This window comes from Budorcas taxicolor, chromosome 13 (assembly GCF_023091745.1).
Source record: "Budorcas taxicolor isolate Tak-1 chromosome 13, Takin1.1, whole genome shotgun sequence".
NCBI classification, from domain to species: Eukaryota; Metazoa; Chordata; class Mammalia; order Artiodactyla; family Bovidae; genus Budorcas; species Budorcas taxicolor.
In genome coordinates this window covers 50807528-50878877 of record NC_068922.1, presented here as the reverse complement: position 1 = coordinate 50878877, position 71350 = coordinate 50807528, and the positions used below count along the sequence as shown (strand labels likewise).

The following is a 71350-nucleotide window of genomic DNA, read 5'->3' as shown; positions in this document are numbered from 1 at the left end:
TGCAAAGAGCCAACTCATTGGAAAAGACCCTGATTTTGAGAAAGATTGAGGGCAAGGAGGAGAAGGGGTGACAGAGGATGAGGTGGTTGAATGGCACCATTGACTCAATGTACATAAGTTTGAGTAAACTGTAGGAGATAGTGAAGGACAGGGAAGTTTGGAGTGCTGCAGTCCATGGGGTCACAAAGAGTCAGACATGACTGAGTGAATGAATGACAACAAACCAAAAGATGCTTACTATGAATAACGTATTAAGATAGTTTAATTTCCAAAATAAAATACTGCAGAGAGACAAAGAGGGAGTTATGAATTCTTTTTTAAGGATAGGAAGGACAGTCCCAACTAAACTGGGTCACCATAATTTTAAATTATAAAACAATTTCTGAGGAGAATTTCTCCAATGATTCATAAAATAATGGAAGGATGCTGGCTGGGCCAACTAAATCCATCTAGAATAGATATGGACTTCCTTGGTAGCTCAGCTGGTAAAGAATCTGCCTGCAATGCAGGAGACTCCAGTTCATTTCCTGGGTTGGGAAGATCCCCTGGAGGAGGGCATGCGACCCACTCCAACATTTTTGCTTGGAGAATCTCCTTGGACAGTGGAGGCTGGTGGGCTACAGTTCATGGGGTCGCAAAGCATTGGACATGGCTGAACAACTAAGCAAGCACAGAATAGATATATGGGAGCCATGGGCAACAAATCCACTTGGTACACTAGTCATGATGGATTTCATTAGCAATTATTTGAGGCGTGAGATAATAAGCTTAAGTGATGCAAACAATGAAAATACACATGAGAGGGCCAAAGACAGAGAGCACAGTGAGAAGTTCTAAAATATCAGTGTTCTTAAAGTTGAAGACCTGGAGAAAAGACGGGGACAGAAGCAATAATTGGAGAGATAATAGCTGAGAATTTTCTGAAACTGTTGAAAGATACCTATCCACAGATTCAAGAAGTTTATTTCAAAACAGTCTACAAAAAAAAAAAAAAAAAAAAGAAAGAAAGAAAGAAAGAAAGAAAAGAAACCTTCACCTAGATACATTATAGCGAAGCTACAGAGAACCAAAGACACAGAGAAAAGTCTTAAGAGCAGCCAGAGAGAGAAAAAGAGATGATTACTTTTAATTAGCTGGCAAGAAAAGTGGAATAGTATTTTCATTATATTTCTTGGACAAAAGCCCATAGACTTTTATACCCAGCTAAAACATCTTTCAAGAAAGGTGAAGCAAAGGCATTTCCATAAAACAATACATTTAAATTATGAGTTTATCTCCAGTGGAACTTTACTAAAGATTGTTCATTCAGAACTAAGTAAATGTGCTCATGTGCTTTTCCATTGTATTCACTTTCCAATATCAGATGCACTCTCTTGTTATGGCTTTCCTACTAGACCAATTCTTAGGACTTTCTGAAGTAGAAAATAAAAGCACTGCTACCAAATGCTTTCAGAAGGCTGAGGGAAGGTCATTTCAAGGCAGAGTATTTGCTGCCATTAGAAAGACTATGACTGTCTTTATTTTGAAATATGTGATAGAAACCAGAGAGAGAAAAATATGACTTTAAGGAAAAACACTATGGAATCATTTCAAGACCTATCTACTGTTTAAAATGGAAATCTAAAAGGAACTCTTAATTCAACAACAAAACAAACAACCCAATAAAAAATGGTCAAAGGATTTGAATAGACACTCCACAAAAGAATATATAAAGATGAGAAAAATGCACATGAGAAGATACTCTACATGCTTAGTCATTATGCAAAAGCAAATCAAAACTACAATGATCTGTAACAAAACACCTACCATATGACCCAGCAATCCAACTTTTAGGGGTTTATATAATACTGGATAAACCTGTTCACACATATATCTATATGCAAATGTTTATAGAAGTTTTATTCACAATCTCCCAAACAAGCAATAACCAAAATGTCCTTCAACTGGTCAGAGGATAAGCTGTGATATAGCCATATAATGGAATACTACTCAGCAATACAAAGGAATGAACTACTAATATACACAATATGGATGAATCTTATAGGCATTTGGCTAAGGGAAAAAAGTCAGTCTCAAGGGCTACCTGATGTGTAATTCCATTTTTTTTTTTTTTTTCCCAGAAGAGGTAAAACTATAGGGACAGAAAACAGATCAGTTGATTCTGGAGGGTGGTCAAGGGATAAAGTTTCATTACCAAAGGGCATATAACATAACTGTAGTAGTGTTTCAAAATGTGGAAAACTGTGCATGAAAAAGAGTGAGCATTCCTGTATGTATTATAATTTATATCTTAAAAAAGAAAAAATGCAGGCATCTTCAGGGTACAGTCTCACTCTTTGACACGCAAATAAACACTGTTTATCTCTTTCTCTCACTCTCTCTCATGCACACACCACCACCACCAGCAGCATAGCTCCCCAAAACAAAAACACTGGTCCTTGTTCTGTCAAGTTTCCAGAATTACTTCTACTAGCCTTCTATCTCCTTTTAGCAGATGACTTTTCCACCTACGGTACCAAGAAGAATTGGATTAGATGAACACATCTGACCTTTCTCTCCTCTACTTCAAGCTGGTTTTTCTTATTTTTATTTATTTATTTTATTCTTTAAAAATTTTTTTGGCTGTGCCACACAGCATGTGGAATCATAGTTCCCCATCTAGGGATCAAACTTGCTCCTCCTGCATTGTAAGCACCGAGTCTTAACTGCTGGACCACTCCAGAAGTCTTGAAAATAATTATTAAAAAATAAAATAATCTCAGGAGAAAAAGTATAATAACTTGGTGGTATTACCAGACACTGGCATCCCTTGGCATTTTAAGATCATATGAGGACTAATTAACCATTTAAGGCTAAATGGGAGAAGCTAATTTGAAATGATTATATACTGTATGGTTCTAACTATATGACATTCTGGAAAAGGCAAAATTATGGAGACAGTAAAATGATCAATTGCTGCCAGGGGCTTGGGAGGAGAGAGAGGTGAATTGGTGTAGCATGGAGATTTGGGGAGCAGTGAAACAATTATTCTGTATGATTCCATAATAGTAGATATATTTCATTATACATTTGTCAAACCCATAAAATGTACAATGCTGAAAGTGAACCCTAATATAAACTATGGGCTTTAGTCAATAATGATGCATCAATATTCAATTATTGGGTCATCAATTATGACAAATGTACCACCAAAATGGAAAATGTTAAAAACTGGGAAAATTAGGAGAAAGGGTGAGGGAGTATATAAGACTCTGTAATTTTTGCTCATTTTTTTTCCTGTAAACCTAAAACAGTTTTATTTATTTATTTATTTTTGGTTGCACTGGGTCTTATTTGTGGCATGCAGGGTCTTTCATTGTGGTGTGCTGGTTCCAGAGTGCAAGAGTTCAGTTGACCCTCGGCATGTGGGGTCTTAGTTTCCTGACCAGGGATTGAACCTTTGTTACCTGCATGGGAAGGTGGATTCTTAATCAATGGACCATCAGGGAAGTCCCTAAAACTATTTTAGACCTATTAATTTTTTAAAAAGTGATGCAGAAGAGTTGAACTTTAGTTGTGAAGTTTTAGGAGTAATTAATTTTACTTCTTAATACACATTAGAAAAAGATACACATTACACATTAAAGATTTGATGAAATATGGTTTGCTAAAACATATATGCCAAAGAATGCTCAAACTACCACACAATTGCACTCATCTCACATGCTAGTAAAGTAATGCTCAAAATTCTCCAAGCCAGGCTTCAGCAACACGTGAACCGTGAACTTCCAGATGTTCAAGCTGGTTTTAGAAAAGGCAGAGGAACCAGAGATCAAATTGCCAACATCTGCTGGATCATGGAAAAAGTAAGAGAGTTCCAGAAAAATATCTATTTCTGCTTTATTGACTATGCCAAAGCCTTTGACTGTGTGGATCACAATAAACTGTGGAAAATTCTGAGAGATGGGAATACCAGACCACCTGACCTGCCTCTTGAGAAATCTGTATGCAGGTCAGGTCAGGAAGCAACAGTTAGAACTGGATATGGAATAACAGACTGGTTCCAAATAGGAAAAGGAGTATTTCAATGCTGTATATTGTCACCCTGCTTATTTAATTTCTATGCAGAGTACATCTTGAGAAACGCTGGGCTGGAAGAAGCACAAGCTGGAATCAAGATTGCCGAGAGAAATATCAATAACCTCAGATATGCAGATGACATCACCCCTATGGCAGAAAGTGAAGAGGAACTAAAAAGCCTCTTGATGAAAGTGAAAGTGGAGAGTGAAAAAGTTGGCTTAAAGCTCAACATTCAGAAAACAAAGATCATGGCATCCGGTCCCATCACTTCATGGGAAATAGATGGGGAAACAGTGGAAACAGTGGCAGACTTTATTTGGGGGGGCTCCAAAATCACTGCAGATGGTGACTGCAGCCATGAAATTAAGATGCTTCCTCCTTGGAAGGAAAGTTATGACCAACCTAGATAGCATATTGAAAAGCAGAGACATTACTTTGCCGACTAAGGTCCGTCTTGTCAAGGCTATGGTTTTTCCAGTAGTCATGTATGGATGTGAGCGTTGGACTGGGAAGAAGGCTGTGCCGAAGAACTGATGCTTTTGAACGGTGGTGTTGGAGAAGACTCTTGAGAGTCCCTTGGACTGCAAGGAGATCCAACCAGTCCATTCTGAAGGAGATCAGCCCTGGGATTTCTTTGGAAAGAATGATGCTAAAGCTGAAACTCCCGTACTTTGGCCACCTCATGCAAAGAGCTGATTCATTGGAAAAGACCCTGATGCTGGGAGGGATTGGGGGCAAGAGGAGAAGAGGACGACAGAGGATGAGATGGCTGGATGGCATCACTGACTCGATGGACGTGAGTCTGAGTGAACTCCGGGAGTTGGTGATGGACAGGGAGGCCTGCCATGCTGCGATTCATGGGGTCACAAAGAGTCGGACACAACTAAGTGACTGAACTGAACTGAATGAACTGAAATATGTCTAAAGGTATTCTTTCAATACATTTAATAAAATAAAATCTAAGATTAAAACATATTGGTTCATAGTTTAATTGGTGTTGTTTTTCTTTTTAAGTGGGACTTACAGCCGATAGTGTCTCAGATTAGGTGAAATATAGTATAGGGGTACACTATAAAAACTGGATAAATAATTCATACTTAATTTATCTATTGTTGACTTTGGTGGAAGGATTAAGAGGGGATTATAATTTGAGTTATAATGTTTTATTTCTTATATTTAAAAATGCTAAAGCAACTGGCAAAATATTTACGACGATTAAACTGAGAAGTAGAAGCATGGTGTTATCACTTTTCTGGCTATTTTTCATATTTAAAACGTTAAAACAACAAAAGTACCTGAAAAACTAAAGTTGAAGGACAACAAAAAGCTCAGAAACTTATATTATTTACTCTAAAGTGTTGGCCAACTGGGGATAGTAGAGCTTGAAGGAAAAAGTTGGGCATGCAGACACAAATATTGCATGATTTCTCTTAGATATCTGCTGTTGCTTCTAAGATCCTTTAGTCGTGTGTGACTCTTTGTGATCCCATGGACTGAAGCCCGCCCAGCTCCTCTGTCCATGGGGATTCTCCAGGCAAAAATACTGGAGTGAGCTACCATGCCCTCCTCCAGGGGAAAATCCCGACTCGGGGATTGAACCCATGTCTCCTGCCTGCATCTCTTGCATTGGCAGGTGGGTTCTTTGCCACTAGGGCCCACTGGGAAGCCCATATCAGATATCTGCTGTTACTGCTGCTAAGTCGGTTCAGTTGTGTCCAGCTCTGTGTGACCCCATAAACAGCAGCCCACCAGGCTCCCCTGTCCCTGAGATTCTCCAGGCAAGAACACTGGAGTGGGTTGCCATTGCCTTTTCCTATATCAGACATCTAACAATAGTTAAATTCATAGAAACAGCAGAATAGTGATTAAGAACTGTACAAAAAAGGTCTTCACGACCCAGAAAATCATGATGATGTGATCACTCATCTAGAGCCAGACATCCTGGAATGTGAAGTCAAATGGGCCTTAGAAAGCATCATTATGAACAAAGCTAGTGGAGGTGATGGAATTCCAGTTGAGCTACTTCAAATCCTGAAAGATGATGCTGTGAAAGTGCTGCACTCAATATGCCAACAAATTTGGAAAACTCAGCAGTGGCCACAGGACTGGAAAAGGTCAGTTTTCATTCCAATCCCAAAGAAAGGCAATGCCAAAGAATGCTCAAACTACCACACAGTTGCACTCATCTCACATGCTAGTAATGTTCAAAATTCTCCAAGCCAGGCTTCAGCAATACGTGAACCATGAACTTCCTGATGTTCAAGCTGGTTTTAGAAAAGGCAGAGGAACCAGAGATAAAATCGCCAACATCCGCTGGATCATGGAAAAAGCAAGAGAGTTCCAGAAAAACATCTATTTCTGCTTTATTGACTATGCCAAAGCCTTTGACTGTGTGGATCACAATAAACTATGGAAAATTCTGAAAGAGATGGGAATACCAGACCACCTAACCTGCCTCTTGAGAAATCTGTATGCAGGTCAGTAAGCAACAGTTAGAACTGGACATGGAACAACAGACTGGTTCCAAATAGGAAAAGGTGTACGTCAAGGCTGTATATTGTCACCCTGCTTATTTAATTTCTATGCAGAGTACATCATGAGAAATGCTGGACTGGAAGAAACACAAGCTGGAATCAAGATTGCCGGGAGAAATATCAATAACCTCAAATATGCAGATGACACCACCCTTATGGCAGAAAGTGAAGAGGAGCTAAAAAGCCTCTTGATGAAAGTGAAAGAGGAGAGTGAAAAAGTTGGCTTAAAGCTCAACATTCAGAAAACGAAGATCATGGTATCCGGTCCCATCACTTAATGGGAAATAGACAGGGAAACAGTGTCAGACTTTATTTTTTTGGGCTCCAAAATCACCACAGATGGTGACTGCAGCCATGAAATTAAAAGATGCTTACTCCTTGGAAGAAAAGTTATGACCAACCTAGATAGCATATTCAAAAGCAGGGACATTACTTTGCCGACTAAGGTCCGTCTAGTCAAGGCTATGATTTTTCCTGTGGTCATGTATGGATGTGAGAGTTGGACTGGGAAGAAGGCTGAGCATCGAAGAATTGATGCTTTTGAACTGTGGTGTTGGAGAAGACTCTCGAGAGTCCCTTGGACTGCAAGGAGATCCAACCAGTCCATTCTGAAGGAGATCAGCCCTGGGATTTCTTTGGAGGGAATGATGCTAAAGCTGAAACTCCCGTACTTTGGCCACCTCATGCGAAGAGTTGACTCATTGGAAAAGACTCTGATGCTGGGAGGGATTGGGGGCAGTAGGAGAAAGGGACGACTGAGGATGAGATGGATGGATGGCATCACTGACTCGATGGACGTGAGTCTGAGTGAACTCCGGGAGATGGTGATGAACAGGGAGGCCTGGCGTGCTGCGATTCATGGGGGTCGCAGAGTCGGACACGACTGAGCAACTTAACTGAACTGAACTGACTGAGTGATTACCAAGGCTGAGGCCAGAGTAGGAAGATAAGGTGGGGGGGAGGGAAGTTTTTACTGAACAGTTTGGGATGATAAAAATTTCTGGAAATATGTAGTGATGCGGCTGTACAACATAACATATGTATTAATACTTAATGCCACTGAATTGTACACATGAAGTGGTAAATTTTATGTTATATGTATTTTCACACCCCAAAGCCTCCCCACTGACCACCCCCCCACCCCACTCACACACACACTAGTTTGGCAGGGGAAATCAAGAAGTTTATTTTAGGCATTTTGAGTTTGAGATGCTCAAAGGTAGTTAGACAAAATTCCAGGCACAGGGGAAGTGACCATGGGCTATAGATGCAGATTTAACAGTCAGCCTGTTATAGCCATGGGCTAGAGGGAGTGTAGGGAAGGGAAGATGGTCAATTCCAAGGCTAGAGCCCTTCATTATTCAGGAGGCGCATCCAGTGAGGTAGGTGGAGAAGCAGAAGAGGGTGGGACCAAAGAAACCTAGAGTCAAAAATCTTATCAGCAGGACTGCTGGGAATGAGGGAGCGGTTGGGGATTCAGCAGAGTGTGAAGGAAGGAAGGCAGACTAAAGTGGATTGAGAAGGGAGGAAGTAGTGACGGGAACTGTCCATAATACTTTGAAGAAGGTATTAAAAAAATTATTTATATTTACTTATTTGGCTGACCCAGGTCTTAGTGGCAGCACATGGAATCTTTGATCTTTATTGCGTCTTGCAGGCTCTTTAGCGGCCTCATGGGGGATCTAGTTTCCTGACCAGGGATCGGATCTAGGCCTTCTGCACTGGGAGCTCAGAGTCTTAGCCCCTGGACCACCAGAGAAGTCCCTTGAAGAAGTTTTGCTTTCAATATTAGGTGAGGAATAGGGTAGTATCCAGAGGCAGATATGGCGGTCTAGGGAAACTCTTCACCTCTCTCTTTTTTTAAAAAGATGAGAAATGCTGGAAGATGTTTGTTTGCTTGTGGTAATGATCCAGTATTCTCATAAGAGAGAAAGTAAGGGAAGAAATAGGGGAAGAGGGAGAATGAAAAGAGGGAGGACATGAGTGACATGAATGGTTTTTGATGGACACAGGTTCTCCTCTGTCTCTGAGCAGGGTGGGCAGAGAGAGTGGGGCCTGAGGAGGAGGGTCTGATGATTTAGTGCCGGGAAGAGGATGGCATCTGTTTCCTCAATAAAGAGTGAAACCATGGAGAGGATGGTGTCTGTTTCCTCACTAGCTGGGCTGGACACATGAAGAGATTTGAAGACAAAGAAGACGTGAGCCAGTCACGGCAGACAGTGGGAGAGGCAACACCCACAGGAAGTGCAGTGTGCCCAGCACGCAACACAGACAGCCCTGTAGCCCAGGATGTAAAGAGACCAGTGCTTAGGTGGAGTGACTCTCCCGGAAGCACTAGTTTTCCAAGTTTTCTGGGGTGTGTGCGGAGAGTGCTAGCAGGCACAGCTAACTCAATCAATTATTCTTAAAGTGTACCTTATCTATCAGCAGAATGAGACTCACCTGGGAACTTGTTGAATATACAAACAATTGGGTACTACCCCAAACCTATTGAATCAGAAACTCTGAGGTTCAGCCCAGCCACCTCTGTTTTTAACAGGCTTTCCAGTTTATTTGGAAAGTTTGAGAGGCTCTGAACTAGAGTTGGGGCTTCCCAGGTGGTATCAGTGGTAAGGAACCTGCCTGCCAATGCAGGAGACTTAAGAGGTGTAAGTTCAATCCCTGGTTCAGAAGATTCCCTGGAGCAGGGCATGGCAATCTACTCCAGTATTCTTACCTGGAATCCCATGCACAGAGGACCCTGGCAGGCTACAGTCCATAGGGTCACAGAGTAGGACATGATTGAAGCAACTTAGCAGCAGCAGCAGCGAACTAGAGTTGAGGGCATGAGGGATGATCTGCAACTTGCAGATGAGAATTACCATTCTCTGGGGCAGAAGTTTCTAGTGGTGTGAGCTCTAGAGTGCATGTGTTTCTGCTCAGTCATGTCCAACTCTTTGGGACCCTATGTACTATAGCCCACCAGGTTCCTCTGTCCATGGGATTCTCCAGGCAAGAATACTGGAGTGGGTTGCCATGCCTCTTCTAGGGGAACTCCCCATCCCAGGGATAGAAACTGCATCTCCTCTGTTGCCTGCATTGAAGGCAGATTCTTTACCCACTGAGTCACCTGGGAAGCCCAAGCTCCAGGGTGTCTTCTCTCTTAACTAGTGACAGATCTATAAGCAAACCTTGGAAATTACCAAGATCAGAATGCTATATAAAGTTAAGAGCTCTGATCTTTATGATAAAAGATTATTTCACAAGGCAAACATAGCCTTCAAATACACTTTTTATTTTTCTGAGTCTGAATTTGACTGAGTTTTTATATCTTGATCTTTTGCTCCTGCCATTGTATTTTGAAAGGACCCCAGAACTCCTTTCTCTCCCCAGGTCATGTCGTCCAGGGTTGTCACAGGGATGTTCTTGAAGCCTGTGCCATCTTTCCTTATGACTCAAATCCAGCTTTCAAGTCTGTGAAGAAACAACGATGAACTGGCCATTTTCCTTTGTATGAGGACTTTTCCTTCTCCACTGAAATATAAAGACAAGGATGAGTCAGCCTCTGCCAACCTCCAGAATCTCCTAGTCTTCCCAGTGACTCAGTGGATGGTCTGTTTAGGGTAAGTGCTCCTCCCAGGAAGTTGGCAGCTCCAGCCTCCCCCTACCTGAGTCACCAGGCTTGAATGCTTCTATTAAGACACAGTTACCACTGAGACCCAGGGTTGATGCTGCTTAGTTGCTTCAGTCGTGTCCGACTCTGTGTGACCCCATGGACTGTAGCCCACTAGGCTCCTCTGTCTATGGGGATTCTCCAGGCAAGAATACTGGAATGGGTTGCCATACCCTCTTCCAGGGGATCTTCCCAATCCAGGGATCGAACCCAAGTCTCCCACATTGCAGGTGGATTCTTTTTTTAAAATTAATTAATTTATTTTAATTGGAGGATAATTACTTTACAATATTGTGGTGGTTTTTGCCATACATCAACATGAATAAGCCATGGGAGCCCATGTGTCCCCCCATCGTGAACTCCCCTCCCCTTCCCTCTGGGTTGTCCCAGAGCACTGACTTTGAGTGTCCTGCTTCATGTAGGCAGATTCTTCACCGTCTCACCAGAGGTGCTCCTATTAAGACACAATTACCGCTGAGACCCAGGGAGGCAAGCCAAGAAAGGTCAAGGATAAGCGGAAAAGGATAGATGAGAGATGAAAGGCTAAGATGTAGGAGGCTAAATTTGTTCTGCATTTGCTGGTGACCCTGGATGGACCAATGAAAGGTTCACTGTCCCTATACTGAATACCCTACAATATTAATAGACTCAGTAGAGGGCCCCAAATAAGAGAAGATGAATCTTCCAGGACTTCATCTGGCTGGAGACAGACACACTTTGGACCTTTCTGTACAAATAAGGGGGAGCCCTGGAGATGGCTTATCCTTGAGGATTTCTAGGACAAGCTATAGCCTGATCAGGGCCTGCAGGAGGATAGGGGGGCCTGCATGGAAGGAGGGACAGGAGGTATGATGTGGGGAGGCAGGCCCGAGGCAAGGGAGCTTGGCAAGTAGGGGCATCTCTGGGGGCACAGAGCAGCTGGTGAAAACACAGTAGCCCAAGACCTTTGTTTTGGTACTGCCTACAATCCTGGCCCTGGTTTTCTTTTCTCTGTCTCCTTCACTGCTTCCCTGTCCATTTTTGTTTTTCTCTATCCATTTCTTCCCTCTTTCCTACAATACAGAGTTGTGAAGTTTCCCCTCCCAATGGGTTGAGTTCTTCCTGGTTTAGATGGTGACTGGTATTTGCTTACCAAGGCAGCAATAAACCCATCCTGTTTACTTATTGACACAGTGGGTTGTGGTCAGCTAGGCTGTCTGCCAGCGAGGGTGGTGTGGGTGGGGGCCAGGATGCTGACACACACAGGTAGACACACACTCAGCCATGACCAGGTCAGCCTGCTCCACCAGAGCTGCGAGGTCCTGGGCTGTCCCACTCTGATGTCTGGGATCTTGTGAGACAGTCAGCTGGTCTGAGCTTGGTGTGGACTCAGAGCTCAGAAAAGATATCCTGACTGAAGTTGAGTGCGTAGTGCACAGCTCCTTGGAGGGCAGTGAAGGTCTCAGAAGCCAGAAGCGCAGCATTCAAAGGGGATAATGTAGTAGGGATCTTGCTCAGAGATCCCACTTCTGCCTCAGTTCAGTCCAGTTGCTCAGTCGTGTCCGACTTTGCGACCCTATGAATCGCTGCACGCCAGGCCTCCCTGTCCATCACCATCTCCCGGAGTTCACTCAGACTCACATCCATTGAGTCAGTGATGCCATCCAGCCATCTCAGCCTGGGTCGTCCCCTTCACCTCCTGCCCCCAATCCCTGCCAGCATCAGAGTCTTTTCCAATGAGTCAACTCTTCGCATGAGGTGGCCAAAGTACTGGAGCTTCAGCTTTAGCATCATTCCTTCCAAAGAAATCCCAGGGCTGATCTCCTTCAGAATGGACTGGTTGGATCTCCTTGCAGTCCAAGGGACTCTCAGGAGTCTTCTCCAACACCACAGTTCAAAAGCAGCAATTCTTCGGCGTTCTGCCTTCTTCCCAGTCCAACTCTCACATCCATACATGACCACAGGAAAAACCGTAGCCTTGACTAGACGGACCTTAGTCGACAAAGTAATGTCTCTGCTTTTGAATATACTATCTAGGTTGGTCATAACTTTTCTTCCAAGGATTAAGAGTCTTTTAATTTCATGGCTGCAGTCATCATCTGCAGTGATTTTGGAGCCTCCCAAAATAAAGTCTGACACTGTTTCCACTGTTTCCCCATCTATTTCCTATGAAGTGATGGGACCGGATGCCTGAGGAGGGCATTAAGACCAGAGGCAAAAGAAAAAAAAAAGAGACCAGAGACAGCAAAGAGCTTGGAGAATGGATCACCCTAAACCACGTCCTCTCTATGCTCTGCCTTTCCTGACTAGTTCATGTGATTTGAGATACACATTTTTGTTTTTCTTGGTTTCCCCAAATCCTATGCCATGGCTAATATACAGGGGTAGGCTGGGGATTGACAAAGTCTTCAGGTGTTGGTGGTGTGAGTGGGGAAAGGGTGGGAGTAAGGCTAGACACGTAGGGGATAAATGTTTTGTGAAGGCATGGAGGAATCCAGGCCAAAAAGATGGTGCTCTCTTTTCAAGATGCTTGCCTGGGAACTGACTTGTAAGCTGTCAATGTGAAAGCCCAAGGAGACAAACACTGTCAAACAAAAAAAGCCAAGGAACAACAACAAAAAAAACACATGTAAACTGAGAGTCTAGGTGGATGCCCTATGATACTTTGAGGGTATTGTCAGAATTCCTGAAGTCATCTGGAGCTTGCCAGGGTCCGTATCCAGGCCTGATTGCACACCAACTATGATGGTGAAGAACCAGACAGAGGGTTCAGGGGTCCAACTCCAACACTCACTACTGTGTGACTGGGGCCCATGCTTCTACTAAGAAATGACTCATTGTCTGAAACTGAGATTGAACTGGGAGTCTCACTTGATCTGGCAACACTTCCAAACCCTTCAAAAGCCAGCCTCTACCTCCAACCTGAGACAGACCCTGAATTATTTTGAAGTCTGGGATTTCATCAAAAAACTCACATAAATTTAAGTTAATCTCCATGTTTCTATCCTTGTTTTGATATAAAACATGTATTAAACTATTTGGGTTAGAAAGCAAACATATTCCACTTATTTACACCTGGTTGTGGACTAGTTAAGGCCTTGTTTTCTCCTGCACTGGCAGGCAGATTCTTTACCACTTGAGCCACCTAGGAAGCAAAGCCTTGTCATCTCAATGACCAATTTTTCAGGTGGACAGAAGGAGGCCCTGGACTGCAAAGGGGGCCCTGGAATTCTTTGCACCAGGCACCAGTGAACTAGGAAAGGAAGAGCAGGAGAGTGGGACTTTCACAAGGTCATATTAGTTCAGTTTTAAGGACTTCATTTTTGTCTTCCTATTTTACCTTTTTGATAAATGGTTGTCTCTTCTTTCACAAAATGGGAATTATTTTAGGTGAAAAATATTATATTCTCTTACTTGGTAAAATAAAGGATAGTCAGGCAAACTGAGAGCCAGAGCCTCCAGAAAACAGGGAGGAGGCAAGAGGGCACAAACCCCCTGGAAACAGCAGAGGGTGCTCTCAGAGCAGTGGCTATACATTGGAATAGCCAGGATGCCCAAGTAGCATCCCAGACCTCCTGCATCAAAACCTTTAGGGGTGGGACCCAGGGGTGGTTAATGTTTTTAATGCTTCTTAGGTTATTGTGCAGCTAAGATTGTGCAACCAAGGTTGATACCCTTGCTTTGGAGCTTTGCTGCTCAAAGTCTGGCCTGAAGATCAGAGGCATCACTTTCACCCGGTAAATGGTTAGAAATGCAGAATCTCAGGTGCTATCCCAGACCTGCTGAGTCAGAATGTGCACTTAACAAAGTTCCTGGGTGCTTTGTATGCAGTCTGAGAGGACCTGCGTTAGTGGATCTGTCAGGAGCCTAGTCTTGATGGGGTGGTCTTGGCAGCAGCTGGCTTCCTTCAATGGGAACCTGAAAGCCATAGGTCCCTCCATCAGTCTGCTCAGAGTCTCCTGTTCTTGGGCATACAAAGTTGGAGGCTTAAGTAATGGAACTTATGTTTGTCTGGGTCTGTTAGTGTCTTTTCATTAATGCATCACTATTACATCAGAATAACCATACAGTGACCAAGGATGTTGGCTGAAAATCAGGGAATCCTGTCCTGGAAGAGAAACCTAAGGATTACAAGTCAGGGTGTGTGGAGAGGACAAGCAAAGTATACAGTTTGGTTTTGACTTCAGATGCAGTGTTCATTTACTACATGCCTGGTGCTGAGCCAAGTAATCTCTTATTCTCTAACTCTTTCTTCAATCAGGTGGAATGGACATCACTTGGGCTTCCCAGGTGGCACAGTGGTAAAGAATCTGCCTGCCAATGCAAGAGATACAGGTTTGATCCCTGGGTCGGGAAGATACCCTGGAGTAGGAAACCCACTACAGTATTTTTGCCGGGAAAATTCCATGAACAGAGGAGCCTGGTGGGCTATAATCCATGGGTTTGCAAAGAATAGGACACAACTGAGCACTTACAAAAGGCTAGGGGGAATGAGGATACTCTTTATTTGTCCTTCTGTATCAGCAGCTATTGACACAATAGTGTTGTGTAACAACCGTGAAACCTCAGTGGCATATAAAAACTAGTATTTATTTCTCATGTGTATGTGGGTTGACTGAGATTACTTTGTTGATCTCATGTATCTACAAGTTGGCTGGGTGCTGGGGGATCTAAACTTGCATCAGTCAGGCACTTCAAGGCGATGGCCTTAGTGAGCTGGGCTTTAAGTGCTGGGTTGAGCTCTGGTCTGCTTCTCTTGTCTTCACTCTGCAGCCCCAGGCTGAAGGGCAGTGATTATCCGGGCAGAATTTCTAGTGGAGATGGTGAAAGCATAAGAAAAGTAGAAACACGCAGAAACTCTTAAGACTGAAGCTCGAAACGGACACACTACCACTTCTACCTGATTTCAATGACCAGAGAAAGTCATATAGTCAAGTCCAATATCAGTGGGTGGGAAAATATACTCCACCTCCCTTTGTCCATGGCAATATTATGGGTACACAGTACTACATAGGAAAGTGAAGAATTATGGCCCATACATCAACTCACTGCATCCTCTAACCAGAAACTATACTTCCTTGGGAATATGTGATCCATCCCTTCTAGAACTTTATAAACTCTCCCATGGAAGAGATTACTGGCTGTTCACCAAAAGTCACTTTCCTACCTTTCCTGGTCTCCTAGCTAGAACACATTTCCCAGCCTTCTTTGTAGTTAGGTGACTATGTGACTCATTTTCATCAATGGTATATGAGTTGACGTAGTGCCATTTGTCAAGCTAAGGCTTTCCTAAGCTGCAGGCTTTGTGCAGATAACTATACGACTCTAATAGTCGCTGAAGGTGCAAGATAGAATGGGCCTAGATCCCTGAATCACTGTGTGGATGAAGACCATTATGAGACGGGAACACTTCTTTGTCATGTGAGTAAGATATACATTTCTATTATGTTTGAACCACTGTATTCTTGGGTCTCTTTGTTATAGAAGGCAGTATTATTGTTACTAATATACTTATTTATTTTTTATTAATATATTTCTTAAAGTCCTTTCTTCGAGGTCTCTGTTCTTTTTTAAAAACTTTGTATTTTGTATTGGGGTATAACTGATTAACAATGTTTTGATAGTTTCAGGTGAACAGCAAAAGAACTTGGTCATATACATACATGTATCCCTTCTCCCCCAAACTTCCCTCCCATCCAGGCTGCCACATAACATTGAGCAAAGCTCCATATAGGTCCTTGTGGGTTATCCGTTTTAAATATAGCAGTATGTACATGTCCATCCCAAACTTCCTAACTATCCCTTCTCCCGCATTCTTCCCCCATCCCACCACCAGCGCCCAAAAATTCATTTGCAGTCTGTGAGTCTCTTTCTGTTTTGTAAGTAAGTTCATTTGTATAATTTCTTTTTAGATTCCACTATAAGGGATGAGGGAGAAGGTGATGGCACCCCACTCCAGTACTCTTGCCTGGAAAATCCCATGGGCAGAGGAGCCTGGTGGGCTGCGGTCCATGGGGTCGCAAAGAGTCAGACACGACTGAGCTATTTTCTTTTCACTTTTCACTTTCATGCACTGGAGAAGGAAATGGCAACCCACTCCAGGGTTCTTGCCTGGAGAATCCCAGGGACAGGGGAGCCTGGTGGGCTGCCGTCTATGGGGTCACACAGAGTTGGACACGACTGAAGTGACTTAGCAGCAACAGCAGCATAAGGGATGAGAAACGGAGTATTTCCTGGCATGTCAGTAAATAAGTAGTCACAGTCCTCAGTTATTCCAGACCTTCAATGTGAGTTCCTGAGGGCACTCAGGAAGGAGAAGAATACCTGTGATTTAGCAGCCATCAGGGTGCAGTCACTCCCTGCCATGAGCCCTTAAGAACTCAGGATGTGAAAAACACAGGATAATTGAGATACATATGAAAGGGATGATTTCTGTGAGCCCACACCCTTCCATCCTCCCATACATAGAAAATCACTAAATTCCTTAACTTGGGATATCTGGTTTCCTTTCAGTGACAATAACCTTTTGATGTTCAGGCTACCTGACCTTTGTTGCAAAATTTCTATATTACTTGGCTCCTCCCCTCATCTCCTTGGAGGATTTCTCTCAGGTTTACTTGAGATGCTGTCTCCTGGGCTTAAGTCCTAAAAATTCCAAATAAAACATAATTCTCAACATTTAGGTTGTGACTATTTTTTAAGTCAACAGGGATGTCATACAATATTTCTCTTTCTCTGTCTGACTTGCTTTACTCAGTGTGACTACCTCTAGGTCCACCTATATTGCTACAAACGGCATTATTTCATTCTTTTTAATGGCTTAGTGATATTCCATTGTATATAGGTACCATATTTTCTTTATCTATTCCTCTGTCAGTGGATATTTAAGTTGTTTCCGTGTCTTGGCTATTGTAAACAGTGCTACAATGAACATTGGGGTGCATGTATTCTTTTGGATCATGTTTTTCTCCAGATATATGAAGGACTCTGTTCTCATAAAACAGAGAGATCTGACTCCCTGTGATGGTGGGTGTGAAAGTGCTTAGTAAACTGTGTAGTTCTCCACACAAATGAAGTCTTACTATGGTTAATGCTTTACTAATGTTTCAACTCAAAATGTAGTCTAAGTCAGCTGTATTGATGTGGTAGAGACTGATGCCATTAATTATGGTCATCTAGAAGGCTTCCCTGGAGGAGGCGATGGCACCCCACTCCAGGACTCTTTCCTGGAAAATCCCATGGATGGAGGAGCCTGGTGGGCCGCAATCCATGGGGTTGCTAAGAGTCGGACACGACTGAGCGACTTCATTTTCACTTTTCACTTTCATGCATTGGAGAAGGAAATGGCAACCCACTCCAGTGTTCTTGCCTGGAGAATCCCAGGGACAGGGGAGCCTGGTGGGCTGCTGTCTATGGGGTCGCAGAGTTGGACACGACTGAAGCGACTTAGCAGCAGTAGCAGAAGGCTTCCCTGGTGGCTCAGATGGTAAAGAATCTGCCTGCTATGTGAGAGACTTGGGTTTGACCCCTGAGTTAGAAAAATTCTCTGGAGAAGGGAATGGCTATCCACTCCAGTATTTTTGCCTGGAGAATTCCATGGACAGAGGAGCCTAGAGAGCTACCGTCCATAAGGCTGCAAAGAGTTGGACATGACGGAGTGAATAACACACACACACACACAAATTCTGATAGTTTAGACATTAGTTTTTACATACTTTGTTCTTGTAAATTTTCACCCCCATCCTGAGAGACAGTCTTTTATAACTACTCCCGTTTAAAGAATGGCAAACGAGAATCTGGTAAACCTGCTCAAAATCTCATAGAGGATCAGGTGCCTGAACCTGACCTTTTCCTCTTGTAGTTCTGGGAGAAAACAATGAGGGAATGTCTTAGTTCCAGGTCACATTGCACCAATCAGACTCCAAAGTCTCCCTTTGGGGGAGAGAAAAACAGGTTATACTCAAGGCTGATGCTGGTGGCTAGATTTGTAAGGAGCATTTAAAGTTCCAGGCTCCAGTTAAAACGGCCTACCTGAAGAATCTGTTCTTGAAGATAAGAGAGAGGTATTTCTTGCACCTTCTGCTTTGTGGTAGATATCTGCAAAGATGGTTACTAAGGACTCCTGTTCCTGTGTTGCATATTTGTTACTAGCTGGTTTTAGAAAAGGCAGAGGAACCAGAGATCAAATTGCCAACATCCGCTGGATCATGGAAAAAGCAAGAGAGTTCCAGAAAAACATCTATTTCTGCTTTATTGACTATGCCAAAGTCTTTGACTGTGTGGATCACAATAAACTGTGGAAAATTCTGAAAGAGATGGGGATACCAGACCACCTGACCTGCCTCTTGAGAAATCTGTATGCAGGTCAGGAAGAAAGAGTTAGAACTGGATATGGAACAACAGACTGGTTCCAAATAGGAAAAGGAGTACGTCAAGGCTGTATATTGTCACCCTGCTTGTTTAACTTCTATGCAGAGTACATCTTGAGAAATGCTGGACTGGAAGAAACACAAGCTGTAATCAAGATTTCCGGGAGAAATACCAATAACCTCAGATATGCAGATGACACCACCATTATGGCAGAAAGTGAAGAGGAACTAAAAAGCCTCTTGATGAAAGTGAAAGTGGAGAGTGAAAAAGTTGGCTTAAAGCTCAACATTCAGAAAACGAAGATCATGGCATCCGGTCCCATCACTTCATGGGAAATAGATGGGGAAACAGTGGCAACAGTGTCAGACTTTATTTTGGGGGGCTCCAAAATCTCTGCAGATGGTGATTGCAGCCATGAAATTAAAAAACCTAGATAGCATATTCAAAAGCAGAGACATTACTTTGCCGACTAAGGTCCGTCTAGTCAAGGCTATGGTTTTTCCAGTAGTCATGTATGGATGTGAGAGTTGGACTGGGAAGAAGGCTGAGCGCCAAAGAATTGCTACTTTTGAACTGTGGTGTTGGAGAAGACTCCTGAGAGTCCCTTGGACTGCAAGGAGATCCAACCAGTCCATTCTGAAGGAGATCAGCCCTGGGATTTCTTTGGAAGGAATGATGCTAAAGCTGAAGCTCCAGTACTTTTTGGCCACCTCATGCGAACAGTTGACTCACTGGAAAAGACTCTGATGCTGGCAGGGATTGGGGGCAGGAGGTGAAGGGGACGACCCAGGCTGAGATGGCTGGATGGCATCACGGACTTGATGGACATGAGTCTGAGTGAACTCCGGGAGTTGGTGATGGACATGGAGGCCTGGTGTGCTGCGATTCATGGGGTCGCAAAGAATCGGGCATGACTGAGAGACTGAACTGAACTGAAATGAACTGATGGGTTGGATTATATCCCTCCTAATAGATAGCTTGGATATGTTGGAGTCCTAATCCACAGGACCTCAGAATGTGACCTTATTTGGAGGCGGTGTCTTTATAGAGGTAATCAAGTTAAAATGAAGTCATCAGGGAAGGCCCTAGTCAACTGGTGTCTTTATAAGAGGAAATTTGTGCACAGAGACAGGCATAGGCACACCAAGAGAATGCATGTGAAGATAAAGGGATGGAGGGTGTAATTGCCAGAAAATAGTCAGAAGCCAGGAGAGAGGAATGAAACATATTCTCTCTATCTGATAAAAGGAGTCAACCCCTTGACACCTTGATCTCAGACTTTTAACCTCCAGAATTATGAAACTATACATTAATTAAGCCACCCAGTTTGTGTGACTTTGTTGCAGCAGCCCTAGCAAACTAATATAACATTGTAATCCTCCCATCAAGAGGTAGAATAAACTTATTCTTCCCTTTAATCTGAGTTGGCTTTGTGACTTTCTGTAGCCAATACAATGTGGCAGAAATAATGAATTGGCAGTTCTGGGCCTAGGTTTTGTGTTTTTTATCAGCTTTTTCCTGTAGTTGATATCTATCTTATAGCTTTGTCATCAGAAAAGATGCTTGAAATGAGTTCAATTTTTAAAAATTTGCCAGGGATTGACTTATGGCCCAAGAGGTGATCTATCTTGGAGAATGTTCAATGCGCACTTGAGAAAAAAGTGAAATCTATTGTTTTGGGGTGAAATACCTGTATATATCAATTAGGCCCAGCTGGTCCAATATATCATTTAGAGCTTGTGTTTCCCTACTTATTTTCTGTCTGGTTGATCTGTCCATTAGTGTGAATATAGGATTGAAGTCCCTACTATTACTGTGTTACTGTTGATTTCCTCTTTGATAGATGTTAGCATTTGCCTTACATATTGTGGGGCTTGTATGTTGAGTGCATATATATTTATAATTGTTATATCTTCTTCTTGAATTGATCCCTTGATCATTATGTAGTGTCCTTCATTGTTTCTTGTTAACAGTCTTTAAGTCTATTTTATCTGATGTGAGAATTGCTACTACTTTTCTTTTGAGTTCTGTTTGCATGGACTATCTTTTTCCAGCCCCTCACTTTCAGTCTGCATGTGTCCCTAGGTCTGAGGTGGTTCTTTTGTAGACAGAATATATGTTTTTGCATTCATTCAGCCAATCTGTGTCTTTTGGTTGGAGCATTTAGCCCATTTACATTTAAGGTAATTTAATTATTGATATGTATGAGCCTGTTACCATTTACTTTACATTTTGGGTTTGTTTTGTATGCCTTTTCTTTTTGTGTTTCCTGTCTAGAGATATTCCTTTAGTGTTTGTGTAGATGTGGTTTGGTGGTGCTGAATTCTCTTAACTTTTGCTTGTCTGTGAAGCTTTTGATTTCCCCTTTGAATATGAATGAGATCCTTGCTGAATAATCTTTGTTGTAGGCTTTTCCCTTTTAATCTCTTTAACTGTATTCTCCCATTCCCTTCTGGCTTGCAGAGTTTTTGTTGAAAGATCAGCTGTTAGCTTTGTAGCTGTTAGGGATCTGCTTGTATGTTATTTGTTGCTTTTCCTTGCTGCTTTTAATATTTGTTCTTTGTGCTTAATTTTTGTTAGCTTGATTAATACATGTCTTGGCAAGTTTCTCCTCAGGTCTCTCCTGTATGGGACTCTCAGGGCTTTTTAGACTTGGCTGGCTATTTCCTTTCCTGTTTTAGGGAAGTTTTCAACTATAATCTCCTCAAATATTTTCTCATGCCCTTTCATTTGTTTTCTTCTGGGATCCCTATGATTCAAATGTTGGAGCACTTAACATTGTTCCAGAGATCTCTGAGATTGTTCCCATTACTTTTTATTTTTACTGTGTTCGTTTCAGTTATTTCCACCATTCTATCTTCCAAGCTCACTTATCTGTTCTTCTCAGTCACTCTTTCGTTGGTTCCCTACAGTGTATTTTTAATATCAGTTATTGTGCTGTTCATTGTTGATTATTTACTCTTTTCTAAGTCCTTGTTAAACATTTCTTGCATCTTTTTGATTCATGCCTCCAGGCTATTTATCTGTGCCTTCATTTTATTTTCAAGATTTTGGATCATCTTTACTATTATTACTCTGACTTCCTTTTCAGGTTGATTGCTTGATTCCTCTTCATTAATTTGGTCTTGTAAGTTTTTATCATATTCCTTCATCCACTGCATTTTTCTCTGCCTTTGCATTTTGTTTAATTTACTGTGTTTTGGGCCTCATTTCTGTAAGCTGGAAGGTCACAGTTCCTCTTATGGAGTCTGTCCCCCTGGCTGGGATTGGGCCAGGGCTTTGTGATGATTGCTTGGTTGGGAGGACTTGTGGCTGTACTCTGGTAGACGGGGCTGGGTCTTGTTTCTCTGGAGGGCAGTGCTGTGTCCAGTAGTGTCTTTTAGGGTGTCTTTGGGTTTGGTATGGTTTTGGGTAGCCTGCCTGCCATATAGCAGGGTTGTGCCCCTGTTTTGCTGAAGGATTGGTGTGGGGCATCCAGCACTGGAGCTTGCTGTCTTTGGGGTATTGCTTGGCCTTAGTGTTGAGATGGAGGCCTTTGGGAGGGCTCTTGCCTATTAATCTTTCATGGGGCAAGAGTTCTCTGGTGGTCCAGATTCCTGGACTCGAGTTCCTTACAGTAGCATGGAGACTTCCCAGGTCATACAGCACAGAAAACAAAAATCTCTAGAATAACAGTGAAAAAAACTCTAAATAGCCAAGAACTCCCAAGGAGATTCACACACTTATATAGGGAAACAAAGGAGGAAGAAGAAAAAGAAAAAAAGATGGCTAAGAAAAGGAGTCAGAAGACAGCAATCAAGATTATTATCAAACCCCTAAGTGCAAATTAATACTAAAAATTAGACTCTCAAAGATACAAAATCAGAAACAAAAGATCAAAAAACAAAGATCAAAAACATGGGAAAAAATTAGACTCAAAAATACAAAATCAAAAACAAAACATCAAAATCAAAAATAAAAAGTATGGAATTTATTTGAAAAATAGAGTGTTTTTTAAAAAGGAAGAAGTAGGTCATAAAAAATTAAGGAAGTAATAAAGAAACATATTAGGACAATATGAGAAAAAAGGGAAAGGGGGGCGGAAATATATAGATAGCAATAGTGAGAGGAATATGAATGAGCGTGTTCACTTTCACTTTTCACTTTCATGCATAGGAGAAGGAAATGGCAACCCACTTCAGTGTTCTTGCCTGGAGAATCCCAGGGACGGAGAGCCTGGTGGGCTGCCGTCTATGGGGTCGGACAGAGTCGGACACGACTGAAGCGACTTAGCAGCAGCAGCAGTGAGAGGAATGACCAAGTGATTATTCCATTTTCCTGGTCCAGTTGATTTGCCTACTCAGAAAGTCCTCCAATATACCTAGGAAGGTCTCTGGATCTGTTGTGGGCAGTGTGGGATAAGTTAGAATTAGATCTTCCCTTGCTCCAGCTTGTACTTGTTCTCAAAGTCGACAGTTGTCCCTGAAGTACAGTCTTGGGCTAATTGCAGGAATTTAAACCATTGCACCTGCCACTTCCAGGGTGGTTTCCCCTCCTTTCCTTTGCTTACGCAGCCCTTGGGGTTCTGCTTTGGTTTTGGGCCTACCTCTACTTGTAAATCTCTTAGTGTCTGTTCTCTGCCCAGACATGAAGTGGGTGAAGGTAGCTGCTTATTAGGGATCACTTGCTCAGTTGTGCTGGGAAAGGGTAGAGGTACAGCAGATGCTGCTAGGGTATGTGGGGTGTGCTTGCCTCAGTTGGTCCTTGCAGGAGGTTGCCACAGTCTGAGGTGGGTCTTGTGTTTCCCTATGGGAGTTGGTCCTGGGTTGTGACACCCTTGGCAGAGCTGAACCACTTGGGCTCCCAGGAAGAATTGGGTAGCAACCCGAGGCAGCTCACAGCTTGGCGGTAATTGTGATTTCTGGGGTTGGGACCATAGCGCTGCCCTGCCTTCTGCCTCTGGCATTCTCACCAGCTTCTCTGCCTCTGGGGCTGTAGACTATAGCTGGCTCGCCCCTCCTTAGGCATTAGCTAGTACAGGGTTCCTTTGTTCTGTGAGCATGTGGAGTTAGAGTACTGTGTTAAAGCCTTCCTGCAGGAATGATCTTTTGCTCCTCGGGTGGTTTTCCCTGGTTTGCCTCTGCAGTGTCACAGTAGCCCTCTCAGAGTATTTTCATGGCAGTCAACCTTGGTCCTGTCCCTATGGACCGACCCCTGAGGCCTGAGCCTCTGCACTCAGCCCCCACTCGCCGTGGGCAGATGCGAGCATGTAAGCTGCTTCTCAGCTGGGAAGTGCCATTTGGCGTGATCTCTGTGGTGAATTTTCTCTGTTTTGCCTTCAGAGCACCTGTCTTACTGCGCTTCCCTCTGAGGTTCTGAAGTTCCCCTCTGACCCTGTCTCTGAGTGAGTAGGAAACTAGGAAAGTGTGTGGAAAGTTTTCTTCCTTCACAACTCCCTCCCTGGGGTGCAGGTCTCTGTCCCGAACTTCTTTGCCTCCCTTTTTTTGGCTTTATCTTTTGCCCTACCTGATTCTGAGGAGATTGGTTTGTTTTTCTGGAAGTCTGGGGTCCTCTGTCAGTGTTCAGATGTTATATGGGAATTGTTCCACACGCAGATGATTTTTTGATATATTTGTGGGGGAGAAGGTGGTCTCCCTGTCCTATTCCTTCACCATCTTGCAGGTCCTCCTGGGCCTAGGTCTTAAGATGCCTAGCACATTCCATTTTCACCCTCTGGGAAGTCAAGCTGCCAGGTTGTTAGTATATTCTGTAGAGAGAAGCCATTTGGATTGTTTGAGCTCCAGACAAGCTTAAAGTTTTCCCTGGTCAACACTGAACGCAACAGAAAATATTATCTAGCTGAGCCCAGTGAATCCAATGAATTCTGAGGAAGAAATCATTGTTTTTTTAAGCCACTAAGTTTTGGGGTTGGTTTGTTACACAGTAATAGACAATTGCACCAGGGGCTTCCCTGGTGGCTCAGATGGGTAAAGAATCCACCTGCAATGTGAGAGACCTTGGTTTGATCCCTGGGTTGGGAAGATTCCTTGGAGGAGGGCAGGGCAACCCACTCCAATATTCTTTCTTGGAGAATTCCATGGACAGAGGAGCTTAGTGGACTCAGTTCAGGCAGGGCTCAGCTTCCATGGAAGGCTTGACCCCTTGGACTGAGACTCTGTCACTACCAGGGAGCCCTGCAGATGCTCACAGGATTAAATTGAATGAAATTGTCAAAGACACTCCCTCCTTCCCGCCATCAAAGTAGAGCAGTGAAAGACTACCAGGGAGCAGAATCTCAAGTAGAAAATAAATGAACAAATAACCTCAAAATCTTTGGGGGTTTTTGTTTTTTTTGCTCTTTAAGGAAAAACTGACCCTCACACTTAGAGTTGCTTTGGGTTTTATTAAATCGAGGATGAGGCAGTGGATAAAAGCGAAAAATATTTTCTTACAGAGGCCACTTCCACTCAAGGTCATATACTGTGAAGGGACAGGCTGCAGTGATTTGAATGCTCCCCCTCCCACCCTACTTTCCTCTTCGTGCAGTTAAACGTTCAAGATTGATACTGTGCAGTGTCCTGTGGGGCTTCTGGACACAAGGCCTTTCTGTGTCCCCCATTTCTTTGATTATTGTAAATAATCTTCATGCAGCCTCCATGACCTTCCCTGAGTTCCAATGGGTAAATTCAAACAGCTGATAATTAGGAAAGGGAGGAGGAGTGAGACCAGGGAGAAACAGTCAAGAGCAGCCTTGGGGCAAGGTCTTGTTTCCCCATCAAGGGATTGTTGTTGTTCGGTCACTAAGTTGTGTCCAGTTCTTTGTGGCCCCATGGACTTCAGCATGCTAGGTTCCTCTGTCCTCCACCGTCTCCCAGGATTTGCTCAGACTCATGTCCATTGAGTTGGTGATGCTATCTAATCATCTCATCCTGGGCTGCTCCCATTTTCCTTTTGCCTTCAATCTTTCCCAGCATGAGGGTCTTTCCCAATGAGTTGGCTCTTTGCATCATGTGGCCAAAATATTGGAGCTTCAGCTTCAGCATCAGTCTTTCCAATGAATATTCAGGGTTGATTTCCTTTAGGATTGATTGGTTTGATCTCCTTGCATTCCAAGGGACTGTCAAGAGTCTTCTCCAGCACCACCGTTGGAAAGCATCAATTCTTTGGTGCTCAGCCTTCTTTATGATCCAACTGTCACATCTGTACATGACTACTGGAAAAACCATACCCTTGACTGTGTTGCAGGGAAGAGCCAATTCTGACTCCATGATGTATCTGTTTCTTTGATTTTAACCTTTGTTTTTCATTGTTTTTGCTATTATAATCATACATAATGACTTGCCTTGGGGAACCTTGCCCCTCTGCCTGAAGAGATTAATACATCCCTGGACTTCCTTTGTGGCTCAGCTGGTAAAGGATCCTCCTGCAGTGTGGGAGACCTGGGTTCAATCTGTGGATTGGGAAGATCCCCTGGAGAAGGGAATGGCTACCCACTCCAGTATTCTGGCCTGGAGAATATAGTCCACGGGATTGCAAAGAGTCAGACAAGACTGAGCAACTTTCACTTCCACTTTCCCTGAGGTTGGGGCTTCCCAGGTGGTGCTAGTGGTAAAGAATCCACCTGCCAATGCAGGAGACCAGGTTTGCTCCCTGGGTCAGGAAGATCCCCTGGGGGAGGGCATGGTAACCCACTCCAGTATTCTTGCCTGGATAATCCCATGGACAGAGGAGCCTTGCAGGCTCTTGTAGCTCCATTGAGTTACAAAGAGTCGGACTCAACTGAAGCAACTGAGCACAGGCACACACTCTCTGAGGTTGGCCATTCCAGCAGATATTTGCAAGATTGGAGAAGGCAATGGCACCCCACTCCAGTACTCTTGCCTGGAGAATCCCATGGACGGAGGAGCCTGGTGGGCTGCAGTCCATGGGGTCGCTAAGAGTCGAACACGACTGACCGGGTTCATTTTCGCTTTTCACTTTCATGCACTGGAGAAGGAAATGGCAACCCACTCCAGTGTTCTTGCCTGGAGAATCCCAGAGATGGGGGGGAGCCTGGTGGGCTGCCATCTATGGGGTCGCACAGAGTCGGACACGACTGAAGCAACTTAGCAGCAGTAGCAGCAGCAGTCTTTACTTTAAGTAAGGCTTTCTTATCTCTCCTTACTATTCCTACTATTCTTACTCTTCTTACTATTCTTTGGAACTCTGCATTCAGATGGGATAGCTTTCCTTTGCCCCTTTTCCTTTCACTTCTCTTTTTTTTTCTCAACTATTTGTATATATTGTGTTTCTTTTTCTTGGGGGTGGTTTTGGGCACCGCCTCCTGCACAGTGTTATGAACCTCTGTCCATAGTTCTTTGGAACTCTGTCTATCAGACCTAATTCCTTGAATCTGTTTGTCACTTCCACTGTATAATCACAAAGGATTTGATTTAGGTCATACCTGAATGGCCTAGTGGTTTTTCCCTACTTTCTTCAATTTAAGTCTGAATTTTTCAGTAACGAGCTCATGATCTGAGCCACAGTCAGCTCCAGGTTTTGTTTTTACTCACTGTATAGAGCTCCTCCATCTTCAGGGCTGCAAATAATGTAATCAATCTGATTTCAGTATTGACCATCTGGTGATGTCCATGTGTAGAGTCATCTCTTGTGTAGTTGGAAAGGGTGTTTGCCATGACCAGTATGTTCTCTAGGCAAAACTGTTAGCCTTTGCCCTCCTTCATTTTGTACACCAAGGCCAAACTTGTCTGTTACTCCAGTTATCTCTTGACTTCCTACTTTTTCATTCCAACCTCTTATGATGAAAAGGACATCTTTTTTTGGTGTTAATTCTAGAAGGTCTTGCGGGTCTTCATAGAACTGTTCAACTTCATCTTCTCTGGCATTAGTGGTGGGGGTATAGACTTGGCTTTTACTTCCTCAATTCCTCCCCCAGTCTGTCCTATAAAAGAAGCTGGAATCCAGACCCCCAAAAGATGGTTATTTTGAGACATTTGTCAACCATTTTCTTCTGTCAACTGGCTTTCTGAATAAAGTCATTCCTTGTCTCAATAGCTTGCTGCTGGGTTAACTGGCCTGTCATGCTGCAAACAGACCAAGCTTGAAATTGGAAACAAATATATTGACTTTGTTGGCAAAGTGATATCTCTGCTTTTAATTCCTGTCTAGGTTTGTCATAGCTTTCCTTCCAAGGAGCAAGGTATCTTTTAATTTCATGACTGCAGTCACATTTGTAGTGATTATAGAGCCCAAGAAAATAACATTTGTCATTGCCTCTACCTTCCCTCCTTCTATTTGCCAGGAAGTGATGAGATCAGAGGCTGTGATCTCAGTTTTTTTTATGTTGAGTTTTAAACCAGCTTTTTCAATGTCCTTTTTCACCTTCGTCAAGAAGCTCTTTAGTTTTTCTTCACTTTCTGCCATTAGAGTGGTACCATCTGCATATTTGAGGTTGTTGATATTTCTCCTAGTCATCTTGATTCCATCTGTGATTCATCCAGCTTGGCATTTTGCATGATGTACTCTGCATATAAGTTTCATAAGAAGACTGACAATATACAGCCTTATCGTACTTATTTCCCAGTTTTTGAACCAGTCAGTTGTTCCATGTCTGGTTCATCTCAGGAAATAGGCAAGATGGTCTGGTAGCCCCATCTCTTTGAGAATTTTCCACAATTTCTTTTGACCCCCACACAGTCAAAGGCTTTAGTGGAGTCAATGAGTAGCAGCACATGTTTTTCTGTAAATCCTTTGCTTTCTCCATGATCCAACAAATGTTGACTATTTGATCTCTGGTTCCTCTGCCTCTTTGAAATCTAGCTTGTACATCTCGCTTCATGTACTGTTGAAGCTTAGCTTGTTCAAGTATTTTGAGCATAATCTTGCTAGCATGTGAAATGAGCACAACTGCCTGGTAATTTGAACATTCTTTGGCATTGATCTTCTTTGGAATTGGAATGAACACTGACCTTTTCCAGTCCTGTGGCCACTGCTGAGATTTCCAAATTTGCTGGCATATTGAGTGCAGCACTTTAGCAGCAGCATCTTTTAGGATTTTAAATAGCTCAGCTAGAATTCTGTCATCTCCATTAGCTTTTTCCGTAGTAATGCTTCTTAAGGCCCACTTCACTTCACACTCCAGGATGTGTGACTCTAGGTGAGTAACCATACTGTCATGGTTATCTGGGTCATTAAGATCTTTCTTGTATAGTTCTTCTGTTCTTGCCACCTCTTCTGCTTCTCTTAGGTTCTTTCTGTTTCTGTCCTTTATCGTGCCCATCCTTGCATGGAATGTTCCCTAGATATCTCCAGTTTTCTTGAAGAGATATCTAGTCTTTCCCAGTCTATAGTTTTCCTCTATTTCTCTTCATTGAAGAAGGCCCCTTTATCTCTCCTTGCTATTCAAGAGATACACACAACATCTTTGAGATATTTCATAGATACTGAAACCTGCTCCAGGTGGGGCAAGTTAATGATTAATGATGGTATGCTGCCCACAAGCAGGTAGACCCTAGACCAGTTGGACCTGAAGGTTAATGATGCTGACTCCTAGTTACCTCACCACCAGCCCAGCAGAAGAATGTCCAGGAGCTGATCATGCCCTCTTTAAACAGTTAATATAAAACTTCTCACTATCTTCCCCAAATTGGGACCCATAGTTTTGAGGGCATGAGCTAGCTGTGGCCTCCTTTGTGGGCAAAGCACTAAAGCTATCCTTTCCTACTTCACCCAAGACTCTGTCTCTGAGATTTGATTGGCACCAGTGTACAGAGATGCTGAGATTTCCGCACCAGTATTAATGTGAGGTGGCATGGGAAGGGGTGGTGGTGGCTGGGTGTGAAGTGGTGTTGCAGACAATCTGAGGCTAGAGGAAGCCCCTTAGGGACCCCCCCTCCCCCCGCCCCCAACTGAGATCCAGTGGATCTGCGGAAGTGAAGGCAGCTCGGGGAGGAGAGAGAGGTTCCTCTTCCTTTCGACGGTAGGGTTTGGAGTTCTGCAGGTAAACTGAGTCCAGGGCCCTAGCTCTGCTTGTTGCCTGGCAGGCTCCACCTTATGCCCAAGCACAGGGCAGGCAGGGCTGGACTAACTGCTTTTCTCTTGGGGGGCAGGTGGGAACGTTAAGTGCCCAGATTGAGGAGGGGACGTTGGAGCTCAGGTGGGGAGCGCTGGGTCCCGGTCCCTCTGCAAGAAGGGACACAGAGGTCCTCTGCCAACGCGGCCTCCAGCCTCCTCGCCCCTGTCCAGTTGAGCCCGGGAGGAGCTCGGCGCGTCCCCGCCTAGAGGCGGAGCGGGGGCTGGGCCTGAACGGATTGGGCGGGGTTGGTCGGGGACGTGAGGCTGAACGGGGCCCCACACAGGCCGCGGCGGCTGGCTCGGGCCCCTAAGGTCCCAGCAGCGGCTGGAGGAGGAAGCCAAGCGGCTGAGGAGAAGGGGAGGCGGAGGAGGCCGAGGTGGAGCGCCACTCGCGGAAAACTCTCTTCCCCGGCTCAGCAGGGAAAGGTACAGCACGCGCCTGCTCCCCGATCCTCGACCCCCGGCCGCCGGCCCCATTCGGGCGCAGGCTGGGGCTGAGTCGACCGCGGGAGGGTGAGGGGCACGCAGCAGCCCCGAGGGCTCGGCCGGTCCGGGGCTCCGGCAGCTAGAGCGGCGGTCGTGCGGGAGGGCGACGGTGTCCGGTGTTCCCGGAGGCTGGCGGGGGCGGTGGGTGCCGCGCCCCTTTGCTCGTGTTGCGGGAGGCGGCGGTCCGACCCGGTGGCGGTGGTTCCCGGGGCAGGGGCTGCGCTGGGGTGGAGGGCAGGCGGGACCCTGGGGATGCGTGCGACAGGAGAGCACCCAGTGCGCCCGGCGGGCGTCCTCGGTGGGAGCAGACAAAGCCGGGCGCTGACGCCCCGCGATTGCTCGGGCGACCCAGAGGGTGGGCGCTGGGGAGGGAAGAGAAGGCGCCAGGGCGATGGTCGGGACTCTGGAAGAGGCTGGGCCGTCCTCCCAAAGGGCCTCCAGGCAGTCTCCTCGCGGGGGGTATGGGAGGAGTCCCCCGGACAGGGTGGGGAGCAGCTCTCTCCGAAGAGCCAACTAGGGGCTCGCAGGCTGCTGTAGGTTAGGCTCCCTACCTTCTCGGAAAGGGGTAGGGAGTGTTGAGTGCTCAATTTGGGGGAGGGGCTTAGAGATAGAGCCGATGAGAGGCCTGGGGACCCCCTCGGAGCTTGCAGCAGGAAAAGGCATGGCCTGATAAGACAAGCGCTGTAGCTGGCAACTGTGGTGAGTTGTGCCCACAGGTTGGTTGCAGGATCTGCCGGTGGTGGCACATCCCGTGCTAGACCGCGAAGTAGGTGGGTAACTTGTCTGTGTCTGGAGCAGGCAGCAAAACGGCAGGTGTCTATGGGGGTCATTGGAATGGGTATGCATGCATCTGAAAGTGTGTAGTGAGGGACCCACGTCTGCGTTTTGCATCTTTGCCCCTCCTCCTCTTTCCTCTAGTTAGCTGGGGTCGAAGCATCCCAGTTCCTGCCTCCAGCTAATGCCTCCACTAGGATTCCAACGTAGTCTGCTCCCTGTCCCTCATTCTTCAGTTACCTCTCCTCTTGGATCATTCACAACAGTACCTTCTTAACATGCTTTGGCACCCCCCCCCCTTCCATTTTATGACCCCCCCCCACCTTTTTTTCTTCATCCCTCATTCTCCCCCAGCTACAATGACCTCACTTCCCTTCACAGTAATACTTCTCCAGAGAGCTGCCTGTACCTATGGTCTCTCTGTTCTTCAGCTCACTTGACCTGGCTTTGGTCCCACTGCTTCATTGAAACTGCCCTAGTAAAGGTCTCCAGTGGTTTATACTCCCCTATAAGCAGATCTTCCTCGACCTCCCTTGGTCTAGATCATTCTTTGTAATGTCCTGTCTTGACTTTTGGTTTTCTTCCTCACAAACCCCCTTTCCTCCTACCAAAGCCCTTCCTTACTTGTTTTTAAGGATGACTCTTTCACACAGTTGTAAATGTTGGAGGATCCTGGGCTCTGTTCTTAGCCCTCTCCTTTCTCCTGAGTCCCTTCTATTTATGTTCCCCTCAAGCTCTCATTTTTTTCTTATAATTTTTAAAATCATTAATTTCAAACATTAATTTATAAGCACAAATCTTAAATGTATATCATTTTCATTCTCATAATTTTATGTAGCAAATTTTATCTTCAGTTCTGACCTCTCTATCCAGCCACAATCTAATGATTTATGATGTTATAGGTATGAAAACTTAATATGGATGAAACAGAGTTCTGACTGCAGTCCCCAAGCATGACCCTCCTGTGGCCTTCCCATCTCAGTAAAGGCCCAATAACCCACCTGCTGTCAAAGACAGGAAACTAGGTGGCATCTTTTTCCTTCTCTCCATAGTTGGTACTACAGCAAGTTCTTTTGCCAAATCTATCTCAGGCCTATTCTTCATACTCTGACTCCATGCTACTGCCCCAGGCTACTGCCCCAGGCTACTGCCCCAGGCCAAGCTATCTTTTCTGTCTTGCCTTAATACTGTAGTAGCTTCTGCCTGCTTTCCCCAAGTCTGCAATTGCCTCCTCAAATCCATTTTAACAGCAACAAGAACAATTTAGAAAAATATTGAGTAGTCTCATTCCTCTAAGAGCCTAAACAGCTCCCTTTTGTACTTGGAGTAAAATTTCAAAGCTTTCCCCTGGCCTTTCAGGTCTCCCATGATCTGGTCACTGCTGACCTCCCCTAGGCTAATCCTGACCACTGTCCCCTTTGCATTTTTCTGACAGCCACACCTGAATCACGTCTGCCGTTTGAACACTTAAGCTTTTTCCTGCCCTGTGGCCTTTGCCTGTGCTGTTTTCTCTGCCTAGAATGTACTTCCAATGTTTTCTACTGGACTGCTCTGCTCCTTCTTATTTTTCAGGTCTTACCTCAAATATGCCTTCCCATCATTCTTTGTAATTCATCATAGCACGTGGTTTACTTTCTTCATTGTGCTTATCACAGTTCATAACCATTTGTTGCAGCTGTCTGTTTACTTTGTGTAGCGTCCTAAGGACTGGCCCACTGTTGCATCTGGAGCATCTAGCAGAATGCCTGGAATGTAGCCAATACTCAGGAAATCTTCAGCCAGGTGGGAAGGTCAGGCAGTGCAGGAGCCCCCTGTAAATCTCAAGTGATCATAGGACTTTTATTTTCTTTCCTTGAAAGCAGTTGTGCAAATCACTGCAAGAATCTGAGGGGGCCAGTGGGAAAAGGGAAGTAGAGACGGTGCAAATGGCTTAAAGGCAGGCCTGTACATGTAGTGGCAGATTGGATGGATTTGGGGGGTATGGAGTTGATGTGGATTGCTGTGGGTTGGGGATCAATGATTTCCTTTGCTCCCTTTGGTGGAAATCCAGATTAGATCAACAGAAGGGTATGTACCTGTGTGCTTGTGTATGTTTTCTAACTCAGGAACTAGAGATGGCCTGGGCAGCCAGAGCTTTATTTCAGGTTACTTTCTTGGGTGAATGCTGGGTACCCAGCCCTGGGGGCAGAGAGTTGAAGGGGAGGAAGAAGCTGAGGTCTGGGGGTCTCTAGTCCTTTATCTTCCCACCCACAGCTCTCCTCTTTGCACAAAGGAGCCCAGCTGAGAAATGAGCTGTTTGGCTAGTGTTCTCAGAATGAAGGGCTAGGAGTCAAGGGTCCTCAGATCTGGGGGCGGGAAGCGCAGCCTTAGTCAGGGAGACTGGTGATGGACCAAGATAACACTGTGAAGTGAGTGCTAGACCTAGGGGCTTGGGGTTCAGATCACAACTGGGCTGGCATGCCTAGGAAAGGCTTTGAGCTGGGATAGAACAGGGAGAAAAGAGGGTGTCCTGGGTGGGAGAAATTGAGCAGAGGCCAAGAGGCTAGTCCAGGGCCCTGGTATACTCACTGAGTGCCAGGCAGTATTTTAAGGACTTTGCAAACATTAGCTCCTTTCATCCTCTTAACAGCTCTATAAGGTAGGTCTTATTCCCATTTTACAGATTGGAAGACCAAGGCATAGTCATCCAGCTCAATAGTCACAGAGCAAGGATTTGAACTTAGGCAATCTGGCTTCAGAATCCATGCTCTAAGTCACTCTACTCTGTCACTTCTTTCTTACCTCTCAGACATGTGAGCTGAAGTCTTTTTACCAAGTGTTATTTTTCCTGACTCCCAAAGGTGCTTGGCCTTGGGGCTGGAGAGGTAGGAAAGAAGTCAAACCCTCTAAGGGAGAAGGGGTCCTTACTCAGAGTGGGTGGCTGAGTCTGTCTGTTTCATGCCTCTCCTTTTCTTCTAGGAGGGGCATTGTGCCCAAGCCAAATAGGGTGTCATGCATAATGCGATTTTGGGGAGCTAGGGAGGACATTTTCTTCTGGTACAAAAGCAGCTCCCTGCTTGAGATGCCACCATTAGAATGTCACGTCTTTGATTCAGCATTGCCCCATTGCCCTCTTCATCTGCCTGTGGGGACTCCAGAGAGGTCAGATAGGAGCTCTGCAGATAAACTAGCCTGTTCTGGATTCAATCTAGGATGTTATGAGGTGGAGGTTCAGACTTGACCTTGGGAAACCTGGATGGGGGTCTAAGTAGAGCTGGGTTGAAGGTGGGAGCAGAGCTGGGGGAACAGAGAAATGGGAACTGAAAAGAGCTTACTCTACTTCAGTATTGGCCCTGTCCTTACTTCTTTCTGTGTCTGTACAATGAGAGTCCAGAGACTTTTTTTCTTTGATCCCCAGAGGCTGTGGAAGCCAGGAACTCCTTGAGGTCCATGCTTGAATACCTTCTTGAAGACCCAGGGCAAAGGAGCAAGGACTTCTCATGGGATGCCAGCCTGCAGGAACTGGGCCAGAAAGGAGGGGGTGGGCAGGAGGGTGTGGCAGCCCTGTCCTTTGAGGCTTTTCTGTTTGGTCATGAGGATGCCTCGGGGCAGGTGACTTGGCCTTCCAGGGGCCTGGCTAAATAGGCAGAAAAAAGGTTTGTTGACCACACAGGGATGGAGTCTCCTTGCTCCACATTCTGACCCCAGGTTTTAGGGGATCTGCTTATCTATCTCAGCAGACCTCCCAGTCCCCCAGGAAAAGAGGGAGATTCAGAGGCATTCTCTTCTGCATTTTCCACATTGTTGCTGGAAGCTCATTAAGCCCATGTTTCTGAGGAGTGCTTCTTCTCTGAAGTATGCAATGGGCTTGTCCACCCTGCCCGAGTCCTTGTCTGCTGAGTTGAGGTGAAGACAGGCTAGAGCTGAGTGTGGACTTCCCAATAACTGACCCTGGGCCTTGTTACCTGGAATTGGCACTTGACATCTGTGCCCCATCCTGGTGCTTGGAGCCACTGGGAACACAGGACTGGGTCCTCACTCATCAGGATATAAGAGTGAGCCAAGCCAGATGTGATATAGTGGAACGTGGTTCAGAACAGCTTCTTGGAGGAGGTGGTGCTTTAAGGGGCCTTTGAAGTCCTGGGTGGCTTTGGCTAACACAGGATGGGATGGTTTTCCTGAGGTGGAGCAGGAGCCCAAGCCTGGACAAGTCAGTTGAAGCACTGATTGCCAAGTCACTGAGTCTAGACTTGATTCACTAGGCCCCCAAGGAGCCGTTGAAGCTTGCCATGAATGCAAGGACTTGATTACATCAGTGGTCTATAAAAGTATTTCTCAAACTCTAGCATACATGTGGGTCATCTGGGCAGCTTGTTAATAATATTCAGGTTCCATTTCAACAGGTCTGGGATGGGGCCCAAGATTCTGCATTTCTAAAAAGCTCCTGGTTGGTGTGATGCTGCTGGCTTATGGGTTATCTTTGTGTAGTGAGGTTGAGACTGGGGACTTTGGGCCAGGCAGATGCAGGGATGGGTACAGATCAGGTGAGACCTGAAACAGGTAAATGAGACTGTCTTGGCTCCTGTGGACTGTGTTGGGGGAGGTGTAGAGACTACTTGTATGAGGGTAGGGCAGAGGGGAGTTATGAAGAGGGTATGGGATGGAGGGGCTACTCTGTTGGGAGGTGGGGCCAAGTGAGGGGCTTCTGGGAACTTGGGTCTCAGATTGGGAACACAAGCCTGATTTCTAGGTTGCCAGACTTTGAGGAGCTCCCAAAACCATGAGAAAGTATCTTAGGTGACTGCCCCAGGGCAAGATGACACGTGGGTAGCATGTAGGGCATCTTATCTCTCCCCACAGCCAAGCCGGCCTATGGTTAGCCAATCTGGGGTGAGCACCCTTCCTCTAGCCAGGGTGTGGCCAAGGAGATTAGGGAAACAGCTGACTCCAGCCCTAGACATGCCATCTTCTCCTCAAAGCCCCGAAAGTCTCCCCAGTTGCTGAGCCATTACCCCCCAGCAAGTAACCCTTATCGCCGCCTGGCCTGCGTGAGTCCTTGAAGCTGCCCTGGTGGTTGCATGAGTTGTTGTTGGGCCACGTGGGTGTGGGGAGGCCCCTGGCTGGGTCACTACAAGCAAGTGTCTGCTCTGCTTTGAGGCCTCAGTTTCCTGTCAATTGAGGGATTCAGTCTTCTCCCTGGGGAGCAGTGGGGAGAGTTGCAGGGTTTGTTGAACGGAACACTGCATCTTCCCAGAATGGCAGCTTAATACATTTTAATCCTGGATTACTACTGAAACTCATGTGCTAAAGATGGAGTACAGAGAGTGATTTGCCTAGAAGAGCTGTCCAGCTTGATTTGGGGGAGTCTCCCAAGACCCCTTGTTCTCTGGGCTTTGCATAGCCTGAAAGGTAGTATCTGAGGCCCCTGGTCATCCCTCTAGACCCTAGCAGAAGTGTAGGCAGTCACCCTACCCAAAGGAAGGTAGGAAGTTCAGTTCAGTCACTCAGTCGTGTCTGACTCTTTGCGACCCCATGAATCGCATCATGCCAGGCCTCCCTGTCCATCACCAACTCCCAGAGTTTAACCGAATTCATGTCCATCGAGTCGGTGATGCCATCCAGCCATCTCATCCTTTGTCGTCCCCTTCTCCTCCTTCCCCCAGTCCCTCCCAGCATCAGAGTCTTTTCCAATGAGTCAACTCTTCACATGCAGTGGCCAGAGTACTGGAGTTTCAGCTTCAGCATCATTCCTTCCAAAGAAAACCCAGGACTGATCTCCTTTAGAATGGACTGGTTGGATCTCCTTGCAGTCCAAGGGACTCTCAAGAGTCTTCTCCAACACCACAGTTCAAAAGCAGCAATTCTTTGGCGCTCAGCTTTCTTCCCAGTCCAACTCTCACATCCATACATGTCCACTGGAAAAACCATAGCCTTGACTAGATGGACCTTTGTTGGCAAAGTAATGTCTCTGCTTTTGAATATGTCATCTAGGTTGGTCATAACTTTCCTTCCAAGGAGTAAGGTAGGAAGAGCAGACGCTAAAGACACTGGTTCTGCTGCCCTGGGCAGTGCCACGAGGGGCTTTCAGGCTGAGCTCCCAAAGTGTCACTCATAACTCCTAAAAGGGGACCCGGTGCTCCCCTCCTTGATTCCTACCCATGGTCTCCCTGCTGTGCAGGCTGTCCTGAAGGGTGGACTGTTGCACTTAGTCGTCGTGTCTAACTCTCTGTGACCCCGTGGACTGTAGCCCGCCAGGCTCCTCAGTCCATGGGATTTCCTAGGCAAGAATACTGGAGTGGGTTGCCATTTCCTTCTGCAGATGGAACCTGTATCTCCTGCTTTGGCAGGCTGATCCTTTACTGCTGAGCCACCAGGGAAGCCTGAGGGGTTGGGAGGAGGAAGTGTTTCTCAAAGACTGTTCTGAGAAGCCTCAAGGTTTCAGGGGACAAGCAAGGGTAGAAACTGGAAAAGCCACTCTACAACTCTGTGGGAGATTCAGAATGCATTTAAAAGACTCTGACAAGTCCTGTAGAAAAGAAACTGGTATTTCCTAAACTGATTTGATCATAGAAAGAAAAATTTTTGAAGACATCCTAATAATGACTAACTGACCAATAAAACACCTGATGGGAGGGGCTGATGTGGGAGGATGTTGTTCCATGAGAGACTATAAACATGGGTGATAGGTGGGCCCAGAAGTGCCAGGGAGGGGAGGTAGGATGGAGCAATAGCTTCCTGGGAGAGGTGGACTTGGTGGTGTGGGTTCAGTTTGGACAGTCAGTGGAAGAAAAGAGCCCTGTAGAGGGAGGGATGGCCAGGAGGCGACTGGGGCCCAGAACCAGTCCTGGGTTCTAGGACTCGGGTTCTAGGAAGCTTTGCTTCACTTGGTGGGTGAGCAAGGGACCCAACAGTAGCCAGGCCTGAGTCTTAGGGATTCTGGGAGGGCCTCCTACCCCATCATCCCCTGCTGTCTTCTTGCCCTACAAGTTCTCTCCCATCCTTTAATCTCAGAGAGTGGGATTGTGATTCCTGGGCAACAGGCTAAAACCTCTCTATGCCTCAGTCTCATTGGTACTGTGAGGATAATGCTATCTCCCTTTTAGGGTTGTGTAACACCCAGATTCTTGTTGCCTGCTCTTAGTGTGATTGAAAGGGCTGCAGGCAGTGTCTCCAGGAGGATCCAGGGAAGCAGACTGTCAGAGATTTGAAAGGCACAAAGGTCAGGAAAAGACTCTGATAATGGGAAGGATTGGGGGCAGCAGGAGAAGGGGACGACAGAGGATGAGATGGCTGGATGGCATCACCGACTCAATGGACATGAATCTGAGCGAACTCCGGGAGTTGGTGATGGACAGGGAGGCCTGGTGTGCTGCAATTCATGGGGTCGCAAGGAGTCGGACATGACTGAGCGACTGAACTGAACTGAACTGAAGGTCAGGAGAGAGCGTTGATAGGGCCCACATGGGGTTTCATTGTTGATGGCTCATTATGTTGACCTCGCAAACAAAGAATAAAATCACAGCGATCCTTGAAATGACCAAATTGCCCAAATGACATTCTGTTTTCTCACTGGCCTACCTTCTCATAGATATGAGACCACCAGATTCCAGACCTCTGGCTACGTGACCACAGGACTCAACTACAGGCTAAAAATTAACCATCCCTTCAGAGAATTTTTCATTGGTGGGGTATAAGAAAGACCCTGTCAGAATTCTCCTTAAGGGCCAGTCACCCTCTCGCTTCACTCTAATAAATTTCCCTTTTCTTGCCTGACAGTCCGGCTTGCTCTCTTTTTCTTTGCACTCACCTTGAGGCTTGGGGTAGGGTCTTGATTAGAACAGAAGAGTGATCTGGAAGGGCGAGAGAAAGAGTGAGTGAGGACTGCCTTTCTAGGGGAGTGGCTAGCAGGGTGGGGATATCTGGGCAGAAGGCGGAGGTTTCACATGCCCTATGGGCCAGGTCTGGGTGTGGGAGTCTTGGGGTCCAGTGGGTGTGTGCAGAAGACAAAGGGCCCGAGGGCAGGGAAGAGGTGTCAGGGACCTGTCTTCATTCATTAGGCCACTGGGAACCATTGAAGGCTTTTGGGCAGTGCAGTGGTTTGATCAGAACAGTGTTTTAGTGAGAAAAGTGGCTGGGTGTGATGGTGGGTGAGGAGTACAGGACTCCCTACTGGGCTTCCTAAGAGAATTGCTGTGCCCTTTCATGTCTCAAGCATGGGGCCAGGGATGAGTGAACTGCTCATAGTCATTTTCAGAGCTCTGAGTCATTTTCCCAAAAGGTTAAGAATCTCACTTTTGTCACTTTCTCGGAAGGGGTGTCTAAAGTGTAAGACACGGAGAATCCCTGGGCCTGTGCTCCTCCTGCCTCCCCTGTAGCTGGGAGAGGAGGTCAGTGAGGTCACCCTTCCTTGCCCCTTGTCACACCTCATTTCCTCTGAGGTGTGAGGACTCTGGTCAGCAGCTCAGGTGGAGGTGATGGAGGTGATGGTATGGCATTTCAAACAACGATCCAGAAATTGCCATAATAGTGCATGTGGGTAAGAGCCCTACTTGCTGACAACAGCTCTCAGGGAGGCCCTGGGTGCTCAGTGAGCTTTCTTACCCAGTTCAGCTGCACTCTCTTCTTCCTTTGCCCCTGTTTCTTTCTTCAACTAGGCAGGAACCCAAGGTTTCTCCTGCTCTCTCTAAATCAGGAGTCAGTAGGAGGGGATGAAGAAAAACATTTGGATTCAGCCAAACCAGGGTGGCTTAGCTGTGTTGGGGCAGGTAAATTCAGTACCCCTGCCTCTCAGTCTAGATTCCATTAAAAAAAATAACTTATTTATTTTCGGTTGCACTGGGTCTTCACTGCTGCCGTGGCCTTCTCTCTAGTTGTGGTGACTGGGTGCTAGTCTGTAATTGTGGTGCCTGGACGTGTCGTTGTGGTGGTTTCTCTTGTTGGAGCAAGGGCTTTAGGCATGCAGGCTTCAGTAGTTGTAGCTCTTGGGCTCTAGAGCACAGGCTCAGAAGTGGTGGCATTCAGGCTGAGTTGCCCTGTGGCATGTAGGATCTTCCCAGACCAGGGATCGAACCCATGTTTCCTGCACTGGCAGGTAGATTCTTTAGCTGCTTCTTGGGGGAGGGTGTTAAGGAAGGTTTAAGACCAAGAGAAGCAGCACTTGGAAATGAGTTGTAATTTATTAGGAAACAGAACAAAGAACCCAGCCACCTTCTGCAGCCTTGTCCAAGGCCCTGATGGACACATAATTCCTCTCCTTGTGGTGCATGGGGCATGAGCTATTTCCCAAAGATGGGAATGCTGGCAGTGCCAGCAAGTAGCATGATTGGGTCTCAAATCTGGGTTCTAGGACATCTGGTTTGATGCCCTTTTCTCAAGTCACAGACCCCTCAGAGCCTATCTCCACACCTTCAACCATGCCTTCCTACCCACAACCAGACCTATTCCCCAGGCCAGTCCAGCCCAGCCCCACCCCAAACTACTGACTCCAGGGAGAGAGGGCTGATGGGTGCTCTCAGTGGACAGGCAAATAGCTAGACGTTAAGTCAGCTAAGTAGGAGACACACAGGACCACCAGTGGGCAAATGTTCATAGCAAAGATTTTTCAAGTGAGGTCTTTAAGTGTTGAACGCGCATATCTCTTTTACTTTCTTCTGTTTTGGAAAATTAAAAAATCATATACACTTAGTGCAAAATTTTGAGTTAATCTGAGAAAGTAACTCAAGAAAAGATGATGAATTTGATTCATTCTCTGGCTTTAAGAAAGAGTCAAATCTGAGCCTTAATATCTTAGTGTATTTTAGATTGCCAGATGATAGGTTGTGGAACCTCTCTGAAACTCACTCAGTTTTGTCCTCTGTAGAAGGGGGATATTGACATGATAAACCTAAACATTCCATGCCAAATGCTTGGCATTGCCCTCTGTACCTCAGACATACTCAGGGAAAAATAGTGGTAACAGCGATGATAGAATTATAAGAACAGACTTTTCTTGATTCTAAAAGCTGGTGAGTTTTTAAGTTTGTCTTTGAACTCAACAAAAGAACTTGAAGAATATGTTTATTGTCTAAGCTCAGTGTTTAAACTCTGTAGGTGTTTTATGGATTAAATCATGGGGCCCACATATGCATTTTGAAATGAACACCATTGGCTTTTCTGACTTGGTTCCAGCTCTTTCTGAGGCTGGCAGGTGATAGCAGGGGTGGAGGGTGGTGGTGTTCTGCTTCAGGGTTGAACTTTATGAAGAGCTCTTTATTGGGTGATCCTGTATAAGGAGAGCACAGTTAAACCACCTTGGAGTTACCAGGAGAGGAAAATCTTGGGCCAGAGAGAAGAGGTGACTGTTTAGAGGGAATTATCATTTAGCCGCTCTTAGAACTTTCTTTTGTGCTACCAAAATCACTATCCTTGTCACTATTTATGGAGGGTAAAACCAAGGGCAAAGGGCTGTGGTCTGGCAAGCCTTAAGTCAGTCCCCATGGGACCCACAGCCCACCTGACTAATGCCTTGGCCAGGAGGCGAGTGGCCTCTGGGCAGCAAGTTTTGGCAGTGTAGCTAGCCCTGGGTGCCTGGTACAGTTTGTACAGTGCCATTGTGTGGGGAGGGGTAAGACAGAAGTGCCAGATCGAGGACTATCCTCAGGCCTGCTGCCCCGGGAGGCTGACCGAGGGCCTGAGAGGTGGGCAAGTGCAGGGTAGAGAGCTGAGCTGGGCATTGACAAGCCTGCTTTGCCCTTCACTCTGTCTGGGTGTCCTCTGTCACACCTGTGAACGTTTCTGAGCCTGTTTCCTCATCTTTTAAATGGGCACCAGGGTGTTTGGGAGGATTAAATGATGCCATGAATGGAAAGTGCCCAGCACAGGGCCCGGCACACGAAGGGCTCAATAAATAGAGATTTGCTCTGGGGTTTATTTAGTAACTGGACGGTGGAGAGATGTTTTCTTCATGATCATGCATGCCACCTGTGCTCTGTGATAAACCATGTTGAGTTTGGGGGTGATGAGCAGAGAAGAGGGAGCTTTGCAGGAAGGGAGCTTTGCAGGAAGGGAGCTTAGAATGAAGGGGAGCCTCTTCCTGCAAATGCTGCCTGAACCAGCAAAAGCCTTGGATATCTCAACTATGCCATTAGGAGCCTGAGTCCTGCGCTGAGTAGAATGGGGACCCCACCCGTGGCTTGGGAGCCCCACCTGTGGCTCCAGAGTCTCTCTTAGAGAGGAAACTCTTTCCTTGAGAGAGCCATGAGTGGGGTCCCCACTCTACTTAGAGAGCCCCCCACCCCCTCGGGGCTGGAGCTGAAGCACAGATCGGCTTTGTGCAGAGTCACGAGGGGCAGGCAAGGGGGAACTGCGCCTGGCCGAGCTGTCTCACAAGCCTCAGTTCTTGTCAGTGATTTTGAAAGAGTCATTGGAAACTGCTGACTGTGCTGACTTCCTTCCCTCCAGAACTATGAGGCTGTGGCTCCTGGCAGGGAGAGGGGAGAAGCCCTGCCGGGAGGCTACCTCTTCATCTGCCAGCTCACCCCTCCTTGGCCTCAAGTGCCCTGTCTTCTGAATGGGTGGATCTCCATGTGGGCACATTAGCTCAGGTCAGGGGCTGGGTAAGGCCACGCCTGCAGGTGATGCCTTATGCAGTGGGGCTGGGAGAGGGGCCCTCGGCTGTGTGGGGGCAGGCTCAGCCCTGTGATGGGAGGTGGCCCGGAGGAGCATTCCTAACTCTCTTGAAGCCCCAAGGAAAGAACTGGGCTCTGGAATCAGGCCACCAGGGCCCTTCTCTTGCCTGTGGGTCCCTGAACCAATTTTTGTCTTTCTTACTTCACAGGCTTGTTGTGAGGGGGAAAGGAGACGACCAGTTGACAGAGAACTTGTAAGGGTTGGTCCTGGTGTCATGACTGGCCACCCAAGTCATCCTGACCCCATCCTTGCTCTCACTCCCACATTCCTTCATTCAGCAAATCCGTAGGAGGTCACCACAGCATTTGTAGGCTCTGGCCCCCTCTTGCCTCTCACTTCCTCTGCTCTGGTGTCACTCTGTCAGAGAGGCTTCCCTGACCTCCCCATACAGAGCAGCTGCCTCTCCCCTTATCTGCTTTGCTCTGTGGCACCTGTCACCCCTGGCGACTCAGACAGTAAAGAATCTGCCTGCCAGTGCAGGCGATGTGGGCTCGATGCCTAGGTTGGGAAGATTCCCTTGGAGAAGGAAATGGCAACCCATTCCAGCATTTTTACCTGGGAAATCCCATGGACAGAGGAGCCTGATTGACTACACTCCATGGGGTCGCAAAGAGTTGAACACGACTGAGTGAATAACACAGACACACACAGACACACACACACACGCATGCACACACACGCATACACCTGTCACCCCAATCCTTGATGGGGAGGCATCTGGCTGTTTCTGTGCAAGAGCCTGTCACAGAGTAGCACTCACTCAATTTTATTGTTGTTTTTATTGTGGTAAAATATACAAAAAATTTATCACTTTATCCATAACATGCAGCTCAGTGGTATTAAATATATTCACCTTGTTGTGCTACCATCACCACTAAAACTGAAATTCTGTACCCTTTAAATACTAACTCCGTTTTCCCCTACTCCCCTGTCCCTGACAACTCCCATTGTACTTTCTGTCTCTCTGAAGTTGACTACTCTTCGTACCTCATATGAGTGGAATCATATAGTGTTTGTCCTTTTGTGACTGATTTATTTCACTTAGCATCATGTCTTCAAGGTTCATCCATGTTGTTGTATTAGAATTTCCTTCCTTTTCAAGGCTGAATAACATTCCATTGTATGCAGTTACCACATTTTGTTTATTCATCCATTGATGGATGCTTGAGTGGATTCCATCTTTTGGCTATTGTGAATAATTCTGCTATGAAGGAGGGGGAAGCTGCATCTTGAGGGAAGCAAAACATATATCCCTCCAAAAACTTGAGTGGGAGCCCAAGATCCATTAGAGAACAGATGTGATGACAATACCCATTTTGCAGATGAGAAAACAGAGTCTTCCCCGGGTCACTTAGAGTTAGACCTCATCCCTGCACTCTGGGTCCTCTCTGAGGGTTTTTCCTGTGAACCATGGTTTCCATGAAAACCATGGTGTTAAAGGTAGTCCCAAACGAGGAAACTATTTAGCAAGCTGAGTCATCAAGGGAAACACAAAAGTGTGTGTGTATATGTGTGTGTGTTGGGGGGTGTTGGGAACAGAAAGACAGAGGATGAGGAGAGAAACAAAAGGTGTCTTCCTGGGGTTCCCCAAGGGCCATGGTGACTTGGGTGCCTCAGAACAGGGCTGGTATTGTCTTGAGGCTGATTTTCTCTCCCCAGATTCAGCCCTTCCCAGGGTAGTGAGTGACTATGAGTACCATCTCCCATCAGCCCTCCCCTGCCCATGGCCTGATTTACGTCACCAAGGGCAGTCTCACACCAGTGTAGTCACTGGCGTAGTAACCAGCTCTGTGGTCTCTTATACTTCTGTAGTTAATGGCTTCCTAGAGGGGTGGATAGAGTTGGGATGTCAGGTCCTGCTCAGAAGGAGGGAAATTCAGGCCATGGGGTCTCATCCTAAGGGTTGTTAAAGGGAACCACAGTGAAACCTGTGCCTTTAGGTCTTTGCTGGGGACATAGGACACTGGCTAATAGGGTCCAGGGTCCTGGCTGGCCTCATTCAAGGTACGGGTTGTGGATGTTGGCAATTTTATCTCTGGCAGTTTGATCTCAGAGCATGATCCACTCATTTTTGCTGAAGGTGGGCGGGATCTCTAGGATGGATTCCCTGGTTCCACTGCCAGCTGAGCTTTATGCCCATCAAAAAGACCCTATCCCTTCCCTGACTTCTCCCCTTCCTTTTTTCCCCTCCTCCACCCCTTCTCAGGTAGTCCCTGGTTTGTGTCTCTGCAGGCAGCTATAAGCTGGGTTCTTAAAACAACTCACTTAGTCTATCCCACCTTGCAGAGCATTGAGGGAAATATGAACTAGCCAGAGCACTCACCTCCCCAGGAATGCCTTCCCGTCCTGCCCACCAGTGCCTTCATGGGTCATGCCTTTGGCTCTGACAACCCCCCAAACACTGAGTTTAGGGCTGTCTTTTTTCCATGCAGTGCAGGCTCCCCACTTCTCTTCTGAAAAAGGCTTACAAGGCCTTTTAAAATTGTGCTTTTAGGGACTTAACGCATTTGGTTACAGGAAAGAAATGTGGCTTTAAAGACATTATGCTTGGAGAAAAGTCTAAATGCCAAGAAGGAAGATGTGGTCCCTAGAGCCCCTTCCCCATGTTGGCCTGGGAGGGGCAGAGAACACTGCCGGTGGGAGGGCTCTGCAGAATGCAGCCCACATGCTTTGTCTCTTTCATTGATTGAGCTTACAGTTGGCAAATGGCCACCATATCTGATGCCTACTCCCCACCCACTCCCTGGCAAGACTGGTGGGATAGTCAGGCTGAGTCAAGGTTGGGGGTCGGTCATACACAGGCTGTGGGATAGTCTGGTTGATGCCAAGGCTAAGGTTCACCCTGATATTAGGGTTGGGGTCAAGGTTGAGGCTAAGCTCAGATGAAGACAGGTTCTTCTACACATGAAATGGAGCTCTGGGCCCTAGAAGAGGTGGCTCCTTCCTTTTCTGTACTAGTCTCTTTGGGGATCATCTTCCCTTTCCCTCCCTCTCTGAGGTGACCCTGGCAGGTGGCCCCACATTTTTTCTGTGCTATCATTGAATTCTCCCAGCAGTCCCACCAGATAGCTGTATCTATCCCCATTTTACAGAATAGAAACTTAAAGACTGAAGGAGGCAGGCATTTACACATCAGATGGGGCTTAGAAAAATATGTCCAGAAGACGGGGTACAGGTGCTATGCCTTTGGGGTGAGTTCAGAGGTATTTGTACGTGAAACCCAGAGAAGAGAAGACACCAGTCTGAGGTCACTGCCAAGAGAGACTGAGCTGGCGCCTGAATCCAGGTCTCTGGGTTCCCAGGCCAGTGTTCCCTCCATTCCCCCTGTCTTCTTGGGTCACAGACTGCTCTTGCCTTGTCCCCACATTGACCCACCCCAGCCTACCTTCCATGACTGGCCAGGCCTGGCCCAGCAATCCTACTTTTTTCACTTCCTGGCTGGCTAGCCTGGGTGAGGAGGGCTGGAGAGGGTCTGGCTAGGAGGAGTTCAGGCTCAGTCCTTCCCTGGGGTTGAGGGTGGGAGGAGCCTCATGGGCAGACACAGAGCCCCATTGTCAGGGCCGCTGTGCAAAGCAGCTGGTCTGGGATTTCTGGGCGTTTTTTACATTTGAAGAATAATTGCATTGTCTAGGGGGCCCTTGAGAATCCAAATCCCTCCCCAGACCTGTCAGGCAGTCCAGAGAGATTCCTCAGGACCAGTATCCCAGCTTCCCTCCCACTCCCTCCCTCCTGTGAGGAGCCTGAGGCAGAGAGGGGTTCCTTCAGAGAAACCGAGGTAGGGTTGCTTCTCCAGGGCACTAGGAGTATCTGTTGGGAGGAGACCATTTTAAGTCCCTGAGTTTGCTTAAGGAAGGTACAACTGGCCCCTAAAGCTCTGGACAGAGCTCACACGAGCAAGCATGTGGCGTACAGAAGCCTGCTTATTGGAAGGGGTAGGCCCATTTTGGAGTGCTTCAGCTGTTGGGAGTCTGGACTCTAAAGGGTGACTGGAGGTGAGCCAGGTGGGCTAACCGCTTTGGTCATACAGTTGTCTGGGGTCTGGTCATTCATCCTGGGATGACCCTGAGAAAAGGACAGGGAGACAGACACATTTGGGAGCCTGAGCTTGTATTCAGAAGGGAGCCAAGGATAGGCAGGCTTTTGTTTCTTCTGAGAGACAATTCTGGAAGGGTGAGGGGCTCCTGGGAGCCCGGTCCCTTGTGGCACTGTTTTTGTTGCAGTGTTCACTATTAGGGAGGGAATTAGCCTGATAGGCTGAAGTGGGCTCCAATACTGAGGGGGATGGGGCGTCCTGCACCAACCTGGGTCATTGACATTCTTTGTGATTCACTCCCAGGGCTTGAGGAAGGGGTCACCAGTCTAGTCTGGGACCTCAGCCCTGCTCAGTGATTGTGGAACTGCAGTCTCACTTGAGTAATAGGCAGCAGGAGTTCCTGGGGGTGAGATGCTCATGCTTCGGGAACAGGCTGGGGTTGGGTGGTGGTGGCTGCAAAGAACTCTCATTTCCAAGATGTCTGTAGCTTCTGGAAACATCGGTAGAGCAGGCCTTGCTGGTGGTTCAGTTAACACAGAGTCGTGCAGTCACACAGTTGCACAAGCTCTGTGTCCTTCACAAGGCTGTACATGTGTTAAGAGAACCCAGAGCCCCCTTCTGTAATGTGTGGGGAGGAGTGTTTTCCATAGGCCTTCAGAGAGGCTAGGCTGGGGATACCTGAGTCTTTGGTGAAGTTGGAGTATGTGTATATGTTTGGAGGGGGCAAGGGAGTGTGTGTAAAACTGGGCAGGGAGTGAAAACTGGAACCAGAAAGAACAGCTGGGTTCAGAGGGGTCAAGGGTTGACATGCTGAGGCCTTCTGCATAGAAGTACATAGTAGATGTTCATGAATTGTTAGATTTAATCCCTGGCTGTGCTTGTCTTGGTTGGATGGCATCACCGACTCGGTGGAATGAACTTGGGCGAACTCTGGGAGATAGTGAGGGACAAGGATGCCTGGTGTGCTGCTGTCCAATGGGGTCACAAAGAGTCGGACATGACTTAGTAATTGAACATGCTGTCTTTAAGGGATGGAACTTGGAATAGGCCCAACAATTCTCCAGGAGTGTGGTTCAGTCGGAGGAGGCAGGCAGGCAGGCACCTGGGGAACAGTGATATGGGGTGTGGGGTTGACAAGATTTGACCTGAGGGGTAAGGGCAGAACTTCTACTTAGGATGTTTTTGAGCCTTGTGAGTGCGCTGGCACTTCAGTGGTTTTACTGTCATTGAGAAAGCATAAGGAAATGCATGGTGTCCCCAGTTCAGTTCTGGGCTCAGCGAAGTGGCTCAGCAAATTTAGATGTTGGAGGCCTGGACTAAAACATGTTTTTAGTATCTGGCAATTAGGAAATTCTTCTTGGAGGGCTGGACGGGACTATCTCTTTTATTTTTTTAATTTCTTGGAGGGTAAATTTCCGAGGGTGACAAAATGAAACTGCTGAGTATGTTGGGAGAAGGTGGGTGGGAAAGTGGCAGTGGACATATGCTCGGTGGCTAGCGCCCATTCTTGGCACCTGGCTTCGTAGTTTTCACTCATCCTTCTTTGATGACCCTGCCATGGGACAGGGCCTTTCTTCCCTTTTTCCTCTCTTCTGTCTGCTTTCCAATTTGGCTACTTGGGTGGGTTCAGCTGGGGCAGTGTTGGCTCTGGCCTGCAGGGGGAGGTGGTGGCCTGCAGGCCAGAGAAATGGGAGTGAGGGTAGGAGGGGCTTGGGGGTTGGGTGGGGAGGCAGTGGGGCATCTGGATATCTTGAATGGCGGCGGAAGCTACTAGGCATGGCCTGCCTGGGGACATGGGAGCCCTACCCTCCTTCCCCTGTTTTGCCTTGGAAACTGGAGCAAGAAGGCAAGAGTCTTTGCTCCTTCCCCCGCCTTCTCCTCCCCCTTCCCCTCCCTGCCTGGCTGAGCCAGCACTTTTTTCTTCTCTCCTTTATCTGCTCGAAAAGTACAGGGTGTTCTGTTTCTCCTGTGCATACAGATCAAGGAAGGGTATGTTATTTATTTATTCATTTACTGAAGGCAAGAGAAGGAGAGGCAAGCATCAAGGAGCATTAGGTGATTTTTCTTCCTCAGGAAGGCATTTTCTCATAAAATTAAAAAAATTTCAAAGGAAGAGATGGCACAAACCAACAGAAAACAAATGTGCTCCCTCCTACTCTGAGATAACAGAGGGTCCAAAAGTCCAGTTTAGCATTTAACTGAGGGCTCAGCACACAGTAGGTGTTTCTAGGTATAGTTTTCTCTCTTCGCTTCAGTTTGGATCCCAGGGTAGATTGACTCTATGGGAAGATGGAGATGCCTCATTTTGCCATCTACGGACAGTGCTTGTGACTTCTCTGGCTTAGGGGCTCCAGGGGTTGATAGGCCCATCTGGGACAAGGCTTGTGGAGACACAGAACTAGGGTTAGCAGTGAGGGCCTGTGGAATAGGTGACTGACATGGCCCCTGTTTACCTGTTTCCACCATGACTTCCCTATAGCTCAGATGGTTAAGAATCTGCCTGTAATGCAGAGGACCTGGGTTTGATTCCTGGGTTGGGAAGCTAGGGAATGGCAATCCACTCTAGTATTCTTGCCTGGAGAATTCCATGGACAGAGGAGCCTGACCATGGGGTCACAAACAGTCAGACACGACTAAGCAACTACACACACACCACGGCACCCTATGGGTGATGTCTCTTTAAGCTGAAGGTCTCCGATATGTTGGGAACGTCCTTTCTGTGTTCATCTTAAAGGCAAACTGCCTGCCCACATTTCCCACACTCCATTCCTGAAGCCTATACCAAAGGCAGTCTAATAAAAATTTAGCTATTATCAATTTTCTAGTTTTTGTATTAGATGATGAGTTCTTAGATGCTTATTTTAAAATAAGTAAATACAGACAATCAAAATAAATAAATAGCTTTTAAAAAATTTAGCTACAGAACTTTACAAATGATTTTCCTGGACAAGGATCTTAAAAATGCTGACAATCTCTAGACATCCAAATAAGGCCTTATTTAACTGTCATAATAACATATGTTAGGACACGCTGGACCACGTGAGAGAGAAAGAAGTGGAGATTGGAAAGCCAGGAAGTTTAGGTATCCCCTACCCCAATGTGCTACCCCAGGCGTTTCTTCCCTTTACAGGCCTCCCAAGGCTGAAGTTATCCTACTCCTCCACGTTTTCAGAGTTGGTGCTCCAGGGAGCAAGGGAGTTCTGCCATGAGACCTTAGGGACCTGAGGGAGTAGGGAGATCCCGTTTCATCCCAGTTACACCTTGGAGCTTTTCGAGAAAGGGTTCCATCTGTAAGGTCTGAGAACCACTGCAGTAATCCCACCCCTTTACAGCGTAAAAGTAGTTGTTTTTGCGGGGCAGCCTCAGGTTGGGGGTGGGGCTGGAGGCCTAGGAGCAACGCCCAGGCAAAGATCCCCAGTCTTGGAGAACTGAGGCGTCGGGGCAGGGTGGGCAGTCTCGATACTCGCACAGCATAGCAGGGTGCTCAGTGTGGTGCCCACCGGCAGCTGCCTGCGTGTTTACAAACCTGATGTAGATCACACTTCTTGCCTGCGCTGCGGGGCGGACTCTTCCTCTCTGTCGGCGCTGGTGCAGGCAGCCACACCCTCACCTCTAATTTTAGTCCTCCCAGGGAGAACCTAGGGAGGAAGCGGAGGGCGGCAGAGGGGGAGGGGAGGAAGGGAAAGGGGGAGGGGAGGAAAGGGCTCGAGCCAGCTCTGACCTCCTCGCTCCCAGGAGGCGGAACCGAACATCACTGCTGTGGGGGTGGGCGAGACCGAAGACGCACAAGGAAGAAGGTGGAAGCCGGGATACAGGTTCTCCTAGGAGGAGGGGAGCCCCTGCCTCTGAAGGTCTCCGTGTCTCGGGCGCCACCTTCCGGCCCTCTAGGGAATAGGTCCTCCACCGAATCCGGCAGCATGGGGATGGGAGGTGGGGTGCAGTTTGGAGAGTTTGGGGGCAGGAATGGGGTGACACTCCTGTCTGTGCCCAGGTGTGACATCAGCAGGTAGAGTGGGAAGAGGAGTTCAAGAAGCTGCTTCTCAGCCTGAGCATATTTAGAAAAATAACTCTTTTAAAATCTGTGATAAAAAAATGTTAGAGGTGGGATGGAAACATAAGTGGTCAGACCTTGCAGTGTGGGAAGAAGGTTGTTAGTGCACAGCTTTTATTTTCTACAGTGAGCCAGGAATAGTTATAGAGGTGTTTATGCATACATATGTATAGTGGCACTAACCACCATTCATAGAAAGATACATTTCTTTCCAGACCAGAAAGTTCCCTTCTGACCCTTTCACTCATTTCCCTCCTCCCAATCTCTCTTCTGTCATCACAGATTCTTTTTACCGCTTCATGAATTTCACATAAATAGAGTGATACAATATGGTGTTCTTTTGTCTCTGGCTTCTTTTGTCAATGTAATGTTGTTGAGAGTAGTTTGGTTCTATTTATTGCTGAAGAATATTACCTTGTATGAATACACTACAAATAGCACAATGTATTTATCTATTCTTCTGTTGATGTGTCATTGGGATATTTGTTTTTAGCTATCATGAAGAAAGCTGTCATGAACATTCTAGTGTATCTGTTTGGTAGAGTATACCCTGTTTCTCTTGGGTGTTTTCTTAGGAGTGGAATTGCTGTGTCATAGGAAGGATTTTTCTTAGCTTTATTAGATTTATATGCCCCCTGTCCATTGCCCAGCAGCTACTTTCCACTCATGAATTCACTTCCCTGTTGTTAGGTCTTGAATACTATGGATAGTATGGTTAACTAGACAGTATGCAACTTCTGCCTCTGAAACCTTAGCAAACGCAGCTTGGGTCAGGAAGGAAGTAGGGGCAGGATCAGAGCTGAGTGGCCCCTTGGGATGGCCCAAAGATACCTTCAAGCCCTTGTAGTCACTCTGGGAATAGAAGGGCAACCTCTCCCAGCCCTGGGGCCAGATTCAGGGACCCTTTGGGCCTCTCATCAGCTCCCTAGACTGGCGTCTTTGAGCAAGCTGGCTTAGCGTAACTGTCAATTTGATGTCTGGCCTCTGGTGCCACAGGTCCTCACGGTCCACTGTTTCCTGGGCTCTTTGCTGCTTTGTGGTGACTGAGGGGCTGGGTAGCCTGGGACAAAAAAACCGGAGACCTACCCGGAATAGCAGAGGTTCATCCAATACCAGCCTCGTGGCACTTTCTTGGGGGAAGGTGGGACTGTGTCCTGCCCACCAAATTACCACCTCGTTTAGGCTCTGAAAGACTAACAGAAAGCAAGAGGAGACGAGAAGACAGCGCAAGGGAGAGCGAGGGCCAGGGAAGGGCCAGGCCAGGGAGGGAGAGCAGAGGGTCTGGTGCAGTGGGTACAAGTATCCTGGGGTTGGTTCCAGCACCCTGAGGTCTGTACAGCATCCTGGGGTCCATGTGAGCGTCCTGAGGTTGGTGTGAGCTGGACCGCAGCAGTGATGCTGGGCTGTGCTGGGTTGTGCTGGTCCGGGTTCAGCAGCACCAGGGTCAGTTTCTCCTGCTTTTGACCTTCTTGATCATCCTTTCTTGCTGACTCTTGTCTCATCCTTGAGGAAGAGGCAGTACCTAGTTGATTTGGGGTGGGATTGGTGGATTTCAGGGGTTTGGGATGGGCTCTCAGCTCTCCTGTTTGCTGATGAGGGCCCACAGTACATAACCTCCTTCCTATTTCCTTCCTTATGTCTCCCTCTTTTCCTCTCTCCCCACATCCTTTGGAGATGGCTCTTCTTGTCCAGATCCTCAGAAGAGAATGAGAGGGCTCAAGGTCCCCCCTTGAGGGCAGAGAGCATCTCTTGGGGCAGGTGGGAAGTGAAGGCAGAGCAGGTGAGCTGTGACCCCCTCCCCCCTTCAGGTTCCTAGGAGGCGAGTGTGGACGGTATGCAAAGTTGTGAATCCAGTGGCGACAGTGCGGATGACCCTCTCAGTCGTGGCCTGCGGAGAAGGGGACAGCCTCGTGTGGTGGTGATCGGTGCTGGCTTGGCTGGCCTGGCTGCGGCCAAAGCACTTCTGGAGCAGGGCTTTACAGATGTCACTGTGCTTGAGGCGTCCAGCCGCATCGGGGGCCGTGTACAGAGTGTGAAACTTGGTAAGTGCCTCAGTCACCTCAGTCCATCATCTCCCAAGGCCGCCTCTTGTCCCCCAGTGCCCTGGCCTAGCCTGAGATCTTGTTATTTTAGCTTTTTCCCAGGGTTTAGTGTTCTGTCATGCATGCTGCCTGGGCCTTTTCCAGAAGCTTCCTTTGCTCCCTCAGCACCCTTCTGAGGTGTGCAGAATGGGGAGTCTGGTCTCTGTTTTTGGAACAAAATCTAGGGTTCACAGTGTTTAGGTGGGAGAGGACACCCAGAACCAAACTATCTTTGTAGCGGGTAGACTGGTTTCTATTTCACAAGAAGGGGAATTGTGCAAGATTCTATTAGTTGTTAACTTTTGAATATGATTTAGTATACCATTAGTAAGAGCTAGCCCTGGGACAATAGGAGCTCAGCGCCCTGGAGTTGGAAGAAGACTTTGGGCCTCCTTGTGAGTGATGGGCAGGTCTTTGGATTATCTGGGAAGAGGATGTGTGTAGGTTTCAGAGTATTAAGCCTTCTGGAGAAAGCAACCAGTTAAGAGACACACCCCAGAAGTGGGCACATTTTGCCAGGGGTCCTAGAAGGTGGGGGATAGCCTGAAATGCAGCCAGAGGTCAGGGCTTCCTAGACATGGGGTCTGACAATGAAAATGGCCCAGTAGGACTACCCATGGTGGCCTGGCATATGTGGGCTACACTGACCCTCCATAGGATTTTGTGTCTCTTGTTACTTGGGCTGCAAGGCCAAGCAGATTCTGTGTATTTACTTTTGATGAATGGGGCAATTGGTTCAGAAAAGTAGGTGGTCATGCTTAGAACAAGCAGAGGTTGAGGAGACATGGGAAACTTTTCATGTTTAAAAAAACTTTGATCACATTAAAAGTCTTCCTTAGAGCATTTCCTAGAAGGTATATGTGAAGTTATGTCTGTCTTCCCCGGCAGACACAGGAGTATGTGTTGGCAGTGAGAATGAAAGTGCGTCCCAAGGCACACAGAAATCTGAGGACAGTCAGCTGGGGGACCTCCTGGGGGAAGCCTGGAGACTCTGCTCAACACCTGATTGGCTGGCTAGGAGCCTTAGGGATTGGCTGGCGAGGAGCTTTAGGGAGGGGATGGCTCCATTTCTGGTTCTCAAGTCTTGATGAGATATTCGGGGTCTGACACAAAAGCGGGACGGGAGGACAAGTGGCCCAGTCTCAGTGGTAGTTGCCAACTGAGATGTGCTTTGCAGGGAAGTTGGTAGAGGGAGCGAAGCGGAAGGGATGGGGCTTCAGGAGGCTGAGGAGATGCATGTGGCTGGAAGCCTTCCTCGGAGGGGAAGGAGCTTGGGTGGGCCTTGGGTGATGAGGGGAGTTGGATAGGTAGTCAAAAGAAGGAACGGATGATGTATATGAGGAATCAGATCAAGGCAGACTCTGCTAGAATATGGGAGAGCAAGTCCAGACAAGCGCGTATGTGTTGTGTGTGCAGACACCTGGGGCTGAAAGCCCAGGCTGCAGTTGGACCTGCGGCAGTGTGACATGCTAGCTGTGAGTCCCGGTGGTAATGGCAGCAGTGATGACCAGAAGCCCCAGGGACACTGTGGGGTAGTTGTGGAGATGGTGCCCAGTACCCTGTGGTTACAAGGACGACAGAGGTGAGAGGCCTGTGGGGGACGACAGGAAACATCCTAAGACTGAGGCTGCTCTGGGCCACCCCACCTCCTTGTAAAGCTTGAGGGATAGGGTGGAACTCTGATGTTGCTGACCTTGAGCGGCTCACCTTATTCCTGCTTATGCCTGGATACCCCGTGCCTGGATATTGCTGCCCAGTGACGATGACTTGGAACTCCCTGGTGTACCCTGGGAAGGGTCCATGATGCAAGCCCCTTTTGCTTCTTTTGGAAGCTCAAAAGAAGCAAAACAAAAACAAAAACAAAAAAATACCTTGGGGAACTTGAGGCTCTAAAGGATAATTAGTGATAAATGTCCCCAGTGACCAGCCCCCCTCCCTGAACCCTGTGGAAGAAGGGCACTGGGTTTCCAGCTTTTCCTAACCTCTAGTCTGCCCACTTTCCCTGGACAAAGGGACCCATACATTCCTGCTCTTGATTCCAGAGTCACCAGGAAGTTCTGTCGTACTGGCTGTGGTTTGAGGTTGATTGTTTTTTCTCTTGCTCTGTGTTTGGCACATAGATGCATACAGGGCTACAGGGCTTTTTTTTTTTTTTAAACTGATGGTTTAATTAGAAGCAGCCCAGGAAAGAGAAAGCACAAAAAAAGAGGAATGCCCAATTCCTGGGGTGAGGGGTGATTGTTGTCTGTTATGGTTTATAAGATAGCTATTGCTGCATAACAGACCAGCCTGAAATATTAGTGGCTTAAAACAACATCATTTTATTTGCTGATATTCTGTGGCTCCAGAAATCTGAGTGTCTCTTCATGGTGATCACAGTCTAGGAGGGTGAGGATAGAAGGCACAAGGTTTCTTGAGGCCTAGCCTCTTGAAGCCACAACATTGCTTTCATTGCATTCTATTAATCAAAGCAAGTCACAAGGCAAGCCCAGATTCAAGGGGTAAGGAAAGACTCCATCTCTTGATGGGAGGACTGACAAAGTCAGATTGCAAAGGGCCATGTGGGTAAGGATAGGAGGAATTATTGTGTCCATCTTGGCAAAAAAGTTATCATACATGATGTCTTGAATCAGGCCTCCAAAAACAAAACAAAACAAAACACCAAAAAATGTTCCTCTATATTTTCCTTTCTTTGTTTCAACTTTCCTGGGAGCTAGGCAGGGGAGGAGACAACTGTATCACCGGCTCTGCAGCATAAGAAAAGGAGACTGAGCCCCTGAAGAGGAAATAGTCCCAGGCACAGTGGGAACTTGCCTCAGAGTATCTGGTCCCTTGGCTATGGATGGGGTGGTAAAATGAGCCACCAGCCTTGGACCCAGGATTTTCCCTTGCCCTAAACAGTCTCTTAAGGTTTTGCCGCCTGTGCCATAGGATGAGAAAGCTTAGTTTTCTCTGGAAGTCTGTTTTAGACTGCCCTGGGGAGGAGTCTTCAAAACTGGAATGTTTTCTCTTTCTTCTGCCCTAGACTGAGTTAGGAGTTGGCCATTTTCCATCTGGATGAGTGGCTTAGATTCCTGAACCACTGGATTTTGAGGAATTGGAATAAGGCCAAATGGGGACCTTGGGTCTGGAAGGCTGGGCCTCCTCACTGGGTATTTCAGGTACCTGTACCACATGGTACCCTCTGGTACCATAGAATTTCTCCTGAGAGGGAGGAACCAATGAGGAGGGAGGGCCTATTGTCTGATGTTATCACAGAAGGAGAATCTTCTACTTATCCCAGTGAGGCGACTTGATGTCGTCAGAGTCGCTGAGGGTGGAAGTTACCTCATTTATAAAGTGGAATCCATTTTGTGCTGCATATGGTTTCTTACTGGGAGCTTTTCACTGAAGACTTTGGTTTGTTGCCAGAGGGGGACCTATTCCCCTTCCTTGCCCTGTTGTTGGGGATGGAAGGATCCCCTTGGAGAAGGAAGATGAGGCAGTGTTCTGGCCCTCTTTGAAGAGTCCTTGCTGTGCTAAGAGCCTGTTGTTGCCATCAGGACACGCTACCTTTGAGCTGGGAGCCACGTGGATCCATGGCTCCCACGGGAATCCTGTCTATCATCTAGCAGAAGCCAATGGCCTCCTGGAAGAGACGACTGATGGAGAGCGCAGTGTGGGCCGCATCAGCCTGTACTCCAAGAATGGCGTGGCCTGCTACCTCACCAACCGTGGCTGCAGGATCCCCAAGGATGTGGTTGAGGAATTCAGTGATTTATACAACGAGGTGAGGTATTACGGGAATAGTTGAGCACAAGGGTGTGGGAGACAGGGAGCACACTGGCACTGTGTGTGTGTGTGTGTAAGATGGGGATCGGGGGCTCGACAACTTGCTAGGGTTTTCTGTGACCCTGGTCATGTCTGTACATTCTCTGGGCCCCAGTTTGAAGGTAGAAAGAAGATAATGAATGGAGAAGTACTAGGGAAGAGATTATTGATACTTAGGATTAAATATTTCCCCAGGAAGTCCTTAAATATCTATTAGATTTGTTACTAGGTAAATGTGTATGATCGTTGTTGTTAATGTTCTTCGACACTCTTGTAAATGATAATTTAAAAAAAAACCTTATTTTCTAATTGTTCCTGGTATATAGAATTATAACTGATTTTTTAAAGTTGAAGTTTAGTTGATTTACAATATTATACTAGTTTCAGGTGTACAGCATAGTGATTCAACATTTTTATACATTATACTCCATTTAAAGTTATTACAAGATAATGGTTATATTTCCCTGTGCTGTACAATATATATTTGTTGCTTACTTATTTTTTATACATAGTAGTTTTTGTCTCTTAATCCCATACCCCTGTTTTACCCTTCATTTCTTCCTTCTTTCCACTGGTAACCTCTAGTTTGTCCTCTATATCTGAGTCTATTTCTGTTTTGTTACATTTGTTTGTTTTATTTTTTAGATTTCACATATAAATGATGATATAGTGTATTTGTCTTTCTCTTTCTCGCTTATTTCAGTAAATATAATACCCTCTAAGTCGATGCATGTTGTTGAAAATTGCAGATTTTCATTCTTTTTTATGGCTGAGTAAAATTCCAATGTGTGTGTGTATATATACATATATATAACAATATAGTTTATATCTACCTATCTAACATGTATATAAAACATGTGTATGTACACTACATATATAACTATGTTTTATATCTATATCTGTCTAACATCTTCTTTATACATTCATATGTTGATGGGCATTTAGATTGCTCCCATAGGTTGGCTATTATAAATAATGTTGCAGTGAACTTTGGGGTACAAGTATCTCTTCAAATTAATTTTTCTTTTTCTTTGGATATATGCCCAGGAGTGGAATTGCTGGGTCATGTGACAGTTCTATTTTTAATATTTTGAGGAACCTCCATATTTTCCACAGTGGCTGCATCGATTTACATTCCTGGCAACAGGGTAAAGGGTTCCGTTTTCTCCATATGTTCACCAATGTTTGTTACTTGTGTTCTTTTTGATGACAGCTTTTCTGACAGGTGTGATATCTCATTGTCATTTTTAATTTCTCTGATGATTAAGTATGTTGAGCATCTTTTCATATGCCTGTTGGCCATCTTTATTTCTTCTCTGGAAAAATGTGTATTCAGGTCTTCTGCCCATTTTTCAATCAAGTTGATAGTTTTTTTTTTAAAATTGAGTTGTATGAGCAGTTTATATATTTTGGATATTACCCTTTATTGGTCATATTATTTGCAAATATATTTTTCCATTCAGTAGGTTGTCTTTTTGTTTTGTCAGTGATTCCCTTTGCTGTGCAAAAACTTTTAGATTAAATTAAATTTGTTTTTGCTTTTGTTTCTCCTGCCTTAGAAGAAAAAAAGTGCCTCAATTTATGTCAAAGAGTGTTCTGCCGATATTCTCTTCTAAAAGTTTCATTATTTCCATGGTTACATTTAGGTCTTTGGTCCACTAAGTTCCAATTTCAGTCTTTCACATATGGCTGTCCAGTTTCCCCAGCACCACTTGTTGAAGAAACTGTCTTTTTTCCATATATATTCTGCCTCCTTTATCATAGAGTAATTGTGTGTGGGTTTATTTCTGGCTCTCTAGTTTGTTCCATTGATCTGTGTGTCTGTTTTTGTGTCAGTACCATGCTGTTTTGATTACTGTAGCTTTGTAAGTCAGGGAATATGCCCTTGTTTTATTCCTGCTTAAAAAAAAGTTAATATTTTTAGAAACTTTGCTGTGAACTGCAAAAAACAAGCAAGGTAACTTGTAGATCTTGCCTTCTGATAGCTTCCATTTATAGTGTAATGACCCTTCACTTTAGGTTAGTAAACTGGTCAACACTTACCTAATATACATTTTTATGTCTCTTGTGCATAGGGAAGGAGAAATGACCCTTGCTTTGGGGTTGTCTCTGCTCCATGGAAGGCAGGAACACCCATTGTCTTATGTGTGTGCACTCGTACAGTATGCTGTGTACAATCCTATAGTGTTGCGTGTTCTCACTCAATATTAAGCAAGTAAGAATTAGCATTCTTGAAAGTAGACCTTCTTGGTGTACTGAGAATCAGTCATGTCCTGATTCCTATGTTACTGTGAGTGCTTCAAGCATGGATGCCTCTTGAGAATGATATTCAGGGTCCAGGACTTACTTGTTCTTTTAAACGTTCCTGAAGGTAGATCATCATCAACTTCTGCTTGTGGGTCTGATTTTCGAAAGCCAAGTGTGTGAGTCATGGAAAGTAGGATAGATAAAGGTAGGTTATCATTGGTGAAGGAAATGGCCACCCACTCCATTGTTCTTGCCTGGAGAATTCCATGGACAAGGAGCCTGGTGGGCTACAGTCCACGGAGTCGCAAAGAGTCAGACATGACTGAGCGGCTAACATTACATTATTATTATTATCATTCTAAGTGGTGCTGCTTTGAGTCAGAAGGAAAAGGTGTTAACCATGAGGTCAAAAGAGAGATTTCCTTATATAGCTCTTAGACAGTGCTGGAGGCCTTTCTGAAGAGGTGTGCTCTAAGCATGTGAAGCCTTGCCTGAGGGTGGCTTCATAATAAATATGTAGCCTCCCCCCCAAGGCAATCACTTTGAAGGGCTACACATTTGAATGTGTTATATTTGTTAACAAATAGATGAGTTTGTTCGGTAGTTATCATATAAAGCTTAATCTCTGGAGCAAGATTGCCTTGACTCAAGTTCTACCATTCATGGAGAATGGTATATACCTGTATATTCATGAGCTAGTTATTGAGACTCTCTGAGCTTTACTTTCCTCATCTGTAAAACAGACACAGTTATACCTACTTCATAGTGTTATGGAGGATAAATGAGATCCCAGTGAAAAGTGCTTAATGGGAAATGGGGTGAATATTGTTAGCTCTTACAGACCCGTCCCATTTCCCTTGGGTCACATTAGGAAGATGTCATTTAACCCAGGACAGGAGACTATCCACGTGACAAATGCGTGTTCAATTATGGCAGTCCTAGTCAGTGGTTGACACAAAGAATCATGTGAATCTGTTAGTCCTCAGCTGGGCATTTTGGCCTTTAGTTAACATAAACTGACTGGCTGGCTACTCAGTTGCTTATCGCCAAGGGGAAAAATCTAAGGGGGAGGAGGCAAGTTGAAAGCCTGACTCCTTGGCAATGGTATTAGGTGAGGAATTTGCTGAGGACTTCAGTTAAAGCCAAACACCCAGCATCTTGTGACTGTTGGGAGAAGAAAAAGGAATAATTTAACTTGCTTTCTTCTTTATATTCAGAGAAATGTTGAATTTATGTTTCTATCTTAAGTAGAGGCTTTTCCCTTGAGGGAGTAGTGGGGGTTGGGCCATACCACCTTTCTTCCTCAGCAGTCCTAGAGCTGGGTTGCAGGGTAGACACATTGCTGTCAATGTATGGGCCCCTTTTGCTCTTTCCCCTGCAAAACACCAGCCAGGACACAGCTCTATGCTGCCCTCCTGGGAGAGGGTGAAGCAGATACACCTGGACAGGAATGTCAGGGGAGAGTCTGTGCATTCGGTTCTTGGAAAAGGGTTATCTGTGTAGACGTTGGTTCTTTAGTGGGCGGTACGCTTGGCTATATAGACCACTTGAAAGGGCAGTTCCCTTCCCACACACTGTACAGGCACCAGACATTTCACTTTGTTCTAAGCAGGGGTTCAGTAAGAGTTTCTGGGGCCCATCCCACCTCCTGTGTCTGGAGGCAAGGAAGCTGACTGCACAGGTGCAGTTTGCCATCCCCAAACCTCCATTTTGTTGGTGCAGCCTCAGTACAAAACTGAGTACCACATTAAGTCACCAAGGAAGAGGTGCCATGTGCCCAGCATATCCAGGAACACTTTGGAGATGGTGAGCCTGAGATAGAGGTGGGATGAGTGAATGTGTTTTCAGTCTCCTGGGATCTCTTTGCAGGTCTATAACTTGACCCAGGAGTTCTTCCGGCATGGTAAACCAGTTAACGCTGAGAGTCAGAACAGCGTGGGGGTGTTCACCCGAGAGGAGGTGCGCAACCGCATCAGGGATGACCCTGATGATCCAGAGGCCACCAAGCGCCTGAAACTCGCCATGATCCAACAGTACCTGAAGGTATCTTTGCCATCTCGGAGCTCTGTTGAGTACAAATGCCAGAATGAGAAAGACTGACCCTGGGGAAGTTGGGTCCGAGGAGGGCAGCACTGCCCTAAAGTCCTGCTTCTATCCCTGCCCAGCCTTGGCGGTCACCTGGCTCCCCTCTGGCTCTTCCCACAGGTGGAAAGCTGTGAGAGTAGCTCGCACAGCATGGATGAGGTGTCCCTGAGCGCCTTTGGGGAATGGACTGAGATTCCTGGTGCCCACCACGTCATCCCCTCGGGCTTCATGCGGGTTGTGGAGCTGCTGGCTGAGGGCCTCCCAGCCCACGTCATCCAGCTGGGGAAACCCGTCCGTTGTGTTCACTGGGACCAGGCCTCATCCCGCCCTCGGGGCCCTGAGATTGAGCCCCGGGATGAGGGTGACCATAATCATGATGCCGGGGAGGGCAGTCAGGGTGGAGAGGAGCCCCGGGAGGAGAGGCAGGATGAGGATGAGCAGTGGCCAGTGGTGGTGGAGTGCGAGGACTGCGAGGTGATCCCGGCAGACCATGTGATCGTGACCGTGTCACTGGGCGTGCTCAAGAGGCAGCATGCCAGCTTCTTTCGGCCAGGCCTGCCCGCCGAGAAGGTGGCTGCCATCCACCGACTGGGCATCGGCACCACTGACAAGATCTTTCTAGAATTCGAGGAGCCCTTCTGGGGCCCTGAGTGCAACAGCCTACGGTTTGTGTGGGAGGACGAGGCGGAGAGCTGCACGCTCACCTACCCGCCCGAGCTTTGGTACCGCAAGATCTGTGGCTTTGATGTCCTCTACCCTCCTGAGCGCTATGGCCATGTGCTGAGTGGCTGGATCTGTGGGGAGGAGGCCCTTGTCATGGAGAAGTGTGATGACGAGGCAGTGGCCGAGATCTGCACAGAGATGCTGCGGCAGTTCACAGGTGCGTCCCTGTCCTTGTCCCGCCGCCGGCTCAACAGGTCTCGCTCTGTCTGTCCCCCCCCTCCAGACCCTCTGAGTCTCCTGAACCAGTGCTAGCACCCTCATCCCCAGGCTGTGAAACTGAGGTGGTGCACCCCTTGGGAGAGATACTGTAGGGCACTGTGTCTTGGCTTTGGCCTCCTAAATTGCAAGCTCTCTCCATTTGTAATTTGAGACACTCAAGATCACAGGCTCTGTGTTTCTTCTCTGTTTCTAAGGCTGATGGTGAAAAACTCAGATATCACCCCAAAATCTCAGATTGCCCACTTCCTACTCATGTTGTCTTGCTAAGAGATGGATTTGTGGTGGTTTTGTCTGATCTTTAGTTGAACATGTTTCCTGCATTATCCCAGAAGAGCCCCACAAGAACGCCTGAAGTTGGAAGGGGGAACGTGATTATCTGGGATGTTTTTCAGATAGGAAAATTAAGGCCCACAGAGAGGAGGTGTTTTCTGGGGATTACAAGGAGACATTGAGGGGTATATACCTTGAACCCCAGCCTCCCTCCCTCCCTTCTTCATGCCTGGCCTTCCTGGAGCCCCCGAGGTACAATGGGAGTTGTCTGCTCAGGAGTGTCTTCTGTGTGCAGCCATTTCTTATCCTCCTTCCCCTTGGCTCTTCTCACTCCCCAACAGGGAACCCCAATATCCCAAAGCCTCGGCGAATCCTGCGCTCGGCCTGGGGCAGCAACCCCTACTTCCGGGGATCCTATTCATACACACAGGTGGGCTCAAGTGGGGCAGATGTGGAGAAGCTGGCCAAGCCCCTGCCGTACACGGAGAGCTCCAAGACAGCGGTGAGTGTGGGTGTGCTGGGTACGTGAGGGGCTGCGGGGTGAGGGTTCTTTGAGGGGTGGGTGTTTTGTGTGTGTGTTTGGTCCAGGGGAGGAGTGCCAAGGTAAGATAGGTGGAGTAGCTCCTGTAATGATGGAGAAAACAAGAAAAAGTACACTTAACACCTGGAAGAACAAACAGAGTCAAACTAGGATATCTTAAATGCTTTCTTACAGTTATAAAAATAACAGACATTTAATTCTGTGCTGTCCAGTATGGTAGCCATTAGCCACATTTAATTTAATTAAAATCCAAAGTAATAAATACAACATTTTGTTCCTCAGTTGCATTAGCCAGGTTTCAAGTTTGAGAGCCACCTGTTGTTGCTCATCAGAGTGGCCACGTTAGCGGCCACGTTAGAAGCCTCATTAGGTTGCCACGTTAGAGTGTGTCACTATGGAGCATTTCTGTCATTGTGGAAAGGTCTGTTGGGCAGCACTGACCTGGTATGTTTTGCTTATTTCCCCCAATTTGTTTTAGGAAATAAAACAAAATACTGACCTTCCCCCAAATTATAGTAACTATATAGTAAAACACACAGAAAAATAAGAAATTGAAATTATCTATATATATTTCTGCTCCTATAAAGTAGATTTTGAGTTCCCCCCACCAAGCATACCCATACAATAAATGTTAAAACCCCAACAAAATTATATTTAAAATAATTCTCTGGTGTAATTGATGAGGAAGATTGCAGAGCAATGTGTTGTGCCTATCCTGGCTATGCTTAGGAAGGGCTACTGCTATAGCCATCCTCCTTCTCTTGTCCCCTGCATCAGTTAGGATTAGCGCATATAACAAAAAGCAAAACAAACTGTGATTTAAACAAGACAGAAATTTACTTAGGTCACACAAAAGGAAATCTGGAGGTAGATGTTGGGGCCCAGTATCAGTAGATCCTGGCTCCATCTTCCAGGCCACCTTGTGATCCAAGAGGGCTGTGGAGGCTGTTGCTCTCGTTCTCCTGTCTGTGACAGGCTGATGAGTGAAAGAAGGGAACCCTTGGGAAGAGTCAGTGTCCCTAAGCAACAGTGCACTTGAAGTTGATTGGCTAGAATGTAGTCACATGACTCTATCAGCTGCTAGAGAGACTGGGATACACCTTTTTTTTCCCCCCTGGATGGCAGTGGTGGTGGTGGCTTGGTCGCTAAGTCATGTCCAACTCTTGCGACCCCATGGACTGTATGTAATCTGCCAGGCTCTTCTGTCCATGGACCCAGTTAAATGTCAGGATTTTTGTTACTGAGGAGAAAGAGAAAGAATGTGGAGCAGGCGGCTTGCCCTCTGCCACAATATGTGCCTCCCTTTCAGCTTAACCACCTCTGCAGGCTCTTTATTGGTGGGTTAAAACCTCACTACTCAAGATGGGTGGTCCATGGACCAGCAGCACTGGCACCATGTGGGAGCATATTAGACATACAGACTTGCAGCTCACCCCAGACCTGATGAATGAAAACCTCATTCTGCAAGGTCCCCAACTGGTACCTGACACATTCAGCTTGAGGTATATTGGAATAAAATCCAAATGCAAGCTTGGAATGCAAGCATTTGTTCTATGCTTGGACCCCACCTAAACAGCCTGCTTTCTTGATGTTAAGCTTGGCTCTGCCAAAATCTTCACCATCTCCTAGACAAGGCCTAGGAGATGCATTTCTGCCCCCACTTTTCCTTCTTCCTGAAACATCCTTTGCCTGTTTATTTATCCAGCATCTTCTGAGAAGAAGCCCAAAGGTCCTGTCCTCTGGGAAGCTTTGTGTGATCTCCCTGACAGAGGGCCTCTTTTCTGGGCTCTCAGCATCTCGCCCAAACACCCATCGCGTCACGTATGATGCCATTTAGTAATTGGGTTTCGTGTCTGGCTTCCCCACCAGCAAGGAAGCTCCTCAAAGCAGCTGCCTGGTCACCTTTTATCTTCCAAGTGCCCAGAACAGTCCCTGGAACCTAATAGGGGCTCCATAAAGGTTTGTTAAATTACTGCCTAACTTTATCGAGTTCTTATATTCTTTCAGGTTCTGAGTCCTTTAGATACATCATTTCACTTAATCCTCACAGTCACCCTCAGAAGTAGATGGTATAAACACATTTTGGAGATGAAGAAATCAAAGCTTAGGGAGGTTAAATCATTCCCCAAGTTCACTAGTAAGAGGCAGTGTGAATTTCTGAAACTGTAGAGCCAGGACTCACAAAAACCTCAGAGGAAAAAGGACTGAGGCTGGATGTTTGGGGAAGAAGCAGGGGAAGATGGGCAGGTGGGATGGACAGCTCCTCATCCTGTGGAAATAGCAATACCTGCATCTCAGATGCCCGCCTATTCCTTTCTAACTTGTAGTATGGATGGGGATTCTGGGGCAGACAGGTAGCTTTTCTTGCTCCTCCATCTTCACTTCCTTGTCCCCCTGCCCAGCCTATGCAGGTGCTGTTCTCAGGTGAGGCCACGCATCGCAAGTACTATTCCACCACCCATGGTGCTCTGCTCTCTGGCCAGCGTGAGGCTGCCCGTCTCATTGAGATGTACCGAGACCTCTTCCAGCAGGGGACCTGAGTGCCTCATTGCTGCCGAGCGTGTTCCTTAAAGAACCACTAACTCGTGACTGCCAGCCCTGCCCCTCGCTGCTGTGTACTCCTCACTTCTGAATCCTCTGTAGAATGGATTTGTATCTTTTGTAGAGCTAGACATCTGACTGGCTTCAGACCTGGCCCTGTAGCTTCTTCTTTTCTCCTTCCTGGGTGGCGACCAGGGTGGGGTCCGTTGATTTACCTCTGTGCTCTGATCTCTGACCTCCCTATGCTTCCCCTCATCTCTAACCTTGTTATTGTAAGTGCCTTCAATACTTTGCATTTTGGGATAATAAAAGAGGCTTGCCCTTCCTGTGCTCCTCAGCTTCTCTCTTCCATTTTTCTTAGCCTCGTGTGTGTGCGTGTGTGTGCATATGTGTGTATGTATGTCTTTGTGTGTTTGTCATATCTTCTTCGAGGGGATAATGGGGCCAGCTGTGGTCTGATTATACCCCCAGAAAGGAAGATGCCTGCCTTTAGTGGAAGGGGCATCCTCTCACCCCAATCTGTTTGTGATTGTTTCCCTTCCTGCCAGTGAGACTCCTTAGGAGTAAGAGCCCCTCATTATCCAGCCCCAACTCCTTCAAGATAGGCCTGGGTCTGCCTGCTGGCCTTTTGTTGGACTTCTCAGAGCCTGACTGGGTAACATAGCCACATGGAGTGAAGGTGAGTTTTATGGGAGGGGACACCTGTTGTGGCTCCATGCCAAGCTCAGATGTGTTAATTATTAATCAATGTCATCTGGCCAGAAGGCCCTGGTTCTGCCCTTGGGATGCTCCAGTTGACTTCTGGGAAGCTTTTTCCCAGAAAAAGTTCTGGGAAGTACAGAAGTACAGCCATTTTGGTGGGTGAAAACACACACACACGTATACACCCCTTATATATCCACACACACATATATCACTCCTACACAGATAGTCTACCCTACACCCTTACACCTATACACAAGTACAACTATACACACGTGCATAAAACCTTAAAGAACATTTAGTCATTTTCTTACTCCAGATTTCTAGTGACAGAGTTCGAATTCTACAGAGTTGAGGGGTTGGGTGGTGGAGGATGTGATGAAAAGCCGGGTGTAGCCCCTGGTTTAACTGTGTGAATTTAGGTTGGGTTAGCTCTGCAGAAGCTTAGGGCACTGCCTTTCATATGACTCTATATCCTTTACTCCCTTACCTTAGGCTGTGATGAAGATGTCCAACACATGGATATGCCTCTACACTCCTCCCTGTACCTGTCTGCACACCCCTACATGCACACCCACCTACATGCACATACACGCTGCCACCACTCCCCACCCCACCACACACACCTACATGCACATGTCAAAGAGGCATCCTTGTTTTGTGAAGGTTGACCTACCTGACATCCCTCATGGAGTTTATGTTAGGGATTCATATTCACCTCATGGGTAACTTGAAAAATTGTAAGTATATGTATTAAACTATTTTTTGAATAGAGGATCTATCACTGTAGTTCATGCTCAAAAGTCATAAAAGGATACACTGAACAACCTTCTCCCACAGCTGTCCCCTGTACCACTGCCACTCCCAATGGCAGGATTATTATATTATATATATTAGTATATTGTGTATCTATTTCTAGATATGTTATTATAAATATATACCCTTGTCTCTTTTTATGTGAAAGTGACAAAGTATCCATCCTGTTCTGCATTTTGCTTGTTTTAGTTAACATGATGTGTCTTGGAGATCTTACCATAATGGTACTTAAATGGACAATGTAAATTTGGATCTTACTTTGGTCAAGGAGTGTCTGTCTCCTTCCTGGCCAGAGTTGTGTTGCAGGAAGCACCTCCTATTAACTTCATCTTTGGAGGCACTGATCCAGTCTTGACCCCTCCCCATGTCCTGGATTTTCCCCACTAACTGTGCTGGGATGGACAGAAGTGGCCCATCACATAAGTATGAAGGATGAAAATAATATGTAGAATTTCCAGGTCACAACTGTAGGAATTTAAAGAACTCTAGGAGGGTGAAGTATATTTGGTGATTGCAAGTTGGAGAGCTTCAGGTGTGGGCAAGCCAGGAAGGTAGTCTGACTTGCCCACACTTAAGGGCTAGACAGAGTCTCTTAATTTAACATGGATGCCACCTCAGACTAGGGAGGGTGATTCATCCCAGTGAGGAAACAAAACCTCCAGAGGGTTATGTAATGCAAGTAAAGCACCTAAGTTCACTCAGATAGGTGGTGTGAGACTTAACCCGAGGTCTTTTGGTGCTACGTGCATGCTAAGTCGTTTCAGTCATGCCTGACTCTTTGCAACCCTACGGACTGTAGCCCGCCAGGCTTCTCTGTCCATGAAATTCTCCAGGCAAGAATACTGGAATGGGTTGCCATTTCCTTCTCCAGAAGATCTTCCCAACTTAGGGACTGAACCCGCGTCTCACTGGCAGGCAGGTTCTTTACCACTAACTCTACCTGGGAAGCCCTGATGCTACAGTGAAGGATTATTCTAGTTATTGTGTGATAAAAAGAAGAGGCTGGTGCCATTCAAAAAAAATCTCAGGCCATTATAGACAGGATGGAACTGGGCGCAAGTACCCTAGGAGACTCTGTGGCTGATTCTACTAAAACTGGCCTTGTGCCTGGCAGCATTTCCACTCTTGGCTATACACCCAAGAGAAATGAGTGGATATGCCTGCCTGAAATATGTACCAGAGAGATATACATAGGATGAATTCCTTGCTGTGACTAGGGTTCTTAAATAGCTGTGGCATTGACTGATACTCAAACGACTGTATTAGGGGTGTCTAGTATGGCATGCTCAGGCCAACACCCTGTGCCAAAACTGCTACACAATTCTTGTCACTTGTGGGAGGTCACTTGAGAGGAAGTTCTTTCCTGGCACTGGATTCTGTGTGGAACTGGTTGCATGGTTTCTTGTGGGCATCAGTGAGTCCACGACCAAGGTGTTTGGTTTGTGGCTTTGTGGAAGCCTCTGAAGTGTTCCTTCAGGTTCCCTGGGGTACTCGGCAAGTACTCTTTCTACTTTTGGTGCTCTGGAACAGGTATTCCTCTTCACGGGAGCCACTTGGAATGTCTACCCTACCTACACACAAAGGTAGGAGTGAAGTGCCTCTGGTTTGAGTCACTCTGAGTTTGCTTGGGCCTGTCAAAATGAGCCCATGGGTGATCCCAAGGTGCAAGAATGAAGTGGGCTGTTGGTTCCGTTCTAGAGAACTGCCTGTCTAACTAATGGTCTGCCAAACGTAATGGTGGATTCACATGAAGTGTGTTTTCTCATACTGACCAGCAGGTGTCCCTTCTTCCATGCTTGGCCCTTTTAGCCTGTTCTCCACACAGGAGCCTGTATGATCCTTTTACCAACATGAATCCAGTTATGTGCTTCCCTAGTCCAGTGACTCCCGTTATACTGAGCATAAAATGTGATTTCCAGCATCCTGTGTGACCTGTTCTTTGGCTCCACTTCCCTTCCATGGCCCCCTTCTGTTGGCCCTGGCTGCCTTGTTTATCTGGAATGCTTGCCCCCAGTAATGCAGGTCTCGTTCCTTTGCTGCATTCAGCCCTCTAATCAGCTGTCACTTCTCTAGGAAGATTTCCCTAAACACCCCATTGACAGCACTCTCAGCACTCCCTATCCTTCCCTTTGTCTGTTTCTTCATAGTCCTTTTCTTTCCATGATGTCATATTTTTTTTATTTATATGTCTCTTTATTTGTCTATCTACTCCCCTTGCCCCTTCCCCCAGGTTGTAGCTTGCATTGTCCAAAATAGTGCCTGGTATAGTGGGTTATCCGGAGAAGGCAATGGCACCCCACTCCAGTACTCTTGCCTGGAAAATCCCATGGACGGAGGAGCCTGGTAGGCTGCAGTCCATGGGGTCTCGAAGAGTCGGACACGACTGAGCGACTTCCCTTTCACTTTTCACTTTCATGCACTGGAGAAGGAAATGGCAAGCCACTCCAGTGTTCTTGCCTGGAGAATCCCAGGGATGGGAGAGCCTGGTGGGCTGCCGTCTATGGGGTCACACAGAGTCGGACACGACTGAAGCGACTTAGCAATAGTGGGTTATCAATGAAAATCTGCAGAATGAATGAGCAAGTGAATGAAGAAGCTGAGCTGAATAGTGTTATCCCCCAGACCCATCTTTGGTGCTGGCCAGCAGTCCTTATGGGCTTCCCTTGTCAGCACCCCTTTAACGCTGACACCTCCCCTCCCCTACCAACCGGCAACAGGCAGAATGGTCTCCTGCTTCACAGACAAAACAGAAGCCACCTGGAGCCAACTTCCTTGACAGATCTACAGACTGCGAGCCTACACACCCATCCTTATAGACCTTTCCCAGACACAATGGAAGTGTGTGATCCATCACTTGTGTATTCCATGCCCCAGACTCAGGGACTTTGCTTGTCATTTCCTATCCCATTCCGTCTACTCTATCCTTCCCACTTGAATTTCAGTTTCCCCATGTCTTTCCCATCCCCAGCCCTCATCTTACTCCCATGTTTCCTTGCCTTTTTTTCTGGTCAAGCATCACACTAGCATTTTCTACACTTGCTCTCTCTGCATCCTCACTATCCTCACTCTAGCAGTGGTTGGTGGGGGTCCTCAGGCCACAGAGGGAAGGACTAGGCTGGCTCTCCTTTCCATGGCTGGGAAAGGTAAGGAGGACTCCTAAGGTTTATGAAAGGACAACCTCATGGGCTGAACCACATCCTCTGGTGCCATCTGCTGGCCACGGCAGAATGCAGCCCTCTTGCTGCACAGAGAACATCTGTGTCTGGGATTCTGTGACCTTTTCTGAATTAAAAAATTTTTTCAATAAACCATAGAAAGCACCGTAAGTTAATACTGAATAAAGTTAATAAAGTAATATTGCAACTTATTCCAGAGCATCATTTATTTTTCTTTCTTAACCTTTTGTAAAAAGAGGCTTTGTTGGCCTCCAGGATGAGACCACCTTACCTGCCTCCTGAGAAACCTATATGCAAGTCAAGAAGCAACAGTTAGAACTGGACATGGAACAATGGACTGGTTTAAAATTGGGAAAGGAGTCCATCAAGGCTCTATAAATTGTCACCTTGCTTATTTAACTTCTATGCAGAGAACATCATGAGAAATGCCAAACTGGAGGAATCACAAGCTAGAATCAAGATCACCAGGAGAAATATCAATAACCTTAGATGTGCAGATGATACCATTCTAATGGCAGAAAGAGAAGAGGAACTAAAGAGCCTCCTGATGAAGGTGAAAGAAGAGAGTTAAGAAGCTGGCTTAAAACTCAACATTGAAAAAGTAAGATAATGAAAAACAACCCCCAGAATGGGAGAAAATAATAGCAAATGAAATAAGTGGCAAAAGATTAATTTCTAAAATATATAAGCAGCTCATACAAGTCTATATCAGAAAAACAAGCAACCCAATCAAAAAGTGGGAAAAGACCTAAACAGACATTTCTTCAAAGAAGACATACAGATGGCTAACAAACACATGAAAAGATGCTCAACATTGCTCATTATTAGAGAAATGCAAATCAAAATTACAATGAGATATCACCTCACACCGGTCAGAATGGGCATTGTCAAAAAGTCTATAAACAATAAATGCTGGAGAACGTATGGAGAAAAGGGAACCCTCCTGCACTGTTGGTGGGAATGTAAATCGATACAGCCGCTATGGAAGACAGTATGGAGATTCCTTTAAAAACTAAAATTAAAACCACCATATGAACCAGAAATTTCACTACTAGGCACATACCCTGAGGAAACCAAAATTGAAAAAGACACATGTAACCCAATGTTTGTGGCAGCCCTATTTATGATAGTTAGAACGTGGAAGCAACCTACATATGCATTGACAGATAAATGGATAAAGAAGCTGTGGTACATATAAACAATGGAATATTACTCAGCCATAAAAAGGAACACCTTTGAGTCAGTTCTAATAAGGTTGATGAACCTAGAGCCTATTATACAGAGTGAAGTAAGTCAGAGAAAAACAAGTATCATATACTAACACATATACATGGAATCTAGAAAGATGGCACTGATGAATTATTTGCAGGGCAGCAGTGGAGACACAGACTTATGGGCACAGTGGTGGGGGCAGGAGGGGAGGAGGTGGGAAAGGAGAGGAGAGGATAGGATGTATGGAGAGAGTAACATGGAAACTTACATTCAGTTCAGTTCAGTTCAGTC

At 46.4% G+C, this 71350-nt stretch overlaps 1 protein-coding gene across 1 annotated transcript; it reads left to right on the top strand.

The window, feature by feature from the left end:
* The first annotated feature begins 29905 nt into the window (after positions 1-29905).
* On the top strand, positions 29906-65383 carry SMOX (spermine oxidase). Its single transcript, XM_052651083.1, has 7 exons — positions 29906-30072; positions 52445-52678; positions 56260-56486; positions 60644-60817; positions 60980-61739; positions 62413-62573; positions 65015-65383. The coding sequence occupies exons 2-7, from the start codon at positions 52471-52473 to the stop codon at positions 65150-65152; spliced, it is 1668 nt and encodes a 555-aa protein (XP_052507043.1). The 5' UTR covers positions 29906-30072; positions 52445-52470; the 3' UTR covers positions 65153-65383.
* Positions 65384-71350: the final 5967 nt, after the last annotated feature.

Coding starts and splice junctions, on each gene's coding strand:
- SMOX (XM_052651083.1), top strand. CDS start 52,471: ATGCAAAGTTGTGAATCCAGTGGCGACAGTGCGGATGACCCTCTCAGT. Junction 60,818..60,979: donor TGATCCAACAGTACCTGAAG/GTATCTTTGCCA, acceptor CTCTTCCCACAG/GTGGAAAGCTGTGAGAGTAG. Junction 61,740..62,412: donor GATGCTGCGGCAGTTCACAG/GTGCGTCCCTGT, acceptor ACTCCCCAACAG/GGAACCCCAATATCCCAAAG.